The sequence below is a fragment of the Clupea harengus genome, chromosome 6, assembly GCF_900700415.2.
Source record: "Clupea harengus chromosome 6, Ch_v2.0.2, whole genome shotgun sequence".
NCBI classification, from domain to species: Eukaryota; Metazoa; Chordata; class Actinopteri; order Clupeiformes; family Clupeidae; genus Clupea; species Clupea harengus.
Genome location: NC_045157.1, coordinates 15544632 through 15616720, shown reverse-complemented (window position 1 = coordinate 15616720; position 72089 = coordinate 15544632). Strand labels below are relative to the sequence as shown.

Here is a 72089-nt window from a genome sequence, read left to right as displayed (position 1 = left end):
CACACACACACACACACACACACACACACACAAAAAGATGTGTAAACACATTTGTAACCAGTATCCTGAGCATGGTCATATACAGTACACATTTACTGACCCCCCCCCAACCCACACACAATTCACAAAACATACATTTTGGTTTTGAAAACACTTTTTCTTTAACAGATTGGACATTCAGGAAATGTCCTCCAGACGGTTTCCATTACCTTATGAAGTAATGCATTATCTGTGCAGTGTGGACATGCTTGATTGGCTCGCTGCTGGTGCTGGCGATACAGCTTAGGGCCCCCAAAACAAAACCCTCCTTTGATCTAAAGGACATATTTCCTGGTCAGGGATTGTTATAATTTCAAACATTCCTCGTCTCATCATATGGAGATTTGTTGTAGCTGCGGTTCAGTTGTTCGTGTGCATGCTTATGTTTATGTGCGATAGCCATTAAAATCCACTTCCACGGTTTCACTTCCATCTTTCTCTCTCCCTCTCTCTCTCTCTCTCTCTCTCTCTTTCTCTCTCTCTCTCTCTCTCCTATCTCCTCTTTGTCATTTTTCTTTCTCTTTATACAAGGGCTGTTGCGCCTAAATCTGCTATTGCGATATCCTGTTCGCAAGGTTCCACCTCTCCACTCTGTGACCTGGATGTTCTGGGAGGCCCGTCCAGCCGGGGTGTTTTGACACGGTTTAAGTGGTGTTTAATGACAATGGACTTGCTGTTCTGTTCCGGAGTTGTGTAAAGAGTTCTAATGAAGCGTTCTGCTCCATCAATAATGCAGAGTCTTAGCTTAATTGTTGGGTGTTGCGCTGATCAAGCGGGTCCAGGCCGTGGGTGTCTCGTTGCAGACTTTTAATTAGAGACCCCTCGTCGTGGGGGCAAAGGATCATGGGTAGCGGACGTGCCCACGCCAGTCACACCAGAGTGACTCGCTCAAAGTGATCCCCTGGCTGGCAAGGGCACCATGAAACTTAGGTGTCTCCATCTGCTGGGGCTAGGTGGTGCTTGGAGGGTTTTGCTCTGTGGTTCTGTTGGGTCTCTACCATAAAATGCTATGTCTAATCGTGTCTATCCTTGACAAGTCAGGCCAGTGAATAACGTTGACATTCATTACATACATATTTATGAACCAAAAACATATGAAATCATATTAATAACTCAAATTAACATGTTCCAAACTGACACTGATATTTTACCTAAAGTATCTCAATGTATCTCTCTTTCTCTCTCTCTCTGCATGTGTGTGTGTGTGTGTTTGTGCATGTGTGTGTGTGTGTGTGTGCGTGTGTGTGTGCGTGTGTGTGTGTGTGTGTGTGTGTGTCTAAATATGTGCAGTTGATGGCAGAAGGTTCTTTGTTGTCTGGTGATAACATAGACACTTTTCTGTTCTCTGTCTTGGTAGATGATATTGATTCTCCCCATGTGTTAGAGCTGAAGCTTATATCACAGATGCGTTTTTCTGTCATGGTTATTATTCCAATTATTGACATCAAGCCACCATTTCACTTGAGATTTGGTCTTATGTCTCAGACTGATAAATGTCTCCTGTCATCTATGAGTTGCAAACAAACATCAAATGTCCTGCCAGTCTGAATGGTCTTCAGATCAAAGTGTGATGCTGTGTGCATTTACTGTTTGAAGAATAAGACTAAGATTGTGAATGAGAGGCGAAAGAGAAGGTATCTTGACGAATATCATCACAAAGTAATGGAAGACTTTTTTTTATTTTGACAGACATTGTTTTTCAATACCTGTTCCTTTAGTATCTGACAGCTTGTCTTCACCTGAGTGGTTGAAACATCAAATTGAGATATACCAATTACCCTCATACCGTGGGTTTTGATTTGTGGGGCATTTAGGTTTGCTGTTTTGAGGCAATCAGGTTAGTTTTGGCATTCACTTGAAGCCCACTGAGAGTGGGTTTGGCGAAGACAGTTTCATCCAGCAGCCAATCAACCCATCAGCGCTGTGACACTCAAGCCATTTGTATGCTGTCAGAGTCGGGATGAAACACCCCTCCGTGATGAGTCACAGTGTACAGTGTTCTCTCACTGTCCACCCTCGGTCATCGGTCCAGTCTTTTAAACTCTGTGTCTCTGTGTGTAATAAGAACACACACACACCGACCAGATAGCAGCAGGTTCTGGGATGGTTCTGGCTCAGATTTGGGCGCAGGTCCAGTGGATCTGCTCCACATCATTGCCAGAGCCCTTTCAGGGTCCGCGCTCACGCCTGACTGGGTGGCTTGTGGAAGTGACACAGACAGACATGGACATAGACTCGGCCTACAGACTTAAGCACCTGATGACTATGACTGTGGTTTTGCATCTGAATGCAATTGTTTGGTGGAGACGTGATTGATGGGTTGTTTATCATTCAGCTGGGACAGGCCACATTTGGCACTGGATGGTGAAAGCATCTAGGTGGGGGTCAGAATGGGGGGGGTCTAATCCAGTCTGCTGTATCCTACCCCCCACCCCCCACCCTCTGGTCCCAATATTCCCCTTTAGCCAGCTGACCCCTATGGGTGGTGGAGACTTAAGTAAGAGTGAAAGTCACTTAAAAGGGCGAGATGTCCAGAGGCCCCAGCCAAGGCTGGTGCAGCTGCCGGGGGCTCCCCCTGACTATTACTTTTTCCAGGGGCTGACTTTGATGTTTTAACAATCCATACATATTGATTCAGACTGATAATAAACAATTTGATTAGCCTCTTTCTATAGGCTGTCATTTCAATCTCTTTCAGAGCTCCGACGGAGTGGAAGAGAGGGATACAGAGGGAGGGAGGGAGGGAGCGAAGAAGGGTGAGAGAGATGGAGCGAGGACAAGTGAAAGGAAGAGGTGGAGGGTAGGAATAGGGAGGGCCTACCCCTTCTTCAACACACACACACATACACACACACACACACACACACACACACACACACACACACACACACACACACACACACACACACACACACACACACACACACACACACACACAATAAACACACACAGCCTGCCCCTCTCCTCAGACAGAAAAAGGAATCCAGCTCTGATTAGGCCTCTGCCTTTGGTGAATTGGACAAGACAGCTGAGCTGCCAGGTTATTAACTCCCTCAGAAAATTCTCAGGCCTCTCCTGGGCCGGCCTGAATACTGCGATCTGGATCGATAAGCAATCTCCGGTGTGTACCAAATGCCTGCTGGATTCATTTGTCTCCCGGCACGGCACGGCACCCTCCTCTCCCTCCACTGGACAATGCACCTGCACAGCCTGGCTACCCCTCCTCCTCCTCCTCCTCCTCTCTCTCTCTCCCTTCCTCCCTCTCTCTCTCTCTCTCTCTCTCTTCTCTCCCTCTGGTCTCTTCTCCACCTCCCCCCCCCCCCTATATCTTCACCTTCTTCACGTTCGCTCACTGGGAGTCTCTGTCACTTTTTAAATAATGACCCTGGGGCTGAAGGAACAACTGCCGGTCTCTATTCCATCACAGTGAGTCCTCTCTCTCTCTCACTCTGGCAAGGCTGTGTGTGTGAGTGTGTGTGTGTGTGTGTGTGTGTGTGTGTGTGTGTGTGTGTGTGTGTGTGTGTGTGTGTGTGACAATGCTGTCTGTGAGAGTGATAGGGGGTGGTGGTGGTATGTGTGTGCGTGGGGTGGTGGGGGTGGGGTAAAGGGGGTTGAGGGCCAGCAGCAATGGAGAGAGCTTGTGGGTGGGGGCGGCTCTTTGGGGTGGGGGTGGTGGTGTGGTGACCAGTCAGGGGGTGGAGTGTGGGGTGGGGGTGGGGGTAGGGGGGGTAGTAAAAAGGAGGAGGAGGAGACAAGAGCAGCAACACTTTTGACAGCGGCACAGATGTCATGGCAAGAGAGTTCCAGCTTGGCATAGAAATGACCAGCCATTGGCAGCCTCCTGGTAAACATATAATGGCCCCTGGAAACATGGCCGACACTTTGGCAGCCATTTAATAAACAAGCCTTAATCTGTGGGAAACAAGACAGGTATTGGCAGGCGGCATATTCGCCAGCGTTGACCTATAGCGCGAGACATGGCTCTTTCTGAGTGCCTGAGAGCACAGACGCTTTTGACATGCAGCTCACACTTCATTTATTATGTGAGAAAATGTGGTTCCCTTGGAAATTAGCACTTATTTGCAAACTAGGTTCTGTTCCATATATTTTAATACTCTGCGGTTCCACATCCAAACCCCTTGGCCATAGTGTGTTTATATTTAATGTTCCGTCCACCAGAGAGAGAGAGAGAGAGAGAGAGAGAGAGAGAGAGAGAGAGTGAGAGAGAGAGAGAGTGAAAGCAGCTTGTTAATGCTCTGTTAGCAGCACCACTGTAGTGGTGGGGCCGCCTTTGTTGGAGGACCCAAACAATGGAATTACATAGTGATTTTTGTTTGCAGATTCAAGGGGCCCGAGCTTCAGCTGATAACTTTTAGTGATTCGCCGAGGCATTGATCTCCGCGATGGATTTATTGACGGCGCAGACAGTTAAGGGAGGCTAGGAGAGGAGTGCGGTGCTGCTCGGAGGCGGCGGGCGGGGAGAGCCACTCAAGCGCGGCGGCGGCGACAGCATGTGGGCTCCGCTCTACCTGTCCAGAGGCTCTCTCCACGTCTGAGTGCAGATGGAGAACCGGTGGTGCCCCCCCCCCCCCCCGGAGGACGTGCTGTGTGCTCAGCGCCACTGTGCCAGAGCAAATATGCAGTTGGTCAATGGAGAGAGCCGGATAACAATGTTTTTAACTCTTTTCTTAATGGCGATAGAAATTAAAAAGAGGAGAAGGAAGATCGATATGAATATGAGTTATACGTGAATAATGAGAATTGCGGACCATTTGCATGTACATTAGAGGGCAACACAAATTGCTCTTTCCTGAATGCGGAGATGGTCAATTGGGAAATATATGTGGATGAATAAATGTCCAGGAGTAACAGTCATGATACTTACTAGCTGGTTATGGTATAAGCATTTCTCTTCATTGCTGTATTTTAATTTTAACATTTGACAAAGTTAACTTTTCTAAATATTATCTCAACAGCATAACGTATATCAGTAGCTTCACTCAAATCCCCTTTGTCTCTGGTGTTGGACACAGATCAAGTAAAATACTGGTTATTTGTTTTCATATATACTCAGATCTTACGACTAAGGACAAAATTCAATCTTTATGACTGAACATTCAGTCCACTAATGAGTGTCTGTGCTGATGTGTGCTTTTTTGAACCCCCTTGGAGTTCCCACCAGATCCTCTGATCCAGAACCAAAGCTTTCTTCCTCCACCCCATATCAAACCACTGTAACCTCCACTGTAACTCTATCTCTGTAGAAAAGTAGCTTCCCATTAAGTCTTTCTTTTTTTTTGTCTATTTCTTTTCTTTCAAGGTCATTTGTAACCTGGAATCTATAAAAATCTCAATGGAGAAAGTTATATGAATTCTTACTTTTAATGGCCGAGTTAAAAAATTTCCATTTCAGACCTGGAGTTTTAAAACCATCCCACAATCTGTATGCCAGGGGATGAAATTACTGAATAGTAATTACTCTCTACTTACCATTCCTTCCTCCCCCAGCCCCTCCCTTACTCTCGTCTTCCACACACTATACCCCCCCCCCCCCCCCATGCTAAGCAATGGAGGTGACTTTCACCATGCCTTCCCTTTATTCTTCTTTCCATCAGGGTTGTTGGGATCTCTGCTAGTACAAATATCCATTGAACTCCGTCACTAATTCACCAGAAAATAGATAACACATGTCATGTGTTGTAAAAGAATCTACAGTCTACAAAAAGAAAGACATTAGATACTGTAGGTGGTTGAAGGCAACTCTAATATAACGTTTTAAGCTAAGACGTAGTTATTCTGTGGTCACCAGGTGCAGGGGCCGACGTGCCACTTTCTCTCCTTCCTCTGTGGTTGGAACAGGAGCTCTGAGGCCTGTCTGACAGTGACGTTAATGTGTGAATAGGTGCGCTGCCCCCAGGCTTGGTTACCTCCATGTCTCCTCCACTAAACATCAGCACTTGTCATCGTTGCCTCATATCAAAGACACTGATCCCATGCCCTCCCCACACGCAAACACACCGGAGTGTGTGTTTTTACCCCCCTGAAACCATCAAAGGTGCCACAATGGTAGTGAGACCAGGCTCTGAACCTGCCTGCAAAACCAGTCGGGCTTCCTGGCCGCTTGTCCCCCACCCCTCCCGCTGTGAGGACCTGTGGGTTTTTTTTCAGCTCTGAGGCTGAGCGGATGTGACTGCATTTTATTTGGCTGAATCACGGCCGACCTCCGGCATTCTGAAGGCATTCTATAATTATCCCCTCCACCTTGCATGTCAAAATGTCAGCATGCGTCAAAACTGACAGAGGACGTCGCGATACAGACAGGAACAAAACATTCCGAACAAAGGACTTGAGTGACATCAAAACGTAACGTAACAGCACTTATTCTTCGCCACTGGTTTTGAGTCACAATATTCCCTCGGACACTGTTTATGAAGCTGCCCAGTAGACAATGGACTTGACTAGAGATACAGATATGTGTTGTTTAATTGGACATGGTTATTTAAAACACTACCACAAACAAACGCAGCCACCTCCTCTTCCTGTTTAGACGTGGGAAAACTGCAAAGGCAGGCATAATGCAAATTAGAATTCATTTGAAGGCTTATGGATTTAAATTTGCCACAGATTTGATTGAGGACAAGGCCACTGCTTTAGACAGCCTGCCTCATTGCTGGCCCTGATTGATTTTTAAGTTAGGAGGAGGCAATCTGTAAGTACCTCCCAATCAAGAGCCGAGAACATACAGCAGATTAGACAATTTGTGGTAATCAATGAAAATATTCCATGATTTGTGCAGCTCTCAATCCTGGCCCGTAAATCAAGGCTGTAACGCGTGAGTTAGTTAGCCATAAAACAAGAGCCAGGGACAGGACAAACTATAAGAGATGAATTAAGGAGCCGGGGAGGAAGTGCGAACTCGGGCGGTAATGAGACAGAATTACAGGCCTCCCTGGCCGACCGGCCGGCCTCCCCCTCTGCAGCTGTCAACAACTAATGTGCTGCCTCAAGTGCTGGCGTTTGTCATCCCGCTTCCGTCCACATATTTATGCATTTATTTATTGCCCTGATGCAATATCATCATTTTAGTCTTAAATACCCCCACACCTCCAGCCAGCTGATTGGCTGCTGATGTAGGTGATGATATGAAGCCTTAAACCATGCACACCCTAGACCTAGTCATTAAATACCACAACGGTCATAAATATATATATATATGTGTGTGTGTGTGTGTGTGTGTGTGTGTGTGTGTGTGTGACTGTGTGTGTGTATGTGTGTGTTAAAAAAACAAACAAACAAAAAAGTGTCTATAATGTGATCTGAGCTCCCTTTCACACTCTGATTTGATGTTATGAAATGACCATAACATGTTTACGACTTCCATGTGGCTCCTTGACAACATAAGAGGTGCTTCTTCCGTGCATATGAGCAATGTCACTCCCCATCGTTTATATTTTCTGTGAGACTCTTTGCGTGTGGGAAGTGAGATGGGTCTCCCCCCTCCTCCATCCATCCTTGAGAGATGGACTCAATCCTGGCGCTCCCTCTCTCTGTGGCGGAGGCAGCGTGAGGCTGCTGTGTGGGCCGGGCCAGGCCAGGGGAGGTGCTGTGTCGGCAGGTGGCTCTGCTCCACCGTTCTGCTCTAATGGAGGGACTAGACAGATGATCCTGACAGCGACCCGCGCTAGTGCCTCTGATTCTATCATCCGTTTTGGCCACGACAGGGTGGGGTCGGGCGAAGCTTTATCAGAGGAATTACCTAAAGTGCCTTTTATTTCATCATCCGGGATGTCAGCGCGGGCCATTCTTTTAATTTATACACCCCCAAAACAAGTGTCAGCTTCATACATCACGCTCGTCCCCCCCTTTGAGGAAAATATGGTGGTGCTCGGCCGGGGCCAGGTGTAGAATCATTAACCCTGAGCAGGAGTGCGAGGGAAAAAGGTCATTACCGAACGCCACCGGAGACTGTTGGTTTGAGCGAGAACAGCTTTTGTTACTTGACCTGTCCTTTATTACACTCCTCTACAGACACTGGCATGCATCAATAAACTAATTTCCTCTCTTCCCCTCCTCTGACCAGCTGCTGTCCACCAGATCAGCACATAGTTTACAGTAACGTCGCCTGAGTGCAAAGACACGGCGGTCCCACATTTGTCAAGTACGCCTCAGCAGGTTTGGGCCTATCGGTTTTCAGCGGAAGATATTAACTCACGATGTTATCTTTTGATCTGGTTTTGGGTCTATTATGTTTTGGCTTCACGTGGCCACTCAGTTGTGTTGTTTTAAATGTTATACACATTGTTTTCCACGTGAGGACACTTTGTAAAAGCCAGATATCCAAAGAAAGGTTATTTCCACCACGTCATTTGTAGTGGTGGAACATAACTACGCTGGTTGTTCATTTTTAGGCCGAAGCGGTAAGTTTCGACTTTGGGAAAAGCGAAGGCCTTTTTTTCTCAGGTTGTCTCTGACTGCCTTTGTTTTTCTCCGAGACCCCCTCGAGGAGATGTTTCTCTCTGGTCCGTCCATGCTGTGGGTGGGGGCACGGTGGGTACAGTACTGGGCTTCTCTGACTTTGCTTACCCTTGGAAAGCTTTCTTCGCCCCATGATCCAACATCTGAGGAGCTGATAAAAACCCCTCGGCTGCCTCAAAGCAGCTGCAAGGCTTAACATTGTCAAAAAGGGTTTTTATTTCCCTCCTGTTTCGACCTCCTGTGTATATTTTATTGAGCTGTTCTCATCCCGCTGCAGTACAAGGCGGCCATAAGCTGTGTTCAAAATGTATTTCTCAGCTCATTAACGCCAGAGCTCATGCCTGCTACATGCAACGTCCCTTTTAAGATAAGAGTGGATGGGTGTCTTCTCACTCCGAACTGATTCATATTGTAGAGCCTGTTTTAAGCAAATAGATATATGGTCGTTACTTACTAATGGTAGGAGATAATTGTACACATTTGTTTTGTGGGGAAAGGGGATAGTGGGGCTATTGAGTCTGCACCTGTTTTGCACCTTTAGTTCATCAGTCTATCTGTGAATACTTTAGTTCACTGTATTTTTTTCAGTGTTTGCCTTTATTATTGTATACCTCTTTTATAACTACTCAGTTATATAAAAATATAGAGCATCTAAAAGCCAGCATGGTATGTTCTACAAGGAAATTGGATATGGTTAGACTCTTAGCACTGTTTGTAGCCTATTTTGTCCATAAAAGCAAGGCATCCTTTAGGATTCCCAGCAGTCCACATGACACAGTGAGACAGCATATTAAGAAGAGCTTCAAAGACCTGGGTGTGGCCAAATCCCAGTGTGTGTGGGTGTGTGTGTGGGCATGCGTGCGTGCATGCTTGTGTGTGTGTGTGCACTCAAATACTGAAAACGTGGAAGCACACATTATGATAACACACACTCAGACCTCTCTCATGTGTCTAAATGAGACTGGGTCCCACAAAGCCATTCTCATGGGTCGTTGGCTCCTTCCATCCAAATTCCCCTTGATGTCTCTCACCTCCCCGCTACATTATAGAGCAAATATCAAAAATGTGATTTGAATCACACGAAAAAAAAAAAATCCCCTGAAGGCCATTGTAAAAGAAGGAATAATGTGTCGGAGCGACGCACCATCATATTTACTCATCTTGTAGCTTTCTGGAATCGATCTCGGCTTCTTCACTCTCAGCTTTGCAGCACTGATGCAAAGACCCAGGAGAGACCGTCGGCAGAGCCTCGGAGCTGGAGACACGCAACCCTGAAGGTTAATTGAAGTCCCCTGAGTGACTTTAGTGGCCTTTCTTTAACAGGTTGACCCATAAATGTTTGATTTCTACCAGCATTGACAAAAGATGTATTCTGTAATTGGGTTTTTTATTGCTAATGCCCTTGAAAGATGACTTTGGAAGTACGGTTGAGTTGAAATCAAACGGTGACCAGTGCAGTGTCTGGTCAATCTCTCAATGGTTAAAACCTAAAAGAAAATAAAGATTTCAACAATTACGATTTTAAAAGTGGAATAAGTGGATAAGTGAAGTACAAAACTACATGAACAGTTGTAGATTAGTGTTTGGTCTTGTGCAGAGGGCTGGCTGTGTCCGCACTGGTGCTCTCCCATCTGCTTAATTTAAATCTACAGATATATCCTGGTCACACAACATCAGAGGTATCTGCGAAAGAAATCTTCCATCTTAAATCTTTAAAAACTAATTTAGTTAATGTCTTACCATTGCAGATTAAAAGCTCTCTCCAATTATAGTGGGCCACTGATCACAGCATTCCATGATTTACTCAGCAATGTGTGTGTGTTTGTGTGTGCTCACATCTCTGTCTGTCAGTGTATGCGTGGTCAGAGTTTGTTGGGATGCCAGTTAATGTTGAATTTGAAAGATAATCTTGACATCGATCTGTAAAAAAATGCCTGAAAATAAAAAGTGTGTACTTAAGTTCCTTTAATCAGGAGAGGCTATTGATCAAATGACAAATAGAGGTGCATTACGATATGGATGAAATGAATGGACTGCAGCCTCATACGGTGCTCTAGAGTAATAGGATGCCTCAGTAGAGAGATCCTCATCATATCCCTGCTATTCTAATCTCCTCACTAAATAAGGGTCACAGAGAGCCCACTTACCACACTATCTATTATTATTTGCTGCTTCATATAACTTTCTTCTTTTGGTTGTAAAGCAGAAGTGGCTTATCTTACTCTGTATCCTTATGATTTAAAGGGAATGTGTTGCATGCTACTGTTGATATTACTTTCAAAACCAGATATGTATCATTTTAGCACAATTAACCAATGGCTTAACTGGTAAAATATATGCTAAATGTGGTAGGAAGGTAAATAATAACACAGCATACACAATTATTCAGTTTTTTGTAACAAGCCCATTGTAATTTGTGGAGATGTAACCAATACAGAATCTGTCAGTTTGTCAGTCTTCTGTATGTGAGCCAGGATCCATGGGTGTGTTACTGCTGTATATATAAAGCCTTCACCTTCACCATTTCACTCTGACCTGTCTCCTCACAGATGTCTCTGGCCCAGAGTGGAAGAGCTCAATTAGACCACTTTGGTTCCGATGTTTACCTGTGACGTCTCAAGTACCTTAAAAGAAAAGGACCCCCATAGACATGGCAGGACGATAATCAATACTGAGTGGAGGGGGGGGGAAAGTAAACAGAGTGGAGTCAAAAGTGCAGCGGAGGGTTCATCTGTAGAGCCTTCCCTCTTCACCTCCCACGAGCGCAGTGATAAACAGCAGACTGCTCCCCGTCATCCCCTGTCTGTCTCTGTCTCGTTCGCCACTCGGCATTCTGTCTCCAGCGTAAAAAAGGGAAGCCACGGCCATTTTTTTAAAATCAGACGCTTCCAATTTAGGGCATGCCAAAATATCGTGTTTATTTCGATGAGGGTAGAGAGCCAAGGAGAAAGCCAGGGGGGCCCGTGGCAAAGGCTGGGCCGTCTCCACAGGGGTGGCCTGCTCAAGTGGCTGAGGCTTGGCTTTCCACAGGCAGCAGTGGCGGCGCTCAAGGCTTTAGTGGGATTTTTATCGTGGTGCAAGTGGCCCACAGCAGTGGGTTAGGACTTAACAGAGAACTTTATGTGTACCAAAGAAAGAGCCAATTTGTTGTTATCAAGGCAAGTGGCTGCTCTGGGTTTTTTTGACAGTATTTGTATTGTTGTTTAGTTTTGTCCATTACAGGTGTATTTGATTTCAATCGACAATGCTCTTTGTGTATATCATTTTTTTTTTAATCGTTAAAACTGTTAAAATGTTCAGTGACAATCTGGAGAGAAATTTGTGGTCTTAATTTGTAACTTTGTATTTCAAAATCCTATTGGGGACCGATCTTTAATGGAATGGAATGAAATACCACTCTGTAATCCTACATTCTGTAACATTTTGATGCATTTCGATGAAGAGTGGTCCTTCAACTGGTGACTCTGAGTCAGGTTAGCGCAATAATAATGGTCATAATAACAAAAAATTGGTGAGCACCCACAAGCTTTATCTTGAGTCATGCTTTCAAAATATTCCAAGAAACACAAAGCCAGCAGGTCTACCTACACACATCCCCACTGGCCCATTTCATTAGTGGGTGTATAATTTCCGTGCATAAAAAAAAAACTGTAACAGTCAGGGCCTTTGTTGGCTGGAGGGTCCCTGCTGGATTGGTCGCGGGGGGCGAGTGTCCCTCTCACCAGCAGGGGAGCCTGCGGCATGTCCCTAAGGAGCAGAGGGCAGGCCAGACACCGACATTCCCCACATGGTGCTGAGGAGCCGGTAGAAGGCCTGGTGTCTGTTCTTTTCGCTCTTTTCTTCTCTTTTTTTTTTTGCTCCGTTTGTCATCTGAGAACGTGATATCTCTCCCCGTGAAGCAGGTGTGGAGCACCCATTACCCATGCTGCTTTGGGGCCGTGAACTTGGGCTGTCAAGGAACTTTTGCACTTTTAACAGTGTCTGAGTTTTCTCGAAATGCCCCTTCTGCGAGCAAGCACGGTGTCAAGGCTCTCATGGAAAATCTCACACTCTTACAAGAGATTTGAGCCTGCAGATGCAATAGGCTGAACAGTCTGATAGTCATGGAAACCTAGGCGTGTAAAAATTCTCATAGAAATATGCCGTGATGTGGATCAGCACATCAGGTGGTTGGGGAGGGATCACAGAATCGCTTTGTGTTGGAGAAGCCCGCGGTGCGCCGGGGAGATTAAGGCAGACGAGCACACACTCGTTTTAACGTCTGTGCATCCCCGCGTGCTCGGAGAATAACTCGCCAGTGTCGTCCTCTGCTGACGGAGCACGAGAGAGCGATGGTGTTTCGTGCAAAGTTTATGTTCGTAATGCACCCTCCATAAAGACACAGGGCCGGGGCCATCACGCCAAATGGCGCTGTGTAAAAACCTGAAGACGAGGGGCCTCCAGGGGTCCATATACCATCCCTAACAATGCTTGCATTGACCACAGCATCCTGCGTTCATGGTGCATTATGATCAAAAGGCGTCAGGGCTGGGAGAGCCAGCAGAGAGAGGAGGCGGTCCGCATGAGGTTGGGGTTGGGGGGTTGCAGGGGAGATGAACAGTTATCATTATGGCCCAGAGACATCCATTTGGGCATTTTTAATATGTGTATCCTATTAAGCTCTTTAAGTGCTTTTTGATAATTGTGCTTTGTACTTTTACAGCACTTCAGTCTATTCCCAGTTCAATTTCCTCTTTTATCGGACGTTTGAAATATTGATCGCTGACAGATAAAAGCAAACACCATAATCTCACTCCTCTGCGTTGTGCACTCTCTGCGAGAGCAAGAGAGAGAGAGAGAGAGAGAGAGAGAGAGAGAGGAAAGGGAGAGAGAGTGAGCGAGAGAGCGAGTGAGGCGATGGAGGAGCGCACCAGGGGGACCGCTTGCTCACACCTTCGAAAAGCTCTCTGTTTGTTTTTACTGCCTCTTCTCTCTCTCTCTCTTTCTCTCTCCATCGACACAATTTGCTTACTGCTACCGGGATGTTTATGTAAAACACCTGCGTACTGATGGCTCGTTGATATGACCATCTCCTTTAGTGACGAGGACCTCCCCGTACCACTTTGCTCATCACACCCCCACCCCTCCTCTTGACATTTTGCTCAACGTGGGGGCTCCTGGGGTGCTTTCGATGATTGCTGCTGCTTAAACTGCTGTCAGCGCCGCCAGAATAACGGTGATTTATCTCCATAGCGGGTTTATGGAAGTTAGTGTTTTCTGTTAACCCCGGCACTCCGATGCGGCTCGGTGCTGCCTCGACGTCACATTAACCTGAATCAATCATGTCTTGATTTTTCCATAAAAGAGGAGGCAGCTGTAAATAACACACAGGGGCCAGTGGAGTGTGCCGGATGCATAAAGTCTTATGCCACTAAACCATTGCCTTCCCTCTGTGGGTTGGCCCATCGGCTGTGTCTACTGCCGAAGATTCACGGAGAGATTCTGAACCGAAGGATCCAGTCCTCTAAATGGCTCAATGTCTTGCACATCTGTGGCCGGGGGGGGGGGGGGGGGGGGGGGCATGTACACACCACTGTAGTACTTCGGGTATCGTTATTAGTTATCTAGTTATTTAGATGTTTAGTTTCTTTTTGTTAGTTTGACAAAAGCTTGTAGAATCCATATCACTATGTTTGCAATCACAGCATCTCGCTCTTTCTTGCTTTGTATCCTCCTTTTAAAAATAAATAAATAAAATGCTTAACCACGTGAAACACAGCTTGAGACAGGGGCCAATATGCAGCCTACTCTCCTCCCATCACGAAGAGGCCACTGTTCCGCCCACAGCACTAAAACTGGGCCCTCTTACGCAGCCTGGCTTTTCTCTTTTTCGCTTTGCAGACACTATTTAAGATTTCCTGCAAACATTTGAGCATCCAGAGAGGCGTATCGACTGCATTTGACAGGCGTAATCCTTTTCTTCTTTCCAGTCACTTCCATTCAGCAATCAATCAGCGCATCAATGCCCACAGACTCGCTATGAAGTGCAGCCCTGGCGGCGTTCGATCAGTAGCCCAGCACCTTGTGGGCTTTGGCTATAATATAGAAATTGATTCATCTTCAAAGATATCTTAAGTGGCTCACTGGGTGTAATAGCTATTACTATGCTTCTTTCTACCCACACACACACCCCTAACCCCCCCCCAACACACACGCACACACACACACAGATCACATTGAAAATCTAATCTTCGAACTTACTACATTTCACAGACACATCAAAACTTCTCCTTGAAAGGGAAAAAAAGCATGCTCCTTGTGAAATGAAATGAAATGAGCACCATTCAACTTTTTTTTGTGAATTCCATCACTGACATTGACAAAAATCTATATCAGGCGCGTATATGGTCAAAGCTAATTTGACCTTCAGAGGACTTTGTTCGGAGGGTGAGGCACAAGTGTAGCATACGCCATCACAATCTCATCAAACCAACACTGACACAAGCTCTCCATGAGTAAACACACGATATATTTCTAAACATGAAAAAAAAGCTGGTATACATGGCGCTGCAGCTTAATCAGACCATTTTTGGTCACAGGCATGAGTAAGCAGTGGTTGTCGACTGTACGGAAAAAGCATCCATGGGTGGAAAAAAAGAATACCACACTGTGGTTGTGGCACATGTAGGAGTTTTAAAGATGTTTCTCTTCTGTTGGATATGACCTAAAGTGTGTTACAGACGGAGTGTTGTTATTTTTAGCCGTGCCAACTTGGAGACATTTCGTCTTTTGTTTTGCGCTCATAATTGTCACCTTGCAGTTTAAAATCAGCTGGTTAAAAACCTAATGGCCACACCATAATTTATAGCCCCATACTGAAGCCACTGTTGTGGCAGAGTAGGTCAAGCTTGAAGATAAACACGTTGGCTCGGCCGTGAGAATCAGACATAGATCTGTCCTCTCCTGGCTTGGCTTGGTATTGCCCGCAGCCAAGGTTTATTTTTCTGCGCGGGCAAAAAAACACATCTAGGTGTAGACTTGATCATTCATTCTTTCAATTGCGGAGTGCTCAGTCAAGCCTGTGACTTATGCCCTTTCCAAATGCCTGTGACATATTAATGGGGTGCCAGGTTGTACTTGAGGTGGGGGGGGAATCGAGACCATTCGTTGCTTCTTTCACTACGCGCGACAACCTCAGAGATGAGATGGATGCGAATTAGTTTCTCCTGATACCCCCCATCAGGATTTAGTGGACGCGGCAAAGGTCACACTCCCTCCGAGTGTCCGTAAGTCACATCCGTCCCTTAACAAAGAACAGGATAAGAGAAAAGGCATCACCTCTGAGGAATGAGGTCTGTCCCCAAATTCACAATATGGCGTCTGCGCTGAACACTTGTTCTGACTAATACATGGCTTAGGGGGTGTGAAAAGCGAAGTTGCTCAGGAAGGAGTGTTAAAGGAAGTGTAGTAATTACAGCTAAGACAATGTCACTGACCTCTAGATTGCTGTATCTTGTCTCTTTTGTCCCTGCCTCTGTCCTGCCAGCACACTGGGTGAAATTGTATCTTTTCTCCTTGGCTCTTGCGGGTGGGAAAGAAGAAAGAGAAAAAAGTGTGTGTGGTATTGGGAGGCAGTGAGGCATGATGTTTTTTGCTCTCTTTCTCTCCTTCACCTCCTACCCCACCTCCACCTTCTCCACCTCCCTGTCCCTCTGTCCTCTCTCTCTCTGACAGGGAGGTATTCCACAGTCAGCTGGGTCTCGAGAGAGCCGAGGTTAGTGAGAGAGGCACTCTCTGTGTATAATTCAATGATTATCAGGTGCGTCTCTCTCTCTGTGTGTATGTGAGTGTGTGTGTGTTCTGCTATTGGCAGGTGTCAGGTGACATACAGGCCATGTCAGTATCTGTCAGCTGGCTCTCCACGGGTGTTGCAGCAATAGCACCTCTTTGACTGCGACTGAGGCCCTCGCGCTATTAGTCCGCCCTCCACCACTGTGCCTTGCACACCAGTTGTTACCCAGCGATCAAAACACTCACAGCTGTACCTTCCTGCAGTGAAACCTCACACACGGGCAGCCTAAAGTATTACAATCAGCTTCCCCCTCCGCTAATCTCTGAGCACGGTACAGATTGTTAAAGAGGGGTGGAGTGGGGGATTCAGCAGCAAGCCTGTGTTATTGTTGTGTTTGCATGCTAATTGGTATTCTGGGTCCTGGCAGGGTGCCTCTTTGAAATGTAAGGACCATACAGGTTGGGTTCGATCTCCATCAGGCCCAGATGCGATGCTTCTCTCGAGCTGTCACTGGGCATCGCCGTGAGGGAGAAGGGGTGACACAAAGACCATTTGGGAATCCCTTGCGCCATCTTTGTGCCTATTTGAGGCTATCTTTATGCTGATATCCACTTAGTTGTGAGCCGTGTATTACCATATGTGGTCATTAAAAAAATACCCGTGGTGCTCAGAAGCTGTCCGTAAGCTTTGAAGACTTTTGGAACAGTTGTATGGCAATTGTACGATTTTTGTTCAGGTCTGTCACGATTCTTTAACAACTGTCTCAAGGATAGATAGATGCTGCCTTTTAAAACACTTCAAAGGCAAATGCAGCGTCTGGATAAACTTTATAAGGAGCACAAATGTGGCGATGGCATTAGCTGTAACAAAAACACATCAGAAAAATCAATGGTAATAAAGTGAGATCAGCCTCACAAGAAAGCCATTCCCCTTCATGGCCCTGTTCGGACTTTACACCGTGTCTCTGTCCAGCCACAGTCAAGCCACAGCTATCTCTCATTATGAGAGGGGGGTAGGTCAATGAACATGCTCATTACTAGGTGCCAAGCCTTCTTCATGCTGCTTACCCAGCATGCACAGGGAATGTTTCTCATTCACAATATTATTAAAGCGTGTTTGGGGGACAAATCTATATTAAATAAGAGGTAGAACCCATACATTAGTGTGAGTGTGTGTATATCAACATGATGTGTCTCACACTGCATGCTTAGGCACAACACCACTGTTTGAAGAAGCTGCCAGGTATGTTGCACCTTGTGTGTGTGTTTGTGTGTGTGTGTGTGTGTGTGTGTGTGGGTAGGTGAGGTGCGAGTAGAAGTTTGGGGCCTCTTTGAGCAGAGCTGTCGTTCCTGCCTTGGTGTGGGCAGGAGGCAGAAGTCAGGCTCCTTCACCTGAGGGAGCTCTTAGCTTTGGCGTGCCTCCCTCACTTGAGCCTCAAGAGCCTTTCGAGTGCTGGTTTGTGTTGTGGGTCAGATGACATGATTTTTTTCTTCTTGTTTTTTTTTGGTTTATCCTCTTTGAGAGGGAAAAAATGTTAGTCCATCGAGTTTATTAAATTTTGTATGTTCGAAACTTGGTCATGCCTTGGTCATGCTGTTCCCTGAGTTCAAAGATATTTGTATTTTCTGTGGCGGGCATATCATGCACTATAACTTAACCTCTTATCCTTTCGCTATACAGACCAAAGAGATACATGAAATTGTTAAATTGAGTCAGTATAGGCAGTCATATTCCTGCTCCAGGAGACATGAACTCCCCTGCTAAATTAGAGCGATGTGGTTTGCTGCCTGCAATAACATGTACACACTGAGCCCATGAGGAATTGTACAGAAGACCCTTATGGCAGAGATTTGATCAAAATTCCTGAAATTTGTTAGGCACTTCAGCAAACTCTTGGTCATATCACTGCGCGTGACTCTTGGTTAGAGAAGATAACATTAGCCTGCTTAGTATCCATGTTCTATTCTGAAACTCACCTAAAATCTGTGTTGATAGCATAATATACAACAGGCACTGTTGTGTGTAAAAATTATAAATATTTGCCGAATTACCAGGAAAATGGATCTTTAGTTTACAGTTACAGTTTACACAGTTTAAAACACTGTAATACAATAGTTCAATAATAATGAACAATGCTTAGTTTTTGTTTTTGTTTTTAAAGAAAAACAGTCCTTATTTACTGGTAGGTGTTTTACAGTTATTAGTGTTTTGCATACTTGATGAGAATGTAATCAGTAAATGCACAATTCTGTACAACTTTATTGAGCTAAAACAATATTTCGGAGCATAGCAAAATGCCTAATACTGTATCTAAAAATTCAGGATTGTTTTATATTTTTAAACGCAAGTTAACAAAATACTGATTTACAAAAAGAATGAATTAAAACAAGCATTTGTTGAAAAACCCACAGAACTTCATGCATTTTCGCTGCAGTGGCGTCTGGCTTAATGGTGACTCATATTCAACAGGAGGACTGTCTCTGACACAAGAGCACGGGCGAAACAGAGGCCCGTGGTTCAGAGCGTGTTGTTGATTGGTTGCACAAATACGTAAACTCTGAGAGCATTGCAAGTCACCCCGGTCAGAAGGGTCAGCGAATGTAATTGTGATTAAATTAGCCATATTTCCGGACCCTCATTCCTACACTATTAGAGTATTTTCCTCAACTGAAGGTGAAGTAAATTTGAGCTTAAGGTAAAGAAAAGGTTGTTTTTAATTATTAAAATTGAATTCATTTCAAAATAGAGATGTCACGTTTAAAAAAAAATATCTATTCATTTAAATTCTTTTGCTGTTAGCAATTACTCTTGATTATATTTACTCTTGATTAATGCCAATTACAACCATTCAAAGTGCGAAACATTGAAGGGGAAAACAACAGTACAAAATACACAAGTTTTTGTTTAAGCACAGAAAGATTGAAACCTTTTAAAATAATTTCACAAGTAAATTACCTTACCAGAGAAAACAGAATTGAGCGGGCACAGAAATTTATATTTGTCTTAAAACATATCTCGTTCTTTCAAAAGAGAAACACATACAGGATACAACATTTTAAAGTCAATTTTCAAAAAGCAGATCCTTAAGTGTCACACAGTGGGTACACCTCACACAGCAAGAAGTGACACATAATTTGTCGTGTGTGTGTGAGAGAGTGTGTGTGCTTAAAGCAAAAAATAAACAAACAAACAAAACAAAAAACAGCAAGGGATGAGAAAACATTTAATTAGCAGTTTTAGGGTTATATATGTATTGGGTGTGTTGCACAAACATTGGTTTGTTTTCTGGTTATTAAATCTCTCTAACTGAAGCACATTCCAGGTCAGGGTCTGTCTGCCCAAATTAAAATCACATTAACAGGAGTCACTAACACTGCAGTACGCTCAATATATAAGCAGCCTGCAATTCCTCCTCTGGGTCATTTCACCTCTCATTTTTCCCCTCTCTACAACTACAACTTTCCAGTCATTGTGCACGGTGCCCATGAGGAGTGTGTGAGGCTGTGGTGTACGTGTGGGCGTATGTGTGTTAGAAAGGGAGAGAGAGAGAGAGAAAGGGAGATATTGAGAGTGTGTGTGTGGGAATGAATGTGTGTCAGAGGGCTTTGCAGTGAGCGAAGTCAAATACAATGCAGTGAACTGGAGTATAGCATCCCCTAGTGGACTGAGGCTGTAAGGCCTAAGTGTGTGCTTGTGTGTGTGTGTGCGTGTGTGTGTGTGTGTGTGTGCGTATTCTGTGTGTGTGTGTGCGTCTGTGTGTGAGCATGCTTGCACGTTCATGCATGTGTGTGTGTGTGTGTGTGTATTTGTGTGTGTGTGTGCGCATGTTTGTGTGTTCACATGTGTATGTGTGTGTATGTGTGTGTCAGTGTGTGTACGTGTCAATGTGTGAGTGGGTGTCTTTGTGTGCGTGTGCATACAGATCATCTTTTGGGCCCGGCCCTCTGCCTCTCCCGCTTCCAAACAGAGGTGGACAGCCCCTTCCATTTCCACGGAGGCGCAAAAAGAGATCGCGATCGACACTGTTTATCGTTTGATCAGCTATGATTGATGCTCTGTTAATACAAATCTAACTTGGCGTGTTTTCCCTGCCAAGGGACCCATGAAGAGGTTCAATTACTGAGCAATCTCATTAATTCGAGAGCTTGTTACGCCGAGAGGACAGCGGCCCTTCGCCCTGATTCTGGAATGCAGATGTGCAAGGAACATAATTAGTAGATAAGAGTTCTAATTTGAACCTGCTGTTTGGCTGCAGCGGGTGTAGCCCTCGCTATGTTTTACAAGTTCCACTGTGAGGAGCTACACTAGCTTTTATAACCTGCTCACACACACACGTCGAAACACATGCACACACGCACACATGCTCACTCACGCACACACACACACACACACACACGCGCAAACCGCGCACACCCACATGATCCGTCACACAAAGTGGGAGGGAGTGGCGGGATTCTAGTGGTGTTGCTGGCTAGTGAAAGTGGGATTACGAAAACGGGTCACTCCTGGAAATGCCTCAGGTATTTCATATTCATGCCTTAGAGGTACAGTGGAGTGGAACATTCCACTCTGTGGACAGTAGACAACAACTCCAACACATTACAAAAAAAACAAATATTTTTTGTCTCTATAATGAGTGCCTGAGAAGGCGTAAATTGATTGTCAAAATGTTTGATTTGCGTAGTGCCACAATCAGTGCTGTCAGTGTTTGTTGTGCATGGCAGATAACCTCCTTCAGTCGCTGACCAAAGAATGCTGTTTAGAAAGATCAAACCTTCCTATTTGGCAACTTTATGGCATCTTTATGGTGCTTTTATGACACAAGGCAGACCTCTTTTTTTCTCACCTTGTCTCTCATGCCGTGTAAAACGGCAGAGAATTTCAGTGAGTGGTTTCACAGCACAGCGGCTGGCCATAGGGCCCTTTTCAGACAGGCATATAAAGGGTCTGGCCACCCCTCGTTCACACACACACACACACACACACACATATTGAAATACGCACATGCAGCCATGCGTTCACATGCACACACGTTCTCACGTACACCCCCCTCTCCCCGCCATTACCAGCTACACACAGGAACACACACACACAGATTCACACCCATATCCACACAGTTGCCCACACACAAACCCACCCATGTTCACACACGCACCGGCGCACACACACACACACACACACACACACACACACACACTCTCTAATGCACTCACACAGACTCACACACACGTTCACCACCTCCCTACATGCCTACTCAGTCTCAGTGGCTCTCGCTGGGCTCGTTACCACAGCCCACTGGTCTCTGTGCTGTGCAGTCAGAGGACCTGTTGAGCTCAAACCCCCTCCTACAGGAGCACTCCCCCTCTCCCAGGCCCCCATCACTCCCCTACTCTCGTCCTCCTCCTCTCCTCGGGTTGCCTGTGTTCACCACGGTGGTCCCCGCTCCTCTGAGGGGCCTGACAAACCTCCTTTCCTCCTGGTAGGGGGGTGTTAGCCGAGCTGTGAGGCAGGGAAGAGAAGTGTGTTAAAAAGAGGGAGGGTTGGGGTATATGTGTGTGTGTGTGTGTGTGAGTGTGAGTGTGTGGATGTGAGTGAGGGGGACTGCAGTGTGAGTTAGAGGGTGGCTGGGCAGCTGGGTGGGGGAGTGTGTGTGTGTGTGTGTGTTTTGGTGAAGGGGAGGGGGGGGGTGGGTGCAGAGGGGCCTACAGCAGCTCAGACTCAGTCCATGTTCTCCAGTCTGCCAGGTGACGGTTGGAAGGGCAGGGCTTGGGAGAGGAAACGTGGCATTGAGTGGCGGATCTGCCCCAGCTGTGCCCCTCTGAGAGGAAAAGTGGGCTGCGGGAGGCCCATTAGTTCCAAAGGCAGGTCCCGGACTCCGTGCTTGTGTGGCCCTCGAGGGCCACGGCCAGGCAGAAAGGCTCTGAACCCCTATGTGACGCTGCCGGGGGCAGGAACGGCCCTGTCACTGCTCACCGCTTCAGTACAAATGCCACTGAGCCACTTGAAAATGCCAGTCAACCACTGAGACACAGCACATCCACTGACAACACCATTCCTCCCCCACAATACAACCCTAAATATTTCAGTTACGACTGACTTTTCTCTTAGTTTTATTCATATCTCCCACTGCTTCAATTCCAATGTCCAGTGTCACACATTACAAATATTTCAAGTAAGTAACTGTGTTACTTTGACGTTACTTTATTTCATTATGCTTGTTCCTATAGGGAATTTACATATATTCTTGCTAATGGTTTTGTTCATGTAATTTCCAGTTGCTCGAAGGTCATCCTTACAGCAGACCTCTCTGCTATGAGTCTATGCTTGAAAACATTTCTGTTGGCTCTAATGTGAAAACCACAGACTAACTGAACAAATTCAACATGGCTAGACAGCGGTGTCTAAAAAAAGGTAACTCAAGAAATTATGTTTTCTTTTGAATGCGCTAAGTAGATTTCCTCCCAATTAGCTACTTTGAGCCTTCACAGACACACAGAGACAGTCGTGACTGTTTCATTTCAGCACATTGGCTAGGCTTGCTCCATGTACTAAAACCTGCTACTGAGTCTACTCTAGAAATGAATACATTCTTGACAAATAGGCTTTGATTTGTCATTAGAAGCAGAGGTTGCACTAAGGTTGAAAATCTAGTTTTTGGTCATATTTGATCTCTAGGGGTTTACAAACTTTAGGGCGAGACATTTCTCTGTGGCACAACGTAAGGGAAACCACAATGACGACCACCCAGCTGGCCTTTATTGTCCAATGGGCCAAATCTGTGTTGATTGCATTCCCTCTGCTCTATATTTTCCATACACCATCACAGAGAGGAAATATCCCCCACCACAAAATTGGTTCAAGGAAATCTAAGGCCACATCAAATGTGTGGTGTGGTCTCCTCATACTAATGACACCAAATCATTCTAAATACATATGTCTATATATCACTTGCAGGGCTACTCCTGAGGATACAACCACTAAGGGTCTCAACTTTAATGCTGTGAAAAATAATAAAACATTGCGAGCCACGCTTGACTAAAAATCCATACCGTTGTTTTTCTCCGCCCTTTGATCTTTCACGTCCATCATGCCTGTCACACGCCTGTCAATCTGACTCTAGATCTGTCAGCGAATGTTGTGTGTGTGGATATGTCTGTGTGTGTGTGTGTGTGTGTGTGCCTGTCTGTCTGTCTGTTTGCTAGCAGCTCAGGATTGTCAGTGTGATGCAGCGATGGTTTACTTCTCCGACCTGCTGTGTTGTCTGTCATCGCCGCCTCCATTGAAATTCTGATGGGCGGTGTGGCTGCTCCCAGCGCCTCTCAATGAGACACAGGCGAGCTCTGTCTGGGAATTAAAAGGCCACTCTGACAGAGGGATATTAATGTAGGCTAATTATTTGGCTGGGGAGCAGGGAATTGTCTGTTTAAGAATGATTTAGTTGGCACCATGAGTAAAGATACCTCAAAAACATATTAGGAAAAGATAGAATTTTAATTGTCTGTATTATATATATGTGGCACGGTGGCTCAGTAGCTTGCACTGCTTGCACTGCCGCCTCACAGCAAGAAGGTCATGGGTTCGATTCCCGCATGGGGCGTTGTTGGCTCTGGGGGGCAGGTCCTCCCCAGAGTGCACACAGGGGACCAAGTGATAAGCAAACAGGGTGTGCACTCTGGTGGGCACTCTGGTGGGCTATCTCCCGGGCCTTTCTGTGTGGAGTTTGCATGTTCTCCCCGTGTTCACAAGGGGTTTCCTCCACTAAGGACCCCAACAGAAAAAACATGCAAAATAACAGAACACATGTCCATCCCTGACCAAAGATGGACAGTTCACTTCACTTGGTCCCCGGGCGCTACAAGCTGCCCACTGCTCCTGGGGGGTCCTTGAGGAAGGACGGTCCAGGATGGGAAAAAGCAGAAAATAAATTCACCGTGACCTCAGGCCTACCTGCGTGTGTGTGTGTGTGTCCTGTGTCGCCTCCATATATGCACGTGTGTGTTCCAGTGTGTCGTGTGTGCCATTAAAAACCTGACGAAGGTCTTAATTATTACATCAGCAGTTAGTATTTTAGCAGTTTCACAGAGACTTTCGACGAATCTTATGTGGTGTTTCTATCCATGATAAGCAAACAGGGTGAGCTATATGGCTGACAGTATAAAGAGCATTCTCCTTTGCATTCATCAAAGATATTCTGTGTTTTGTAAGATAAATTCAGTTCAGTACAAATTTTATTTGTATAAGCGCCATAACAATACAATTGTCTCTAGGCCTTTTACAGAGACCAGAGCCTAAAGAAGAGCAGTCAATACAGTACAGTCAAGTACATTGAAAGCTGGAGAACGCGCGTTCTGCCAGCTTCAGAAATTGTTCAGTCTTTTAAGGCCCAGCCCAGTGATGTATCCATGTTATCACTCTGGGTCCACGAGGTACCCACAAGGTACCCATGAGCTGACCACGAGCTGGTGGCATGATTATCTCGTCCAATCCAGGTTCAGTAATAACACATGATTTCTTGTAAATGCTGGCCCTGCCCGTTATCAGAACTTCTTGCTGTCAACAATGCTGTCAACTTAGTTTCAACTGCCTTTAGCACAGTGCATTCGGCCCCTGCTTGACTTCGCTGACTGTCTCTGACTGACTGCTCTTCTTTAGGCTCTGGTCTCTGTAAAAGGCCTAGAGACAATTGTATTGTTTATGTTACACACTACAAAACAGAACCCCTTCATTTACACCTAAAATTATGATTCAAAATAATGCTTTCTAGTAGTGAAATTAAGTACATTTGTGCACAGATTAAAGTTTATAGGGGAAAAAACAATGAATTCGTCCCTTAAACAGGAAATTGACCCCTTAAGCTGAAAAGGCTCTTCTTTTTTAGATTTACTTCCAAATAGTGCTTTACAGTACTTTTATGCATACCGTACAATATTCCTGAATGTAAAATATGCAGTAATCAAAGTATGTATATAATGTGTGTTTTTGTCGCTACTTTTACCTTCACAAAATCTATACATAGTGACTCTGCTTTGAACTGACACAAAGTGACTGCTTTCTGATCTCAACAGTTTACAGCTCCTGTTTAATTGTTTGTATAAGCAAGACACACATGTTTGCAAATTAAGAGTCCCTTAATATAAATGAAGGGCTTTAGCATAGTTTCAGGGGCAGAAAAGGGGAATATAAGTGTTTTGTTTTGCAGTGTATTTTTAGGTCAGAGCTTTCTGGATTTGGCTTCTTTCCCTTCAGCCTATTACATGACTTTGCTTAACTGAGGCAAAGGATCACAGGGAGCCGGTGAATGGTCTGTGTTTGTGTGTGTGTGTGTGTGTGTGTGTGTGTGTGTGTGTGTGTGTGTGTGTGTGTGTGTGTGTGTGTGTGTGTGTGTGTGTGTGTGGCCAGCTGAGCTCCTGGAAATGTGAGTGCTCCGGGCTGCCAAAAGAGAAGCAGCTGATGTGCCTGTCCACCCCAACAGGTGTTCCATGTGCCCCCACCACAGTCGGCCACAACTTAACCCAGGAAGAAGGGGTTAGTGGTGGTGTTGGGGGGGTTGGGGGGGGGGGGGGGGTGCAGAGACAACCCAGTGAGAGGAGGGGTGTGTGATGTGTGTGTGTGTATGTGTGTGTGTGATGGGTTGGCTGGAGGCGGGGGGGTGGGGGGCTGTGGTTGGAGTCAGAGTAAATAAGTGAATGGGCCTGCGATTTCCCCAATCACAACAGTAGTGTCATTTACACACACACACAACAGTAGTGTCATTTACACACACACACGCACACCCGTCACAGGGCTCGACTGGGGGCTCAGACTCGGCCCCGAGGAGACGCACTATTGATCCAGGCCGCCAAGAAAGCCAGCTGCCATTAAAGCTGTGACAGTGGAACTGTACCACATCGATCGGCAGCGCAGGGGGCTCATGGTATTATTTATGGTGGGAGGAGGGGGTCGGCAAGGTTGGGAGCAGAGAGAGAGAGATAGATAGAGAGAGAGAGAGAGAGAGAGAGATAGAGAGAGAGAGAGAGAGAGAGAGCAAGAGCTTCATCTACCACTCTTTTATGGCTGGTAATTGATGGCAAGTGGGGCTTTGCTTCCTTCCCTGACCTCAGCCGCACCGCGAGTCAGATGGATTGCGGCTAACACAATTATGATTGATATTATCAGATTACACCTCGCACGACATGGCAACCCTGTGCTGGCAGCCCATGCTGGGCCACTCACCGCCGCCTGCCGCAGACCATGCTTACTGCTCCCCAGTCGAGGAATAACAAGAGAGATTTGTGTGTGTGTGTGTGTGTGTGTGTGTGTGTGTGTGTGTGTGTGTGTGTTGTCTGTGGATATGTGCACAAATGTGTGTATGTGTGTAGGACTCAATGGCGGAGTGCAACAGGGAAATGAAGCTGCTGTGCTTCTTTATGAAACCAATTCAAATACACCAAACTAGCTGAAATACATGGGAAAGTTACAGAGCCTTGTTTTTAATGCTGGAGATGTAACTTCTCTCACACTTTTTTCTCTCCTCGCAGGAGTCTTCAGACGGTGGCTATATCTGTTCCACATGTCTCAGTGTTTACCTCCCGTGGAGCAACATGTCTGCATTAACACTTCTGTACTGGATGATTTGCCAGTGCAGTTGCAGAGCTGTGCGTGTCTGAATATTCTAAGGCATGCAATCAGCACTAATCCATATCACTTTGTCACACAAGGTGCTAAAGTGTATTGGCAACTGCTATAGCTCGACTTAATACTTTGAACAGCTTCTGAAGCCACCATATTGTTTTTTTCCCCCTTGGTCTACTCTACATCGCATTTTATTCTGTCTTCAATTTAACAGAAAGACTCAATTACCGCACTGCCATATAGACACAGTCCTGTATGCTGTTGTTTATGAGTGTTTATACACAATGTGCCGCATCTGCATCCTGCCCAAGAGTGTGGACTTTTTTGGGATCTAATGGTATCGTTGTCGTGGGGACTAGGGCCTATGGAGTGTTACTGTGATATGAATGCCTTTTTGTTTGTTTATCAGGTCATCGGTTTATGTGTACAGGCACAGGTTTTACGTCTGAGAAGTGCCTGTGTCTCCATTCCTCTGTGAGCCACGCACAGGCCAACACAAGGCCCGTCTGTGCTCCGCCAATGACCCGCATACCACTCTCAATCCATTTCTCTATGTTTTATTATTATGGGGCTCGTGCTTTTTTCCCCACTGATAATTAGGTTTCTCTCTGGGAACCCATTATGTAATTTAATTTATGCATTGTTTATTATACTCTCACAGCGTATAAGTCACCCTGTCATCTGCTGAGGTTAAAATGCCATGCTGGCACCCAAAAAAAGGATCTCTTTATATTAAGGACGTTGAGTTTCTGCACACTCATGGCATCTTGTCTTTTTGGGGAATTAAGTTAACTCAGTTGTTGAAATAGCTTCCTATGAGCTCTAAATTCTAATGACAGGCCCCTTTAAAATCCATTTTCCCCACTCTGATTAGATTTAGTGTTATCATCACTGCCGCACAGATATGTCTGTGCTTCATTCATATTTCAGAGGGAAAGCATAAATCCTGCAAATTAGTCCCTGTCTCTTCTGGTTAAAGTGATTGAGTTATAGTTCTTGAAAACCACACTACACTACACTGGCTGCAGTGCATCTCTTGGGTTTTGAGGTTTTTTTCACATTTATATACTGTGTATAGATTTTTTTTCTCTCTCTCTCCCTCTCTCTTTCAGACCATACAAATAAGCTTCTTATGTTAGTTTGTATGTTAGCTCCAAATCAGTTTGTTTGGATAATGTGTTATCATACAGATTTAATTATAGCTTTATCACTATATATTTCCCAAACACACTACATTTGCAGCGGTCAAGGATTTAGATAAATGTTCCTTTCTCTCTCTCTCTCTCTCTCTTTTTTTTTCTCTCTCTCTCTCTGGCCAAAGCTGGCACACCTCAGCTCCATTCACAGTCATTGTTCTCTGCTACCAAGTGTTTCTGCGAAGTGCACCTGGAGTTCTGGTGGGGGGGATTGTATAATTGCTCAAGTATAATAACTCGTTTTACAGGCCTCAGTGGGAACAGACCATGTGATTGAAAGGTGGAAAATATTTGGGACAGTGGGTCAGTTTACACACACATAATGTACACACACACACACACACACACACACACACACACACACACACACACACACACACACACACACACACAATCTCTCCTTCTCTCTCTCTCTGTCATACACACACAGACACACACACACACGCACCCACACGCACCCACACACACAAACACACACACACATGCAAATAGGACCTTGACACATCACCCAATATAACTGCTGAGTAAAAGGGTCACGCTGCCTGATGTTTTTGATTGAACAGACTTGATTGATCCTCTAATATCCAGTAATATGACATAAATATATAGCACACAATACCGACACAATTTGACTATGAGGGCAATGATATGCAATCTCTCAGATCAGTCTGGCATCACAGATTGTCTTTAAATGTTCAAAGGGAATTATATATAATGTGTATGAAAATTATATTTTCAAATGCTTTCAAAACAATCACAAATATATGGTGTGGCAAATATCTTGAGTATGATTAGACATGGCACATAACACAATAAAAAGGAAATGACACATGGACTTTGGAGTTCTAATTTCATTTGTGTTATTATACACGCAAGGGAACTTAAAAAATAGACCAATAAATATTAGCGATCATCAATAAGTGTGTGTTTGTCCTATTGCCAGTATGATATATAAAACTGCTGCCTGCTAAATTAGTGTTTAAGATTAAAATGTTAAACTAATGATTTTGGCAGGTATGGAGTGTGAGGATTTGAGGAAGCATCTCCTTTGTTTAAATACTGTGCACACTGATTAAAATTGAACTTGCTCGAATAGCCCTGTTGTTTCAACTTTTAATAATGATCATCATCATATGATTTTTATGACATCTGATCTGGTAGGTTTGATTTTCAGATGATGTCATTATGTGAAGTTCAGACTCCATTTGAGCAATCCTCTGCCTTTCTGTTAACTGTGTTTTACAGTGAATAAGGCAGTACAATCCATCGACATAGCCGGCATTGTGTGGATGAATAATTGAACATGCCTGTTCTCCAAAGTTAATAAGGTCTAGTTTTGTAATGTCGGTGGCTTACATTGACAAACGGATTGCATTTACTCTTAGCTGCTGCACTTATTATCAGTAACTTGTAATATAAATATGCAAATCCCGTGCTTGAACTTTACAATCTTCAGTTGAGGCTATTCATCTCCTTAAAGCGTTCATTTGCATCGGGAGAGCACCCATGCATCATGTCGTGTCATTTTGAAAGCAAATATTAATCAATTTTGTGTCGTGAATTCCCCCCTCAAGCAGCACACTTTCTTTGTTTGAATGTTATTTCTCCTGTTCTCATTGTTCTCAAGCCTTACGTGGTAAATCACATTTTAGACTATAAATAAATGGAGCTCACCTTATAACCTACTAAAATTAGTGAGGGTGTTCTCAGCTATAATTATGTGATTGTGCAAGCAATCACATATTGTTAATGTGATTGCATAAGCAATTACAATATTGCTCTTCTTTAGTTTTCTTTATTCCACATTTTTTTCTCCTAGCGACACCACTCCAACTATGACAAGCGAAGTGATCTAAAATCTTTAAACAGTATATTTCAGCTGATGTTTAGCTCATGTTCATTCAAAATGACAAGGTAACTTAACATCTACAAAAACGAACATCTATAAGAACTAGTCACTCAACTGCTCCAGGCAACAGCTATCGAGGTAAGCCGCTTAGCCGCTAGCAACATAGGCCACTAATGTTAATGTTTAAACCTTACATTGGGCCTAACATTTCAAGCGACTTCCTGGATGCTCATGTCATGTCTTTCACTATTGTTTTGATTGGTAATCAATAGACAGCCCATAAATGCTCACATATCAAGTGACTAAGCTGCCAAGCTACTAGCATAATGCTAACCCATGTTGGATATCAGCATTAAGTTTACTCTGCATAATATAGCCCAGCATATCAGGCAACTGCTACCTAGGTGTTAAAGACCTATTAGTTTAATTTTAACTGGGGATGAGAGACCACAACAACGCAGTATTAGGTGGTTAACTGTGTTGAACTCTTTCCAGCACCGCATTGCATTATAATGTGGTGCGTCTGAGGTGTTGTGTGCCTGGACCTCAAAGGTGTGCTTGAACTTTACATGCATACATAACATCAAACAGTTTGCATTGGGAAAATCGAGTTGAGCGGTAGAAGACTTTACGGTGGAAACTAAATAAACAATCTCGCAAGTAGGCCTAAATAACCCAACATCACTGTGAGATAGAGTATAGCCTATTGATGCAAACAAGGAGCTTAAAGCGTAGGTTCACCCCCAGCTCTGGGCCTGACTCCACCCACTGCATCATTTTGAAAATGCCAAAAAGGTGTGGGGTGGAGCTGAGGGGAGTTGGCTGAGCTGATGGGTGGAGCTGAGGGAGTGGGCGTGACCAGTTGTGTGGGTGGAGCTGGTGGGAGTGGGGGGAGCTGGTGGGTTTGGGGTGGAGCTGAGGGGAGTGGGGTGGAGCTGAGGGGAGTGGGGTGGAGTGTGGCTGAAGAGAGGGGACGTAAACTCCTGTGAATTATGAGTCTCGATCAAATAATGAAAACAAGATTCACACTCACTGGAGGGGGCTGGGGGAGGTGGGCTGCCCATTTCATGACGTGGATATGTACCAAATGATCGTAGATACCTCAGCATCGGTTCAGGATGTATTTTCAATTTGTTTTATATAAATGGGAATCTTGTCAATATTAACACCTGCATTGGTTACATCAATATTACATTGGTTTCATCGTTTTGGCAAATAACCATATAATAAGCAGGATAATACACGTCAGGGTTCTGTTCATCCTGTTGGGATTTATTTTCCAATACTGACTGTACATTATCCCTTTCCATCAGCCAATTTCCATCAGCCCTCATGCCTTCATAAAATGCATGTATTATTTAAGTAATATCAGCTGGTTTCAAGACACAAAAGATGAAAATGGTTATGGTATTTAGCGGACACTTTTGTCCAAAAGTAACCTACAAAACAAATTTGAAAAAAAAAAAGCTATATGAATAACCAAGCATTATTCACAATACAGCAAAATGCTTATAACAATACTATATATCAGATCTCAAATTATCAATAATAAAAATAATAACTATAATAAAAAATGTCAGGCATGTAACACATGTATTAAAATGACAGACGACTTCAAAAGTCTTTAAACGCTTGATTGAGAGCACTAGGTCATGTCACCACCGAGGTACCACCATACCAAAGAATGAAGTACTTGAGTACTTCCCAGATCTTGATAAGATACCACGTAGACCATCAACTCATTTTGAACATTGACTGATTCATATTTTAATAGTAAAATGTGTGTTGTCTGCGTATATATGCCAGGATGTCAGTGGGTCATTGGTGGTAGGAAATTGCTGCTGATGCGAATCCAACAGGTGGTAGGAGAGTCAAACCTTTCCCTGGTAGGGTGAAGTGTAAGCATCCACATAATTGCATAGGTTATGGTATGCAACGGCCTGCTGCTGTGGCGAAATCACATCCACATTTTCTTGTGGTAATGCTCTAGTTTGTGGCTGCTGCTCAACTGATTCAAAATTGAATCATCCCAAAGGCTGTTAAAAGTGTCAGTGTCACACTTACAGTCTCCACTCCAGATAGCCACATGTCTGGTGTACTTTAGGTTATGGACTATGTAAGGGAACAACGAGAATATTTTTCCAACATGATCATAAATGTTTGTTGTGAGTAACCTGTTTTACTGGAAGGGCCCTGTGTGTGCAGAGGGTTACTGGAAGTGACTCACTGTGGCATATTATTGCTTCTTTCAGTCATATTCCACAAAACAGGCCTACTTTCAGCTTTCCATGTGTAGTTTATTCTCGACAATGCTGGAAATACTTCTGAGGCTCTTTCAACAGTTTATGTAAACTGTATTGCATGCTCAGCTATTTTAGTTTACATAGATAATTGAGTAGCTCATCAGAAGGTCTTTTGGTTGAGTCTTTGGTCCTTACCAACCTACATGCAAAAAAATAATCCACTGGATGAACACAATTAATCTGAGGGCAGGGTTTCAAAACTATGCATAGCCTTAAATCAAACAAAGAACATCTATGCAAAGTAATGTAATTGAGTTCGTCTGAAGTATTTTGATTAAACACAGTGTGAGGGACAGAGGCAACCACCCCATGTGTTGGGATGTGGGCTGACTGGGGTAGATGGTGAAGGTGGGGAAAAGGAGATGCTGTTTCGGTTCTAAAAACATAAAATGATTAATTCACCAGATGAGCTCTCAAAAGATCCACAAAATGCAAAAGCAAAAATAAATCCAGAATCCAAAATAATTCAATCATTCAAAACCAGCAGTACAATCCATACAGCACGTACTATGCCTCACAACAAGAGAGCGCCCCTTCTTTGACTACTCTGATATCAATGAAACAGATGAAGAGGGCGAAGTGTCGCCCCCCCCCCCCCCTTGACCTTCTTGAACACGTTAATTCAATGGTTGTGATTCCCACAGCAAGCATGTCAGAAGTTTATCGTTAATGGTACTAGGTCGCCAAGGAAACGATTAATGATTCGACTTAAACATTTAGTGTCCATTCCCACACAACACCATAACACTATGTTTTTCACAGTGGGAGTGAGGTATTTGTGTTTGTGCGGGGGGGGCGTGACATGGAAGAAAGAAGGAAAAAAGATGGAAGGGAGGATGGAGGACTTAAAAGTCAGAGAAAGTAGACATGAAAAAGGAGAAAAAAAGAGTGGGAATTGATGGACAGAGTAACAGGAGGAAAAGTGGGAAGAAGAGTTAAAACGTGAATACACATTTAGACAAGGTGAAGAGAAAGAGTGAAGAGAGTTAAGATGGAAAGGAGAGAAAATGATACAGAGAGACAGAGTGTGAAAAAGTGGAGTTGGAGAGGGATAAAAAGAAAGATAGATAGAGAAATGGAAAAAAACAAGCATGGAAGGTGCATCTTACCACTACTCCTAGTTATACAGTTATATGGAGAGGGACAGAGAGAAAAGGAGCCATGGAATTGGTGCAGCTGTAAGTGAACCCAGGTGCAAGCCCGTTTAAGTACAGTGCATGCAAAGCAATGTACTGTCCTGTTATTACCTGATCATGATGTCAGATGCCCAATGTAAGTCTATGGGAGAAATGTTCCTAGTTTCCCTTATATCTTAAAAAGTGTAGAAAAATGAAAATAACATAGCTGAGTGTCCTTTACAAGACCTATGTGACAAAGTTTGAACTGATCGCAGCAAACGGTACAAAGAATAATAAGAACGATAATAATTTAAAAAGCAAAAATACATTTCAGTGACAGTATTACTATATTTTACATTACACGCGTTCAAATGAATACATTATAATTCAGAGAATATTTAAATGTGTCACCTCTGAGCAGGGTCTGAATAATTTTTGACTGTGTCTTGAATGCTCCAATTAGGCTAACAGACCTTTGCTTATCCAAGCCAGTGATTGTGGCTGAGGCCCTCACAGACTGGGGTTGTGAATTAACGTGAGATCTTGATAAAGTCCATATTGAGGTGTATCTGTTGTTGTCTCTAGTAGTGGCATGTATTCTAACCCTTCATGAGTATGGAGGGGTGTGGCTCTGGGACGTCAGACACCACTGTTGAGCCTTCTGGAGGTGTCCTGGGCCTAATTCAACAAAACACAGATGATCCTTCAGGTGCCTGCTTGAAAACTCCAGTGAAATGCTCATGAAGGCAGCTTTGTTGTTGTTGTTGTTGTATTCTGCTGCTCAGGTTCAGGGCCCCGTTCGTCGTAAGGGTTGAAGCTAAGTTAATCAATTGTCCTTTTAGCCCGTTAACATTAGCGAGCTGATTGAGAACAGCAAATATCGGTTCGTCAACGGCTGATCCGTATCCAAATCATGTGGTTAATTTCAACCAGGCTAAACTTATCAGGGCAATTTCGCGTGCACGTCCTACTTCAAAAGGCAGGAAAGGTCGATCACCAAAACAATGATTTTCTAACGGTATAATGGTTCTAAACTCAAAGAAAAGGGCTCTTTTTTCTCCGCTGGCGAGCAGGAGATGAACATGAACGCTTATGAAGAATACAAGACCATAATCATGGCAAAATTCAACACCGCCACCACTGTGAGAGCAATACAAGAAGCGGTGTGTGAGGATGTCTATGGGGTGATGTCTATGTATGAATAGCCGATGGCAAATGTGACCTGGTACAGAGGATACTGCTGCGAGATAGTAACTGCAAGTATGCTAGTTCGATTCCCCTCACCTCCAAACTCGGTGTAGTTTTACATTTCCTTGTAAGTCGCTTTGAATAAAAGCGTCTGTTAAATGACTAAATGTAAATGTATTATAACAAATGCAATAAATTGAAGCAGTGAAAATAAATTGTGTGTATTTCTCTCTATTCTTATCATGAGTCCACCTTAATAATTTTCTACATGCTATGGTGTACTAATAACACTGTCATATAATTATGAGTGCTTTGTACTCCGCATCACCGACACAACAAAAATGTACCACTCGCAAAAAAGTGCAAGACAGTCAATGTTCGACTGTGGTGGTGCAGTCAATGTTCGACTGTGGTGGTGCAATAAATGACTCGAGAAGGTCTTGTAAATTAATTATTCCTTGTCGGCTGAATCGGTAGCGTTCATACAAGAACTCATCATGATGGAATAATGGATCTTGGCGATCGCAAAGGACTCTCTACGCTAATCTAACTATCTAATATCAGTCCTTGGTCAATGGGATCCCTCCTTTTTCCGGGGGTGTGGCAAGCTTATCCAGCTACACTTAAGTTAGCCTGCGCTGGAGCAGGTTAGTGCTAATTGATATGTTACTATGGTGATTTATCAAAAGTTGCTTCCACGAACCAAAAAGAGGGGCGTTTTTTTATCTTAGCCTGAAAATGAGCTCGCTAAACCGCTTAGCGAGCTACGACGAATACCCCCCAGGTTTCTATGGTTGGGCAGTCAAATTGTGTTTAGCACTTGCAGGCATGTTGTACTGTGAACGAGGGCCTTTACAGATCCCGGGTACAATATGTGGCAAGTGTTTTGCGGCTGTCTTCAGCCAGTTGTGCATTGTTGTATCTATAGTTGAGCAGTTGTTATGTTGGTTAGGTTGCTGACTATTAGTGCTTGCATGTGACAGTGAGAGTGACTGGCTGCTGTGAGAACTCCCCAACCAATAGCACAAGGAATTTAACATCTTTTCCTGTGAATAATACAAATTTAAATTAACAAAATGTGTATGTGTACATCTTACATAGCCTAAAGCGCAATGCATGCAGTGCAGTTGACTTTCCATCATATACATTTCAACTCTGCATAAACCTCCTTGACAAGACAAGGCTTGGTTTAGTGATCAGGTCAGTGACACTCAAACACTCATCATCGAGCCGGAGAGACAGCGGAAGCAGAAAGGCAGCTCCCTTCAATTTCCCTCCCCTCCCCCCTAAAAAGCCCTGAGGACCCAGGCCCCGGCACATACAGTCAGACAAACGATGATAAAGTGATCCTCGAGCGCCTCTGACAGCCACGACAGAGGCAGGAGCCCCTTCAGAATGCCTTCCCTAATAAACCCCAGGCCGCCTCTCACTGGCTCACATGTCCGCCACGCTCACCTTTTATTCTGGCAGGTAAATAAAAGCCCAAAGCCTGTCAGCGGGCATTTCCCTCTCCTGTTGTATGACTGTTTATTAAGGCACACAACAAAGGGAGAGGCGGGGGGGGGGGGGGTTGTGGTCGGGGCGATGCGGTGAATAGGGGACATATTTCAACATATCTGATGTGATTATGATGGATGGTCCTGCAGTGGCTTTTGTAATGCATAATATTTAAAAGCATCAGTCTCCTGCTCTTCTCACTGCGCTTGTATTTTAGAGTGGGTGATAACCTCTGTAACAGCAGACAGGAATATGAAGAGGCTTGGTGAGGAGAATGAAATGGATGAGAAATCTACACTTGGTAGGCACTTTTCCATACGGTGCTCTGCTTCTCTCTTCAAATACAGCTCAGGGAAACCTACTGTGGGGTGGGGGGTTGGTGGTGCCAAAGCCTGATTGGAGGAAGCGGCGAAAATGTGACGAGGCCGGTGGAGTGTACGGCGGAGATGCGCTCGGGTGGAGAGGTCAAGCATGTAATATCAGCGGAACATCACTCTTGCTTCCAGCAAACAATAGCCCCCTGGAGGAGAGCGCGTCCAGCCCCTTTCAACAGCAGTCAGCCATTTCTTTTGTTAATTATAGTCATATTGTGGTATTGAAGTCTGTTGTCCTTTAACATATTCCTCTTTATTTTGAGGCCCTTTTTTCTCAGGTAATGGAATGTCAGCTCGCCGCGATTCGTACATGTCGCTGTACGTTGATCAAAGTGACCTTTGTCTCCCCCCGGCGCTCGCAAATCAATAGTCAGAGTCAACAGCAGCTGACAGATGAAGGTGCAACATATAATAAATGACAATCCTCACTCCTGGTAGCAAGACCATATCTGACAACTACTATTCATAGCAGTAATTTTCAAACAATGCAAGGCCTGTTATGTTCGAAGTAGGTTTCATTTGCCGGTCCTCATTTTACACAGCTACTGATATTACAGGGACAAGAGTTTGTTAAAGAAACACTTCACACTCACACACACACACACCACCACCCTCCTTCATCCCCAGTCTCTCTCTCTCTCTCACACACACACACACACACACACACACACACACACACACACACACACACACACACACACACACACACACAGACACAAACACACACACACACACACAGACCCTCAAGTCCTGAAACCTTAGGAATTCTCCCTCATCCAAGTGCTGACAGAAAGAATGGTATTACATTTGTAGCTTTTTTATTATTGTTGTCCTTCAAAGAGAGCTTATATCGAAAGCAATTTTCCTCTTAAGGTGGCAAATTGTTCTCAGAAAATTGTGACTGTCGTCACTTCTAGGAATGATTGGCAGGGCCGGCGTGAATGGCAGTGGGGGGAATCAAAAGATTTCAAACGCTGAAGAGGGCAGCAGGAGAAAAGCCCAGCGCATATTAACCGATGTGTTTGTGCAAAATGAGTGTGAAATTTCACACCCAATTCCCCACCATGAAAATGGCTGCTGTTTTCCGTCTGCAGGTGTAGAAATGGGAACATAATGCCTAAGTACAGGTTTTCGCGAGAGGAACAGACCGCACACTCATTCAGATCAGGGAAGGCAGGTTCATTGTGCAGACTCAACGGTGGGTCCGAGGAACATTGGAGACTGGCCTCTTTCACTGTGTTCCCTAGCTTTGTAAGGATCAAGAGGATTTGTTGCAGCTGGCAACCTTCCAGTCACCTGAAACAAAAAGGGGGAATGGAGCGTACAGGGACATTTGGGCTCAGAAGCAGTTAGGCTGATGCAAACGATCAGCAAAATATACCATTGTCATTTTAATTTCTGTGATGCCTGTTTTCCAAACATTTACTTTGCTATGTACCTCTACAGTTATGAAATCAATTAGTGACATAAGGGGGGGGGCTCAAGCAGAGGTGGCTTCAGAGTGCCTGAAGGAGATCTGTGGCCACTCCTTTCAACTGACTGTGTCCCTGCCACCGAACTCTCTCCCCTGGGTCTAAGAGCCAACAGGTCGCCTCTGAAGCTAATTGCCCTGAGACCTGACATTTCTCTTATTATGGACGTGATGAATCATGAAAGTAGAAAAGTGCAAGACCCTGCACCTCCCTCCCTCCCTCCCACCACGTCCGATAAACATGTTTGTTTTGGGTCAACTAAACCTCATCCATTAACTGTTATTGTTGTCGCCCAAACATTACATTGATTCAATTTAACACCAATCAATTTCAAATGGTTCTGACATTCAGATATGACCTTAAAGCGGGGCTATTCATGAACTATGATTAGGATTAAACTTTTGCTAATGAGGTGATTTTTCTTCCGCAGGGCCATCCGACAGGAATCTAACAGGACTGGTCAGTAAAAATTAGATCAATTGTTGCAAACGAAACGGGTTTAACTTGATTACGCCTGCACCCGCTAATTTGTGTAATTAATAACCTTCTCTCCGCCAGAACTAGCAGTTTATTAATAACAATCTATATCTACGCTCACGCTAATGAAATTGCTCGGCAGGTCATCCGTTAGGCAGGTAATGTCATAATCAATGGCTTTGAACATGCGTGTTAATTAATGCCATTATTAATTGTTACAGTTATACATGAATACTACACGCTGTCAGCCCCTTTGTCCCTATTATGTATGGCAATCAGTGGATTGAAAATGGCAGATCTAATTAGCCATTCAGCAGGCAGGCTGGGAAGCCAGAGGAGACGGTATCAGCTCTGACAGCTGGCGGGCCAAAGCACCGCACACATTGGGTCGTCGAACAAAACCGGCATTATCCACTGCCCCGGGAACAACAGGGAAAGGGATGTATTGCAAACTAATAAATACATTCACAGCGCCAGGCTGCCATATCGCACAATGGGCTGATGAAATGGCTGCTTGATGCCTTTGTTTGTGTTACAAGCAGTGTTTACACATTTAGCTATGCATTGGTTGGGGTGGTGTGGTGACTGGGAGGGGGGGCTCTGTTCACCCTCTCTGCAGAAGAATAAAACAAGCATCTTTTCAGATCATCTCCCTTGCATCTCTTTCTTTTAGAGAGCTATGTGGGATAGTACTGCATTGTTTTCTGGGCCCACACAATCCTATTGTACCATGTTGTGACATGTGTGTACACCATGAAAACCTAAATAACATTTAACACTTTGCCTTTTTCATTTGTCATTTTTTTCATGCGACTGAGAACACACTCTGAGCTGCTGCGGTCCTTACCATGATGTTCACATTAGTCTCTTAGATTGATGAAACCTGTTCACCACAATTATTAAATGCCTCCCTTCAGCAAATACAATTACATTAAGTTTGGTTAATCACAGAGTGATTAAAAAGTCAATCATATTCATGAAGGAAAGAGGTAAGATCTGTGTGGCACCAGGCGTGCACTGGTGAGAAATGAGCTTCTGGAGTATATAGGGCACCATTCCAACAGACACCAGACAGATGGTAAAGAACCACATCCTGTAACCACATGCACATGATTACCGTGTGCAGAGCAGGAACTGTGGAGGAAAGTTGTTTGGTGCAACACACGTGTAGCTACACACGCACATATGCATGCACACTCACACACATACACACACACACACACACTCACTCACTCACTCACTCTCACACACACACACACACACACACACAGTGTACACACATATGTAAACACACATAACACACACACATTATCTGAACAGCAGCTTGTGTCGCCATCCACAGAGCACCTGTAAATAATGCAGCGTTAAGGAAGGCAGACGAGATGGCGGGGAGGGGTGGGGTGGAGAGAGCGCTCAGGTGTGCTGGGCTGACACACCACTCCCAACACATGTCTCTCTCGCCCTGCTTTTAGCACTTCAGAAGTGTCAGAAATTAGAAATTCTACATCTCACCGGAAGTTTAAGGCAGTGGGGCAGTGAAGATGTAGTGGTGGGATGTGGGCAGGCTTGAGGAATCTTAGAAATCCTTTCGCATCCTTTCTCTTTCTCTCTCTCTCTCTCTCTCTGTGCAGGGTGTGGTGAAGGCTAATGCAAAACAAACAACAACAAAAAAACATGACACACCCGTGTGAGAGATATGTCTTTAAAATATGGCATGCATGCTGATGTATTATTCTTGCACACCTGGCATTGAAGAAGAGGAACATCTGGTGGCAGTTGCTGCCGAAGCTATTAATTCTATATTGCTTCAATTTAATCTTCTACCCAAATATTATGGACAGCGGGCTCAGACAAAATAACAAAATGAGCCTTCACACTATATAGCACTTAGCAAAATAGGACATTAGCTTTAAGGTAACATACTGTGAATGACAATAACTTGTGAAAAGTGTCACAACATATCACTGGGAAGCATCTACAATAAAAATAAAAATCGGAGCCCAAATGTCCCAAATAAAACAATGGGAGTCCCTCTTTGCTTTGGGTGTACCTAAATGTAAATACCATCAATATAAATGTACCTCGAATGTGTTGAAGTCAATCATATTAATTTGCTCTGTCTTTCCTCTAGACAATAAATAAAAAACGTAGGCCTGTCCTCAGCAGGAGAGGTTAAAACACCATCTAGCCTAAGTGGTACATTGGATTAGGTCTGATTGGCTGGAGATGGTTCTCCCTTTGATGTTTAGTGTCGGAAATCACTGTTTTCCTGTTGCCTGACAGGGTTTAAACATTAACTTTCGCTAGACGTCTGATAGGATTTCTTTGTTTACGGGCATGCCTTCTCATGAGAATGAACGTAGGCATCAGAGCTCATTGCACGAGCTGAGTGTGAAGTCCCGCCATTTCGGCATTACTATGAGAATTTGCTTACTCGACGCCTGTTTACAATCACACCATACCGCCTAGTTGTTTCCTCGAGTTCATCGTGACGAATAATGATGTGTCCTTATTGAGTGTCATCAGAAGTATCAGTATCAGAAGGCTAGTTTACTTTTCTTTTTTCTCTTTCCAGAACGTTTTGACTGATTATTCAACTGGTAAGTAGGCTAATCAGTGCCATACCAATGTCCAATTGGTGAATAAAAAGTAGGCTACAAACTTTTTTTTTCATGGGTGGGGTTGACGTTACAAATGTCTCCAAGTCCTTAGATAAGCCACGGTATCCCGGGGTGGGAGGTAACACGGGCTGCTGGTGATGGAGGGACACTGGCGGTTTTAACGTAAACACAGCCCAGCCTAGAGAGGTCCATCTGCTTTGATTTTATTTAGCGACTTCCCCCTAGGGGCATGGAGCTGGAATGAGAATAACAACACTTCAGCCCATCTGCTCCTGTAGTGCCAACCCCGGCTAAATTAGCACACACTACGACTGACTGGCATATGCTGTGGCATAAAGCTACAAGAGGGTATTGTGTGCCAGCTGTTGTGTTGACAAATACTTATCTGGCACTTCTGAAGTCAGCTTGCTAAGCTGGTTTCTGGTTTGACGACAGGCCTAAATGGAACAAGGTGTGTGAAAGAGTTCCTGAGGGGAAAATGCTTGTTAGATTGATTCTGATTTATTTCTTTGTATCTCTTTTTTATCCCATTGGGAACTGGATAATCGGCAATAGAAGTCATACCTGAACTGTAAGCAACGTAAAACAGAGGCCAATTCATCATTCCTGACAAAACAAACATAATTGTTGGCCGGTATAAAACTCTAGGGAACAACTTTTCCTATAATTGTCGGCCCCAAGGGGGAAGAATTCCCTTTTTACTTTGTTTTTGGTTTTAGAATATTGAGTTAATTTTCATCTAGTTTTCTGGGCAACTTATGTTGTCCCAAAATGTTTCAGCCATATGTTCTACACAAACTTGGCCTTTTTTAATAAACCATTTGATTTCAGTGACATAACCTATATGTAGACCTCTATCTGTCTTTGTCTACTCAACACATTAACATTTCTCCAGAGGTTTCCAACAGCCACCTGTCCAACGAAGTTCCACACCAGCTAAAGATGTTGTTATTTAAGGGCTATGAAAAGGCCAGGGAGTGTCCCAGTTTCAGGGCTCGGTGTGTGCTGCTCCCTGGCCCCTGCAGGACCTTTGGGGCATGAGTACAGCTGCTGAGCCTCTGGCCAGTCAGTCTCATCTGCCTGATGGATGACCTGTGACTTCCGCCATGCCCCCCCCCCCCCCCCCAACCCTACGCCATGCTAATAAGACGCACACCTCGGTGACAGGTGAGAGCGGCAACGCCAGCAGTGGCCATCTCGGTGAGGCAGCGGCGCTGTCTGTCAACAACGGGGCACAGAGCAAACAAAGACAAAGAGAACCAGAGCTGAGGCAAAGACTTTAAAAGAGCAAGAAAAAAAAGTACAGACAAAGCTGGATTTGAGCCCAATAATTCGTGATAGGGATGGTAACCATAAAACAGAACACCAGATGCGTACAAAATCTGCTTCAGAAATTCACACCGGCAAAAAAAATTCTGTTTTTGAAACAAGGATTTTAATTTAGTTGACACTTAAGAGAACAGCACAGAAATATTAAATCCCATTCCGCTTACAGTTGACACAGATGCTCTAAAATCAATGTCCATTTTCCATGTTTTCCAGACTCCCATAACATAAGTCTGCCGCGTAAAATATGAATACGACACAGAAAGCAGTTATTCAACCCAATTAAGTGAAGACCTGTGTGCAGTACACGTTGACAGATCTTTTAGTAGATCTCACATACTTGAGACTCGCAGCCTTTTGGTAACTCCTGGACCACCAATACAACTCTATTTCCTCCAGTTCAGAAGGGTAGTCTCTCAGCACAGTAGCACCACCATAAGTCACTGTAAACTATTGTAGCTCTTCAATTTGTCTTCTGTGAATGAATGTCACCTCAGAGAACAAAATCCAAAAGGCAGTCAAATATTATTCATTTAATGATACTGTAGCTGAGCATTTGTTGATTTGTTGAGTACCTGCACTAACACCATCTATTCTGTCTAATTGGGTTCTTGTTTTTCATGCCTCGATGATCATATATATATATATATATATATATATATTTATTTATTTATGTATGTATTTATTTAACTCTTAAAAAGAAAAGTCCAGTGCAATGACTAGGTTGAAAAAGGCAGAATTGAGCAATCAAATTTTCTCACCAAAATGTATGCTCAGGAGCAATAATAGTAAAGATGGGATTATATTAGGTTTTAGGCCTAGAATGCATATTTGTAGCAATAGTGGGTATTACCATGATCAAGTCATTTTAGTTTGTCTCCAATACATATAAAGCTTGTGTGGGAAAGCTGTTTTTTCCCTTAATTGAAAATTACACATAAACCCAAGCTGTTATATCCAAAAAGGCTGTGCTTTACTCTTGTGCTATCCTGTCCATTTGAAAATGAGTAGCGAAAGCTTAACATTACGATGCAAATTGTCGCCAAATGAACAATGGGACATCTAAAGCAACATAGCGCGTTACACTGGACAGAGAAAGGACCAAATAATAAAAGTAAAAGAAAAATCACAGCAAACATGGGAATGAGACCAACTGTCAAAAAAAAAAAAAAACTACTTGTCCACACTACTTGCAGCGCTGGGGTTTTGGACATCATACACAGAGATGGGTCGTGTACAGTGTACGTGTAACAGCTGAGCGAAGAACCGAGACGTCTGTTCTACAATGGGGCTATTGAGTCGAAGAGTGCAGAGTCTGCTTCACGCTGACGTGAGCGTTATTTCTGCGTTGGTTCGGTTACAGGATGAGACAGAGAGAGAGAGCGATGTCATCTTGTCCTCTGCTGGAGAGTGCCAGGACTCCGTCTCTCTCCTCTGGGGCTGAGAGAAGAGGCCGGCGATCTCCCGTTACAACGTCTCGCTCGTTCGGGTATCAGACGCTGCGGTCACCTGAGACGATCACATCCCCCTGCTGTCTCCCACTGATCCCAGTGAATATTCATCAGTCCACCCCCAGCCCACCCAACCCCATATCCCCTAACCCCCCCACTTCTCCACTTCACTCAGTATGAGCACTCAGCCCTGCTCCCTTCCGGCACTGGAGATACTGTCAGTCCACTGGGGTGACTTGTGTTTACTGATGGAGGGAAAACATGAAGAGGAGAACAACACTTCAACAAAACGCACAGTGCAAATAGGCTTCTTTTTTTTTCCTTCTTCTTCGTTGTCCTAGTCGTAATCGGCATTGCTTTCTTCCTCCCATTACCCCTCCACACCCTCTCTGTCTAGCTCTTCGTTCTTTGTCTTCACACAGACAGCGATGGCAGGCAAAAGAGAGGGGTGTGTTTTTAATTTTTTTTCTGGGGGTGGGAGGGGGGAGGGAGGTGGACGGGAGGGGGAATGTCAATTTTATAGGCAACACTCCACGTTCAACTCCCCCCCTCTATTTCCTCAGTTCTGTTTATATAAGTGTATTATGTGTGTTTGTGTGTGTGTGTGTGTGTGTGTGTGTGTGTGTGTGTACACATGTGTGGGATGCCTTCATTTGTACAGGCTCATGGTGGGACTCTGGTACATGCACATGTAAGCGTCGCACAGCAGACGGCGGGCGTAGCCCTGGATGTTCTTGGGATCCAGGGCGTGGAGTTCCTCAGGGGTCATCTTCAGGTACGCCCCCACCTCTGGACACGGGGACACCTGCGGGATGTTGAAACCGTTCTGGCCCCCTGAAACAGAGGAGACAAAAGGAAAGGGGGGGGGGGGGGGGGGGGGGGGGCTTGTTAAGAAATAAACTCTCTCTGACTGTGAACTAAAACTTGCCAAACAACTGTGCAGAATTAGATTTGTTTCCATCTTTACACTCCATTGCACTGCAACAGTGTTAGGAAATGACTTCAATTGCGTTTTAATTTATCAAAAAATTACGCAATCCAAAGGAATTAGATCTCAATCGGAAAAAGCGCCTTTGATGTGACTCTTCAAGTTGATTCAATCCCTTCAATCCCTCACAAAATATTAACATCTGGAGCACATGGCCTTGAGAATCTATCCGTTCACTAGTTTCCTTTGCATTTAAAAAAAAGTTGCTATTTTGACCAAGGACTTGGCCGTCTCTGTCGTACCATCCCGGTCGGCCATGCTGTCGAAGAAGAGCCAGGCGGAGTCGGCGGCACCATACTTGACGAACGCCACGTAGTGACTGGTCTCGATGCAGAGCACGGCGAACAGCTCCATCCTCTGGTGGGGGAAGCTGCCCTGCCGCCACACGCCCTCCTGCAGCTCCTTGGGCACGGACAGCTTCCCGTGCCGGTGGGACTTCCGCCGTGGGTGGAGGTGGACCTGAACAAAGCCCCCAGCAGCACACAAACACGTGCACACACAAACACGCACACACACACACACACTCAGAATGAGCAAACTCGCACAAACAAGGTGCTACTCTGTAGTGTTTGAAAATTCAAAACTCCCTGATTTCATCACTAATGATTTCATGATGGAGGAATGACACAGAAATGATGAAAGGACAAGACATATTTAAATCTTAAGGATAATTTATCTTCTAGCAGAACATTTTCACAAACATGTAGAAAGCAAATATGCCGGAAAGTTTATGACAAAACCATTTCATTTCTTTCCAACTATCTGAATCTGATGCATCTGTAGGAGTTCGGTGCCACCAAGTGGATACTCCTGGAACCGCAGGGCCATAGGACTATATTTCACGTCTGAAGTTACAGGTCTGATTGTAAATACTAGCCTGGATACCAGACCAAACTTAGCCCCGCCCACAACATTTGAAGTCGGGAAGTTCGGTCTGGCATTACTCCATTGGGGAGAAATTATTTTCGGACACAAATTGCCGGACCAATCAAATTGTCAAGGCGGGCTTTATACGATGATGGACAGATCATCAACAGTAACGTAATCAAGCACGTCACCAACACACGAGTTGAATTCGTTTTCAACAAACATGGCTGCCGCTGGAGAGCTGAAATGTATAGATTCAAGTCCATTTAGACATTGACAGTGCATTCATTTTGAAACAGGAACAGAGAAACGCGATCAAGGCATTTGTCAATCGAAAAGATGTTTTTGCCTTCCTTCCTACGGGATCCAGTAAAAGTTTAATTTATCAGCTGGCCCTGGTCACATACTACGTTGTTCTGATTGGTTGTAGGTAACCAATTGAGCGAAGAGGCATTTTTTCTCCTGGTTCGGTTGAAACACGCCCCATAATCACAGCCCAATGGAGCGATATCAGACTCATATTCTGACTAGAATTATGAGTATGACATCGTCAGGCTATGCAAATACTATAGATTGAGTCATTTACCTGGGTATTGCACTTTTCACAGAACTGCTTGATTTTCCCAGCTGTGATGTCACCATCCTCGTAACAGTCTCTGCACTCGTATAGGGCCAGACCCCCACAGATGCGGCACTCCCTAGGAGCTAGGAAACACACACACACACACACACACACACACACACAAATGCTCAAGGTTATAAAAACCCTTCCTTGGACCACACACATGCACACCACCCTGAAGCAGAAGCACCTGTTTAAACCTCCCTCTCCCCATGGTAGATTTTCTGTCTTTAAACCCCCCACAGTACGTAACCCTCACAGCAGGTTTCCAAAAACACAAACTCCATACAAAACTAGGAGGAACTGTCTACTGCCGTATCCTCTTCGCAGCTTCCTTTGTCATCCCTTGCCCTTGTGAAGTTCTAAACTTACTGTCTTCAAGTAAGTCGGTGATATCGAGCTCCAGAGAAGGGAAGATCTTGTTGAACATTTTGAAGTCCTTCCCAAAGCGAGGCATCTGGATTATAAGGCAGGAAGGAGCCTGAGGAGAGAGAGGAGCATAGAAGTTTAAAGTTACCCCCTGAGGTATTTTAATCGTGCTACATCTGTAAAATGTGCACTCGTCCTCCAGATGATTTATAAAATCTGATCCGGTCGTGAAATCATGTTTCTGCTGAAACAATCATCATAGCCTTTTCTGGATTCCCAATCACTTTCACATGAAAGAATGATAGCTTTGTGATCATGCATTATATTTATAAATAGGCTCGATTGACATTCACAAGGCAGCACAATGCACTACTTAACATCTTGAGATCTTCCTTCTGCAGTTACATTGAAGTCCCATTTAGCAAACTTAAGTCTAACAGCATCAGTATAAGAAAATAAAATCTGTATAATCCATGCAGGCTAGACAGTTCTTGATGATTGAAGAAGGATGAGAAGAAGCAGTTTAGCACAACCTGGCATGATTATGACCTAAGTATACATTATAATTCTGGATGGTACCTAAATCTGACAGTCTAGGCAATATCTTTAGGATTGGGACCAATTTTGACGAGTGCCGTTGAAGTGTCATGTTTGAATCACCCTGAGCTATACCATCACGATACGTTTAAAAATAGCAAACTCGATTAACTGTCTGATCATACCTCCAAATAAGCCAAAATCACATATACATCTCACAAACGACGCAACTAAATGCATATGTGGGGAATGACCGTATTTCTTTCAGAGACGGTGACAGAAAAGCATCTCACTGACCTCAGCGAATTTGAGATCACTGTTTATGAAGGACCACTCTATGAGCTGCTGGCTGGTGGGCACCAGCACTTTATCCTTCTTATCCATGAAGATCTGGTAGAAGTAGCAGTCCTGGACCTTCTGCCCTGCCGACCTGTGTGGTACAGCCGGAAAGATGGGTCGGATTAGCCCCGCCATGCCAATGAACCAGGGGCTCACTACCAGGAGTATGACTTTGAAAGTTATCTCTGACACTTTTAAATATAATAATTCAATAATCACTTTTAATTTCCTTTACCAGAATATTTCTATTGGGAATTTTTCTGCTACTTATAGAAGCACTTCTCTCTTTTGATTAATTTCTGCATCTCACTGCAAAGTCAGATATATGCAAATTATCCAATATCCAAGAAGTATAGGACTGTATTTTCTCCATCACTGCTCCAGAGTGACAATGTTATCCTTCTGCTGAAGTAATGAAGTTACAGAAAGTCAGGCCCTTCTTAGTACTTAACTAGACATGAAGCCCATGAAAAAATGTTTTACAAGGACCCCCTGGTGCCCTTGAAATCTTTTTTAATGGCATAATCATAATCATCATAATCATCTGACAGAGAACATTCAAGTGGAGCAATCATGTGTGACCCATCACTGTGGGGAATTAACTACACGAGACGAGAGCGGCCAAAATAAGTGATGAGGCCAGAGGAAGAGCCAGAGCCGGGGAGGATAGGTGGTAATGGCATGAGGGAGCCAGGCCCCCCTCACGGCTCACCGCAGTTTCAGCAGAGGGTCCACTCTCAGGATGTGATGGAACAGGATGTTCAGGAATTCCTCTGGATCTGTAGATGGCAGGAATTTCAAGAGACAAAAAATGAGCAAAGGATAAAGGATAAAAAAGGACTTGCCAATCAGTCATCACATTCCCAAAACAGCACCAGAGTTTTTTTTTTTTTTAAAGACAACTGTTGTCCCTTTCCCGGTCACCTTTCTCTTCAGAGGTGAAGCCAGATGCCGCCTCCACCTTCTCCAGAATTCTTCTTAGCTTCATGATTTTAGTTGCACACACATAGCCGTGTCTGTGACAGGAAACACACACACACATACATACACACACACACATCATCGTCGACTCATCATCACTGAGTCACAGGGTGCACTTTGTGTTAGCAATATGTGAACTGTTGAGCTGTTCACATATGTGAAGACATATCGTATGCACGCCGTTGTATGGTGCCCTCACATATACTTACATGCGCAGGGGGTTGACTATCTCGGTGCGCAGCAGCTCCTGTGTCTCCTTGTAATACTCCACATCAGTTTTGGCCCGTGGCCTCAGCAGTACCGTATCCAAAACAGAGCTGAACGAAAACAGACTGCAGAGAGAAAAGAAAAAAAACGTAATGAATCTGGCTAGGAGTGAAGGATGGAGTGAATTTGGAGTTCAGTAGGTTCGCTTTAGAACCTAAACCTGCGCCCGGCGTGTGAGCTAATTACCAGAAGAGGGTAGAGTCCAGGTAGCAGGAGTTGTAGTGGCCTTGGATGCCTTTTTTCTTGCCCGCCATCACCTCCAGCCCGTCATTCTCTGTACGTGGAGGGGTGTTCTCATGCACCACTTCGCTCAGGTAACCCCCAAAGGCTGCATACACCAGAGACAGAGAGAGAGAGAGTATAGACACAGACACACACACCATTTATTGACCTTTTCCACTGACAGGTACGGTAAGCTTTAAAAACTGTGCTCACAGGTTATATTATCCGCTTTCCATTGCCAAGCATTCTGTACCTCATGCTTACTGTACTTAAGCAAACTGTACCTCATGCTTACTGTACTTAAGCATTCTGTACCTCATGCTTACTGTACTTAAGCATTCTGTACCTCATGCTTACTGTACTTAAGCATTCTGTACCTCATGCTTACTGTACTTAAGCAAACTGCGCTCATAAAGGTGAAGGTGTTTAGTGTTTGCTGTGGCTGTGAGGACGGAGGAGGGAGCGGGAGGACGGAGGCGTCTCACCGATGGAGTTGCAGCGCTCGATGGGGTTGGAGGAGTGATGCAGCGAGGGGAAGCGCGAGTCGGGCCGGCAGCACTTGAGCTTGACGAACAGGGCCTTCTTGGGCGGGCAGGTGAAGTAGCGCGTGCCCTTGAACGTGCCATCTGTGCAGCCCACACATTCCTCCTCCTGTGGGGGCAAAACAAATATCAACACGCAGCTCTGGTAGGTCACGCTACTTCACATTCAAGGGGAGCACACTTTGCAAACACCCATGGCACCGAATAAAATAGTGTTCTACTGTGTGAGGTTTTATGGAGCTAAATCTAGAACTTTATGGAGTTGAACTAATAACAAGAACTTTCATATCGAAGAGTAAAAAAAAAGCTACAGCTACAGAAGAACCTGCCAAGAGCAAGACTGAGAAACAGTGGTCTGGCATCACTGCCACTTTGCCCTGCCAGTGCTCCTGTACTCACCAGCTCCAGCCCCGCCAGGTGCTCCTCCAGGCCCGGGGGCAGCCCTACCCAGCGGATGACCCCGCAGAGCGGCGGGTTCTCCTTCACCTCCACCAGAGAGCCCACCTCCAGGCGCGGCTGGCCCCGCGGTGGGGAGGGCTGCCTAGGGGAGGAGGCGGTGGCCGTGGGTGTGGGCTGCTGGGCCTGCTGCTGCTGCTGCTGCTGCTGCTGCTGCTGGTCCGGCTGGTCGGCGCGGACCGACTGCACAGACAGTGACAACGGGCCCTGGCTCATGCTGCCGTTGGGGCCGCTCTTGCGGCTCAGGCTGAAAGGCAGCGAGTGGAATTTCTGGTCGCTGGTCAGCGAGGTGGAGGGCGGGGCGCGGGAGGGCGGAGACGCCTGATTGAAGTCAGGGGGCGTGTCGGTGAGGGACTTGGCAGGATCCTCTCCGACTGTCATCAGGGTGGAAAAAAAACAGGGAGGACACACAATAAAAGAGTTGTACCAGCAGAGAGGCTCAACATACTGTAGAAAGACGTGAATGATGAGAAAAAGCAAATGTATCAATGTGGAAACTCAATAAAGTGCTTTTTGTAAAGTTCCAAGAAGTTTGCATTACATGGTTAGAAATGCACAGCCAATCTGAACTATCCTCAACTCACCTACTATGTTTGAATGAATTTACATGTTTGGAAAACCCAACTGTAAACACTTCCCTCGTTGTCCACTAGAGAGAGCCAGAGATTCACTCTGAGAATATTACACCAATTTATTATTATCATCTTTGACTTTTCATTTGAGTTTTAGTTGCCATGTCAAGTTCCTTTATTCTGATTCTCATTTCTGTTTTTTTCTTCTCTCTATTCCTCTCTCCATTCCTAACGTTACTCGAAACGGCAGTCTATGGGCATCCCCCTGGTGGTTCCCCGACACACAAGTGCTTCCGATCATGAATCACTTCAGTTCTAATGCCATGGGGTATTCATGGGTATAGACTTATAGAACCGTTTTACATCCATTAATTACTTTTGTGATAGGAATAAAAGCAACGACACATCTTGTTTTTATTTTTGTAAAAAAAAAACTGCCACAGGGTTACAGTTACTGTTCCAAGACTACCGCAGAATGTACTGACAAAAGGCTGTGCCGGTAAAACAGGTTCATCGATGCGCCTTCCTTACAGCAATTATTTACTGAAGTCGCAATACTTTTGGTCTCTCAGCTTACCTCAAAATTCACCCTTTTAACTCTCTCCCTTGACATAAACTTGCGCTTAAACCATTTAGTCGACACTATATTCACATGCCATCTGTGGTGTTATGAGTTCATGTAAAGTTCATAAATGCATACATACGCAGACAGCTGCATGACGCTTTGCAGCAAATGCCCACATTGATACAAAAACAGAGATAAGTAGAATTAGAGAACGCCCAAGATGGAGAGATACAGCACAAGCAAGAGGGGGGGGAGGGGGTGACACTGAGGTGGTGACAACCATGAAACAGAGACGCAAGCCTCACAGTGAAACTCAGCCAAAGGACTGACTTGAACATACTGAAAACAAATGTTAACAATGACGGGGGAAAAAACAACAATCGGATGAGGCTGGCATGCAGGTGCGTGTCGTGAGCGTCTGTGGAATGGGTTCCATTCTTTAGGGGAGAGCCGACATCAGGAATCAGGGAACACTCAAGGTTCTTCCACAACCGTGACACTGAGCAGCAAAACACGAGGTGCAGCACAACCACAAACAGTGACGACGAGAGACGCCCCCTTCCATAACACCAGTACCAACGGACCCAGCGCCAACTCACTCAACCCTTTTCTCTACCACCATAAACTATACAAACCAACGACAGACAGTGAGTCATATTCCATGAAAAAAAGGCTTTCATTAAGGCATATTTTTCATTAACATGTAATGAAACATGTATCAGTTATTTCAATGCAAAGCATTGTACTTTCGGCCAGTGGTATGCACTACATAGCACTTGGGTCCATTTGGGTTGTAAGACTAAATTATCAATAGGCATAATTATGTGTAAAGGCATTATACATTAGTGAAAGCCTTCTGGACATATAATGGACATCATACCGTATGGTTATCATGGCGGACCGAATGAACAAAAAACACTCACTCAGGATCAAAGGTCGTATTGGAAGAGTTTCTTGTCTACAAAATCGTAATTTTTGTATATCAAGTTTCAATCCGGTATTAAAGGCAAAATGTTAGTTCTGGTACAAGAGAGAGGGTTAAAGCATTCATTCACTCATTACTGAATTGAGACAGCAATGCAAACCCTTCCAGCAAGACCTTCCATTCAGTGAGTGGTGCGTCTGGTCACGTGATATTACCTTCATCAATGTACCATGTGCTTTTGGATTTGGACTGGGCTGGGTGATCAATAGAACTGCCATTTAAAGTGTAATAAAAGTCAGACTTGCTTCTACTCCCACACTGAAGACCTAATCCTGGAAATAACACAGTTCAATAGAAAGACAGTGAGCATCTTGTGTGTGGTCATCCACTACAGCCCAAAGGTTTGGAATCACTGGTCATGGTCACATCGTCCACATCTTCTGTCTTTCGGTTTTAAGCGATAATTCAAAACCAGTTGTGAAGCTAACAACACCACTCTTCAGGTTTCAAACTGGGCTCTTAAAACAAAGAAAACCTACTGATCTTCAGTGAAATAAAATGTGAGAAATATTATTATTATTGTACTATTATATATACACAAATTATCTGAGATGATATCAATAACGAAATCACAACAAAAGCAAAGGACGAGAAATACATCTTCCTATGTCCAAATACGTGACTAACTAAAGAAAGTGACCAGTGAATAAATTAACAAAATCTCTTGGTATGACGGTAATTCCAAACTTTTGAGAGAAGTGTGTATATCTTTTGCTGCACATGTGTGTTGACCAATACAACATTTCCCCACACATAAAGCTTGCTTGCTTAAAAAAAAGCTTGGTTAAAAAAAAAAAAAAAAAAAGACATAGCTATGCTACGCTATTTTAAAGCAGTGGGCTATAACAACTCGTTCAAAATTGACTAACCAAAAATAACCAGACAATAATTAAACAATTAATGCAACTTTACAGGAGCGGTTGACCCAGTTGCCCTGCAAGAACACACAGAGCTCTTGAGTTCAAAGCAACCCACTTTCCCCAGGGGCTTAAGCTGGGTTAAAATATCTGCAGTGACAACAGCAGTTAGGAAGAGCAGACAGGACAGAGCTGAAGGCAGTTCAGAAAGAGGGAGAGGGAGAGAAAGAAAGAGGACGGGAGAGGGAAATAGAGAGCGAGAGAGGGAAAGAAAAAGAGAGAGAGCGAGAGAGAGCGAGCAAGAGACAGAGAGAGACAGAAAGAGAGACAGAGAAAGAGAGAGAGTGTGTATGTGTGTGTGTGTGTGTGTGTGTGTCTATTGTGTTAGAGCCATGCAGAGCACAGCACAGCACAGCTCTGCACAACAAACCGCGTCTTTCATCATCAGCAAAACATCTAGGAAGGAGCCCACACAGTACAACAGCCATCAGCCAGACAGGACAACTTCAAAGCCCTCACTCCAGAAATACAAACCACAATGGCAGGCTTTAGTCAGTACTCTCGGTCATGCTTACACTCACAGGCCCCGTGGGTCCGTATAGGAAATACAATCATGACTTGCCAATTAGGCCATGGCACTGATTCAGATTTTTCTAATGTCATTAAAAAGAGAAGTCAGTGCTATTCTCAGAGACTGAGACCATATCAGTGAGGAAGCATGTCATCGGCTGTGAAATGTGCCAACTGACACAAATATATTAACAGTTCATAGTTTAAATATAGGCTCAACAACAACTTTACAGAAACTAGCTAGCAGCTGGCTAGCAGCTTCATATTGACCCCCCTCAATCCCAGACAACTCTTACATCTGAATAGGCGTCCTTGGCGGGCATGGTCAGCACCATGTTGTGCGAGCTGAGGAAGACAACGTTTCTACAGTGAGGAAGAAAAAGGTGCCCGTGTAGTGATCTCAGGTGAGTTGCGGTGAGGGTACCATGTGTTACCTTTGCTCTTTGGTTTGCTCTGGCCAGAAGAGGACTTGTCACTGCTGCTGCCTCTGGAGGCAAAGCTGTGCTTGGGCGGCCTCTGGTCCTGCATGGAGTACTCTGCGCACGCACACACACACACACACACACACACACACACACACACACACACACACACACACACACACACACACACACACACACACACAATATCTCATGAAATATTGATACACATATGCATAACGCACATCCATAATTATAGTGTATATATAGTCTATATATAGGTGTAGTGGACACTACTAAAGCATTCTGTTATATGATGGGAAGAAAGATACAATGTTTCGGTCACAAACTCCTCCATCTAATCTAATTGATGGCATGAGCCTTAAGCCAAACCTGCCATTTGACTGCATCTAGAGCACTAGGCTGGAGACAGGAGGATGCTCCAATACAGAAAGGCATCATGCCTTTTCAGAAAGGGACCATTAGTCATATTCCTGGGAAACACTTTTAGCCCTCGAAGGCCTTCGACAACAGAGAGGCTTTCTTTGACAAGAAGCACTTCAAAACACACACACACACACATGTGAAAAAAAACCTGTGAAAAAACCATCACACCATCACAAACTCTCTGAGAGAGCTCAAGGCAAAATGTCCGCAGAACTGGTGGGAAAATGAGACACTCACAGACAAACAAATCAATAAAACGAGCTGGAAGCCCAAAGAGCTCTCTCTCACTGCACTTGAATCTGGAAAACAAGTCCAGGGACAAAAGAGCCTCTGTTTCAGGGCCTGCAGCCAGTGGAACATGGACGCCGCTCGGACACGCACCCAGCACTCCAGCTGCCCGTCACCGTGGAATCCCAACCATGCCGAAAACCTCCACCAATTTCTGACTACCGCTAATCACGTTAAGTTTAAATTGTCATTGTTCTGTTGTATCAGTGTTGGGCTTTCTGGGAAATGATCCCATGTTTTGTTATGTAGCTAAATAAAAAAAACAGAACACACACACACGCAGACCAGGTGGTGAAACTTACCTGGCATCACGTCACAGACGGGCACGAGGCGGGTGTGCTCGAGGCTGGCGAAGCTACACAGCAGCTTCCCGTCAAAAACGCCGTCCCAGTCCCCGATAGGATTGTCCTGGAGGAGTGGCAGATGACAGCCAGTTAGTGTGGCTGGGGGACCTCATCGCTCAAAGCCTACCCTCTTAAGTCCTGCTTCTGCGGAGTCCACCGGGCCACCGTTCCTCAAAGTTCCATTAACCGACCGCTGAGGCACAGTGGTGATGCCACCTCCGCCTGCCTACCTCTGCACTAAAAATGATTGACAAAGGCAGCTAGGAGTTCAGGCACTTCCTAGAGAAAGCTGAGCTTTGGGTGCGAGTAAAGTGAGCTTTCTTGAAGGACTGATGGAAAATGGACATGGACATGGGCTTGGTCTCTCTCTCCCTTACTCAATCTCTCTCTCTCTCCCTCCCTTACTCAATCTCTCTCCCTTTCTCTCTCCCTCTCTCTCTCCCTCCCCTACTCTCTCTCTCTCTCTCCCTCCCCTACTCTCTCTCTCTCTCTCTCTCCCTTACTCAATCTCTCTCTCCCTCTCCCTGTCTGGATGCTGGCCGGCTGCCACAGCACTGGTCATCTAGCGCACTGTCCCTCACACCCCGCGTGACTACCCTTTGTCTCAGGCCAGCAGTGAGTGGGCTGAGCCACAAATGCTACTACTGCTCCGACCCCTGCTACAGCTACTACCCATGCCCTTAATGATGCCTCTGCCCTTACTGATGCCACTGCCCTTACTGATGCCTCTGCTTCAGCCACGACCTCTGCCCTTACTGATGCCTCTGCTCCTGCCCTTACTGATGCCACTGCTCCTGCCCTTACTGATGCCACTGCTCCTGCCCTTACTGATGCCACTTCTCCTTCCCTTACTGATGCCACTACCCCTGCCCTTAATGATGCCTCTGCCCTTACTGATACCTCTGCTCCTGCCCTTACTGATGCCACTTCTCCTTCCCTTAATGATGCCTCTGCCCTTACTGATGCCTCTGCTTCAGCCACTACCCCTGCCCTTAATGATGCCTCTGCCCTTACTGACACCTCTGGTCCTGCCCTTACTGATGCCACTGCTCCTGCCCTTAATGATGCCTCTGCCCTTACTGACACCTCTGCTCCTGCCCTTACTGATACCTCTGCTCCTGCCCTTACTGATGCCACTGCTCCTGCCCTTACTGACACCTCTGCTCCTGCCCTTACTGATACCTCTGCTCCTGCCCTTACTGATGCCACTGCTCCTGTCCTTACTGATGCCTCTGCCCCTGCTACAGATACTTCTGCTGCTGCAGCTGTAGTTGGCCCTTACTTTATGGCAGAGGTCCAGAGTGGCTGGAGATGGCCATTGGGAGCCTATGAGAGCACACCTGATTCCCCTCATTCACACAGCTGAGGTCAGGCTTCAAACCACTAATTAGTTGGATCAGGTGCACTCCTGCATGGCTAGAGTGGATATCTGCATCTGCGCCTGGCTTCTTTGAGGATAAGATAGCCTGCTGCAGCTCAATAGGCTCCACACAAATCCACCAGCTGAACTGCTGAATCAAGCCTGCTGGCCTCTGGAGACGACAGCTTTGTAGCATTAATATACACATTTTGTAAGACAGCCATCTGTGTAACTACTATTAGCAGATAATACAGTGACTCCATTGGACATCTTTAATACACGTCATATACATCTTCAAAAAACCATAAACACATTACTTATGCAAAAGAAATGCGCTTAACATTCCCAAGGAAAGCATACATATCAAGGGATAACTACATTGTCTGAGCACACCTACATATTTATTCAGGGCTCCAGACAATGGCCAAAATGGTGGGCAATTGGAGTCTGTTCACGTGGATGTATTCGTGCAAGTGCATGATGATGAGAAGATGATTAAGCTGTTTTGGCGTCGCTGTGTGAGCCATTGTGGTTGAAAGTAGGAAGCCAACTTTTTCTTCACTGGCTCAGTCGGTCTCTCCTTACCTGCACTGTCATCATCAGCATACACACGAATGTGAATGTGAGAACCATTTAGACTCGACAAGAAAAGATGTGTGACATTTTTTTCTTTTTGTTTGTTTTTGTAGCCCTTCCATGCAAGAAAAGAAATGTGTTGAAACTATGGAGTCTAATTTACAATGACGTATCTGGGCACAGCTCCTGATGGTCAACAGCCCAGTCAACACTCCTGCACTGCACTAAACAAAATGGTGCAACCAAATCATGTGCTTGTGCGACCAACTGACATAGCTGTTTTCACCAGTGCTGCCAGTGGAATCGTTAGTCTGCAGCCCTGCGATTACGATTAATGGTTTCATGTAGTTCTTGAACTGATATTTGATTTTCATCAAGTGTATGTCAGACTACGGGTAAATACTGATTTATGGTCCCAAAAACCTGTGGTAGTACCATAATCCGAGTGTTAAGCTTCAATAAGAGTATACTCTTACCATGTCCACTCCTACATAGTAGCCCAGGCTCTCGTTGCCAGGCAGCAGGTCGTAGAAGATGATGGTGCCTCGTTCAGGCCCCTCGCGGGTCTGGACCACCACGCGCGAGTTGATCTCCAGTGGGGGAAAGTCGTGCTCGCTGTCGACTAGCGTGACGGAGTCCACTTCCAGCTCGCCCAGCTCGTCGTCCTCGTCCTCCCACAGTTCCAGCTTGTCCACGGCCACAAACACGCCGCACTCGTCCTCGCAGCGGAACAGCTGCTGGCCCTGGTACGAGCCTTCCGTGAAGCCCTGGCCTCGGCCCTCCTCCTGAGGGAAGGAGTGGAAGGGAGAGTGGGGGGTGTCAAGCAAATTTGTTAGGAGGTCCATGAAGTGCCCACAGAGAGCACAAGGTGATGTCACAGAATGAGGCCCTAATTAGGTCAGAGGACATGGCTGCCCAGGTGACATAGATCGGGTATTTGCACACTGCACCAGAATACACAAGAGGTAGCAAAAGCTACCTGCAGCTACATTTAATTACCCATCTATTTATAGGATACAAAAAAATAAACAAAAAATATACACACAACATCCTCTCCACTCTGTTGGGTACTCTGGAACTAGTCCACCATCCTCTATATATGAGAAGGCTTCCAAGGAGCTGAATAATGAGAATAACAACACTGAGCGGGGAGGCTTTGTTTTCAAAGTGCAGTACATTGCCGTCATCAGCACCTTCTCCCAATTATGAAAACCGGCTCGATATGCTTACGGGGCACTTTCGAGACAGACTACATCAAAGACAGAAGGCACTGAGCCCCTTCCTAAACACAGCGGAGAAATCTCTCAAACTTCAAACTGCTTCTTTTTTAGAAAGGTATGCAGCCACTCAAACTAGCGAATCTCACATTAAGAAAAATTAGACTACTTTGAGGGGTTTAATATAATGGGAGAATAAATGTAGGATAGGATCGTCTTGGAGGAGTTATGTTAATAGAGGCTCTATGATAATAGAGGCTATTTTCAGTCAATTTCAAATAGCCACAGACCGCCCTGTTAGACAAACGCACATCATTAACTAAATCTTCCTAAAGCAATGTCCTCCATTTATACACACTTGCAACATTCCATATGAGACATGTGTGGGCAGTGGGGATGAAATGGTTAGGCATACTGTGGCCATAGTGCTGACTTCAATAGGCCCCTGCTAAGCAGAACAAAGGGCGGTGTTGATGGGAAGGGGTCAGCTACAGACCCCTGCATACGCAGTTATGTCCATGGGCTGACTGTCCCTCTCCCACTCACATGGGCTGAGGCAAGGGGCAGCAGGAAGAAAATACAGCATTGTGTTTGTCCATACAGCACTCTGACAGACTCTTACGCCTTCTCATGAGAAAATGATTCCAAAACCCAAGACTAGGTATTGACCCCTTATGGAAGGTGGCAAAACTTGATTAACATTTTTACTGTACTACAGATTTGCTGACTTGAGGTCTGACAATACGGCACTTGGGCCTTGAATGAGCACTGAGATAATGTGAGACTTAATAATCTTAAATAGACTTATAGCTACCTAATATACCCTTCTTCACTAGTATTCTTTTTTTGGGTTAGCTTTCACTGTAAAGTCTTAGAGTGAAAGCGTTATGCAACCTTTTAACTCTATTCATCCTTGGTTTCTCTCTGTGTTGGACAGCACCTGCTGCACTCTGCACAGAGACTTGCAGAAAAAAAATATATATATATGTGGTTCGACTTTGTTTTACACAGTTTACAGACTTTTTGTCAACACCTGTTGACAAGACAGGCTACACTGAATGTGCGGACGGTTCTCCTCTACTCCATCACCAACATCTAAAAATGGCATTTAAATTGTCTTGTCCTCTAAGTGTCTGACATAACAACAGGATGTCTCACCAGTAACTCAACGCCGAACCAGATGCCGGAGAGGGCCCGGTCCGGGAGCAGCGAGCCCTTGAAGCGTACCACGCCAGGCAGGGGGTCGTCGCCGGAGCGCAGCTGCACACGCACCTTGGAGCCGCAGTCGATCTGTCGGGCGCGCTCCAGCCGTGGCTCGTTGCACAGCAGGCTGTAGCGTTCCTCGCAGTTGGTGATGGGGAAGAGCAGCTCGGCCAGCTTCTCGTCCAGCTCCACCACGTCACGCTCGTCCAGGCTCAGCACCACGTTGGCCTGGTCCAGCAGCCGCAGGCTCCGCTTGCCCTTGGCCGGCGGCAGCGTGCGGCCCAGGCTGTTGCGCTCCTGGCATGCCTGGCCCAGGCTGCCGCGGGGGATGCGCAGGGTCTTCTGGGGCGGCTTCTCCACCACACACTCCGTCACCACCATGTAGAAGCGCCAGTCCTCCCGGAAGCAGCCCCCGCCGCTCCCGCCCCCAGGCTTCTCCTGGCTCCACAGGGCCGAACTCATGGCTGACGGCGGGGTGGCTGGGGCATAGCACAGGGACTAGGGGTGAGGCAAGAGAAATAAACGCTAGGGGTTGTGGGTTACAGCAGTGGGGCGGTCAGGGGCTCGATGCCAAGGACTCCACTCATGACCCTTCACCTGGACGCTCGCATGACAACTGCGGGAGCCCACAAATCAGGACCTGTGCAGAAAGATGAAACATAATTAACTTTAGTCTACGGTCATTTCAGATGACGCTGGAATACCTATGGATGTCATTTTCTCATTGGTGTTTTTTAAATCGGAATACTGAATAAAAAATAAATGCGCACTAATCAGCCTAAATGCTACAGAGAATTTTAAGCATTCCACTAAATGAACGAAAGGAGACTTGGGGGATTGTTCACAAAATATGAAAAATCATTACGTCTATTCAGACTCAGGGTCAAGGGCCCAGAGTTGGACATACACAACAACTATAGAAAAAGAAAAACTTCACCACTCTCCAGCAGGAAAGATGGACTGTATTTAATCATCTTACCAACAACCCAGCTAATATTAACCCCACATCATTTACCTTTTCCTAAGTGGACATTCGGAATTCAGAATTCTTATTTTAAAAGATGTCTCACACAGTCAGTATTTATGTAAACAAAGATGAAGCATTGACACACACACACACACATGCCAAGTCTGAGTCAGATGGCAAAATTATTCCCTGGGTGAGGAAATGCAGTCAGGTAAAGTGGATGAGGAGACTGTGGGGGAATTCACAGGCCTGACCAATCGAATACAGCACTTCCTGCACATGGATGAGGACAATACTGAACAAACATTACCCACTCATGACATCAAAAGGTCAAAGGAAAAGTGGACTCTTAGGGACTGTCGATTTTTGTCTTTTGTGTGAAGCATCACACAGAGAAAGACGTAAGTGATGTAGCACGTATCCATTTTCACAATGTCAAAAGAAATATTCAAATAATATGAATGCAGATGTATAATTTTCCCCATAAAGGCTCTTTTTCTTTTTAAATACAACAGTTGGACATATTACTGTCCCTTCAGTCTTGGCCAAGAAAAACAGGTGAAGCTCAATGGAGCAGAAAAAGGGAATAGGTTGGTTTATCATCCCAGACTCAGACTAAAAGAGCTGTCTTGTTACAAACGTGTTACAACCGTTTGAATGCAAACACGCAGTCCCACAATGTTACAGTCGTCAAAACGAAGACAATATTGCTAGAGGATCAGACTAGAAGCACTGTGAGTGTATGACAACATAGAAAAAGCAAATTATTTTGATGGTCTGGGTATTTGAATGAGAACTCGTCGTTACGAATGCTTAACGTTACATATCAACATTTTAAAGATGACAATTTCGTTAACTTGCTGTCAGTAAATCATCACAATTGACTTGGCTATCAAACGTTAGCTAACAAGCTAGTGTTATCCACCAGCAACATTACGTTTCCTGGCCATACTTAGTTCATCATTTGTTAACAAGATGATAACAATTATGTTACCTCGCAAAACGTGACATCAAGGCAGATCATGAAAATATGTTCTCCTTTATCATCAGGTGTGATGGCGAATACCTTCAGCGAAATCGCTTCGCACTACCGTTAGCTGGTTAACTTGCTTCACATGTGAACGCTGACAGGCCTTTAAAACATAGGTCAGCTAGCTAGCCGGCTAGCAAAATATAACGTCAACATAATAACGCTAGCTAGTTAGCTTCATGAGCCAACTTGTTCCCGTAGCATCCTCAGTCTACCACTGATTAGGAAAAACCTCTTCTACAAAAATATCTCGCAGGAACTTCAACAGTAACACCTCTTGTGGCTGTATACGTTACATGGCAATGTAGCTGCAGACCTGCGAATGCAGTTGGGTTTAGTTTCTTGGCCACATATCCATCGTTGTGGCTAGCTCTCAAGCTACGGAAAGGTAACTGGCTAACATTAGCCAACACTGACATTTCGTCACCTAACGCTAGCAATATTGCTAGGTGGATTTGGCTGGTTTGATAGATACCTCATCAGCTGCCTACATTTTCTTAACTTGCCAAACTCACTGAAACTGGCATTGCGTTTATTTCTTGAGAAGTACTTACCTGCTTATTTCAGATGACATCTCATAGGAGACACTACCGAAGGTGTTCCACTGTGGATTTGCTTCTGTGCACTCGCCAGCTTTGCTCGTTTCACTCGACTGACTAGCTCGCCAGCCAGCTGTATCCGTGCATGCAGTCGAATCGAATCGGGACTAAATTGTAACGTTACTGTATCCAAACTGAAGTTCTGTAAGATGCACTTCGACGACAGCTTGTTGACTGCCCAAGTCTAGTTACATGACCATGCCACGGACAGTCGGTAAGTGAATACAAGAAAGCAATGTGTTAAATAATTTAGAACAAATTTCAGTTTATTTACAAGGTGAGTTACAACGCCATGCTACGCTGACATTTACGAACTATACATGCTTCATCATTGGTAAATGAAAATACGTTTAAGATGTGGGCTGGCCGATGTCCTTGTCAATTATCGAAACCCGCCTTCTGGGGCTTTCCAGAGGTTTGGTTGTATTGAAATAGGAACTGCCTGCCAGGGCTGAAATAGAATGGAAAATGCAGTCATACGCAGACTGGCTACACAGTGCTTGACGGCATGAAACCTCACAGCTCTATTGTTGTATGCAAATAGCCTACTTCATTGGCATTCCGGTTATAATAAGCCCTAACACGTAACATATCGTTTTGACATAAAATAAACAACATGGTTCTGATTTACAGCCATAGTGTTACACTATTATTAAATAATGACCTTGTAATAAATGCTCTTCACACACCTTTATAAAGCTTTCTTGACCTTTTCAAATTATAGACTTATTACAAAAGCACATTGTTCCAGAATACAGAGCTGCAGAAGAACAGAAGAAAACATAGTAGGTCAATGCCTTTCTATTAAAAAGTAAGTCTACTTTCTCTCAGAGAAAATTCTTCAACCTCCTCTGGACTGAGATTGTTACCCCTCAACCTGAAACATAAAACAGAATATATCATACAAACGATAGATAAGTGGTGTATAAGCTGTTATACACTTGGTATTAAATATGAAATACATTATAAAACAGTAAGATATATAATTAATAACAATGTTACCATATTGATGTAACACTGGAGTTTTTCTCAAGGGCTTGCACTAGATATTCCACTCCATCTCTGGTGATGCAGTTTTTACTCAACCTTTGAAAGGTGGGCATACCATAAGTGGCACTTAATCATTTTTTCATTGTGTTATTCTTACATTCATGACACTTGCTAGTTATATTAATTGACTAAATGATTAATTGGTCGCATGATCACATCTGTGCTGCTAGGGCAATATAAAGGTAATGGATATTTGTTATTTCAAATAAAGCTTATACTTACCACAACTCATCTAATGTGGTACTGTTACGAATTACTCTGGCAAGGGCCTGTGCTCCTGCACTGCCAACTCCATTTTCTACCAGACTGCAAAATTGGAGGGGGAAAAAACATAGCTTACATAATGAAGATAACCCAGTTATTAAAGGAATTAAGACAAATTAGGATGAGAGACACCATTCTCTTACAGGAATAGTTCACTATGAGTCAAGTTAACATGGATTTACTTCAGCAACATGACACAAGTGAGAGTGGGGTTGGTAACGGCTGTGATTCTTTCTGGTTTTGTTGGGACTGTACTATCATCCACATTAGAACCAGGACTGTTTCCACAATGTCAATATGGTATAATATTGCAATTTTTTTTCAGTTAAAGCAGTCTCAAAAACACTGCCCATGTCTCCACTACCATTTTCACGCCCTGTGTTGCCAGATTTGCAAAAATATCATGCTGCAGCCATGGAAGCAAGCAAACAAACTGGAACAAAGGAGATAACGTTAGATTCTACCCAAACTAAAAAGCCTCTGCATTCATCTAAAAAGCTCTATGACCATAGATGTAGTAAAATGCAGATAAATATTGAAGGTGCATTTGAAAGATGGAGACAGCTTAGAGCTCACAAAAGATTTTAAGAAGATAGAGAACATCATGGCTACTAGTGGGTATGTGCACTTAAAGTAATTTCAACATTCGAGTGCTTGCATTTATACTCTGTGGTCCGTTTGCAGCTGGGATATCAAGGCAGGGAGCATTTTGAAACACAGCCTTTGAAGTGGTCCCGACTAGTGCTGGCTAACCCTGTTATGCTAACATACACTAACATTAACTGCTATCAGTCATAGAAGAGCGGACAGGCCACGGCTCAGCTGTTAACCACCTCAGCAACAACCTGCAGTACAAAAATATACGACAGAAACTGCAACTTTGACTCTAAATTGAATCAATTTATGAATGTGTTCACTCTATACGTTGAATGAATATATGACAGAAACTGCAACTTTGACCCTTAATTGAATCAATTTATGAATGTGTTCACTCTCTACGTTGAATGAATACTGATGTCCAAATTAAGTAACAATACTCATGTCCATTCCTAGCAACTAGCTATTTATCTATCTTATCTAATAGAAACCATATACCCATTTTAGAGGAGTTTTTTTTTTTTTTTTGACTGAATCAATGGATGTGGTCAAAATGTTGTAGATATTTAAGTGAAACCATGTACAATTCTCTGTGTACATAGGTTGATCAATACATATTTTTTGAGCTATGAGTGTCCAAGCACCTCCACCCCTAGTAAGAGGCAATGGGAGAAGCAACACTTCATGGCCCCTGCACTGTCCAGTATTGGATATCCATCAAGTAGAACACTACACACAGCGTGTCCGCTCCGCCCTCTGCCGCTTCTATCACCACCACCTGACCAACCCTCACTGGCTTCACTTGACATTGGTGAGGGCACTTCATAACTGGGATCTGCACTGGGCTGCAACAAGGAAGAACAGTAGACTACTGCAGTAAAATGATTTATACGTTATATATTAAACTGAGCAATATGTTATCGGGGCCTAGAAAGTAGTCCTTCCTACTCCAGAGTGTGTATTTTTGAAGCAGTGGGCTTTTGTTTTTGGGATAACGGGCTTAGCTGTGGCTACAGTAGCCAGCCATCTAGCTGTTAGCTGAGTTAGCTGTCAATTTATAATTTGCAAACAATAAAAACATTGCAAAAGTATACATTAGTTAATCAACTTACAGGGTAGGTCTCGTCGCTTGCCCTTGTTAATGTTGCGCTCGTTTTTGTAGGTTTAATGTTCTCAACCTGGCAACCTGCGTGAGCTTCAAGACTGGTGAGGAGTGAGCGGGGGAAGACATCTCTCTAATATTTTGAATTTGGACTACAGTACCGATTTTAAACACAGTGTAATATGAAACCAAAAGGTTTTTTTTCTGAACATATTTTCAGGGCAATGTACATTATTTTGGCATACAGATTACCCTTAAGGGACACACTGTCAAAACAATACTATCTTATGCAATGTCACCTTGAGGATTTCATCATTTATTGAATGTTTTGTCTCTAGCAAGCAAACTCATGTTGACTGAAAGGTCTATATAAAAAACATTTGTTTTGAGTTTGAGACACCTGTGCAACAGGTTGAGCAAGATGCCTTGGATAGAAGCATCAATAAAATGTAAGTGCTAATGAAACCAGTTCTGGGACAGTTTACTGGGACAGTACATACTAATCTGCAATAAACAGGATTGATTTTAGGGTTTCTAATGAATACTACATTGGTGAGGGAAGGGAAAAGGTTCCTCCACAGTACTAACCAATCAAGGCCAAAGGTATTACACAGTAAACAACTGTATTACCCAGATTGTCATAACAACACAGATAAAGGTTTACTATTGAAATAAAAAGAAATATTTGAGAACTTTTTAAAACCAAACAATATTTTATAATGTATATAAGAACCATGCAGGGAATGATAAAACAAATCAAGGTTTTTAAGATTACCTCAGCCACACAAGTGTTCGACTGTCTTCTAGAGCGTGAGAAAGTGCCTCAGCTCCTTTGTCACCAATGTTGTTTCCCCACAGACTAAGCGAATAAAAAAGGAAAACATTAGCTACTATTTATATTTTAAGAGTACATTTTATGTATAAATGGTAAAAAATAATGAGCCCATAAAACTTCTTTGACATAAACAGATTATGTTTGTAGATATATGTATGATATACATTTAAATTTAGTAATTCAGTGAATGTTCTTTTCCCAAGTAATATACTGAATAATAAAGGCCTGTTGTTATTGCCAAATTGTTGGGTGGGGGAGTGTGCATTTTCTCTTCATACCCCAGAAACTGAAGTGACTGGCAGCATCTCAGGCCTTCAGCCAACTGCTCAGCCCCAGCAGCTGTTATGTTATTATTCCCAAGCCTGCAACAGAGGAGTACATTTATAGAGATGTCTCTGCCATATGTCTCATTGTAAATCTCAACAAGGATGACCAATATTTCATCGAGCAATTTACCGCAGAGACAAGAAATTCTGCTTTGTTTTGAGAAGATAAGCAAAGTGTTGTGTGCAGACATCAGTTAGCTTATTGTTGAAGAGCCTGAAGGTGCAAAAAAAACAACGTATTAACAAATATCTTGAGTATACACCTTTCATTATGTAAGTATAAAATTGCTCTTACACACTGTGGTTTCATGTTTATACTACACGTATGTCTTCATACACATAGGTGATGCGATATTTAAATTGAAACAAAGTAATTATGTGATATTCAGTTCAACAACTCACGCAATCTTTTTGAAGGTCTGGCACTGGATGCCCTTCTCAACAAGTTTAGCAATCCCCTCATCAGAGATGTTATTGTTTCTCAAACTGAGCGACACATCAATAAAAAATAGAAAAAAAAATCATCTTTTGTGTACTCATGTACTGCATCATGAAACCTCTCTAGTAGAATATGGTTAGTCTGAAAATCACAATTAATACAGCCTAGAAACAAATAAGGATTAGAAAGACATTAAAACGTCAAAGATCTAAACAAAGATATAAAGACACGGATGCAATCTTACTAGAGGGAGTGGCAGACATGCAGACAGGGCAGAAGCTGCTCCACTCCAACATCTCCCACTGAATTGCTATCCAGCTGTAGGCCAACCGGACTCTGGAGGTGTTGCAGTACGAAGGCCAAAGCCGTGCACTCCAGTGGGCCAATGTTACAGTAGGTCAGCTTCAGGTGCTCCACTTCCAGCGTGGCCACGACATTTTTGGCGACCTCGCTGTCTTGCATCTCGTAAATGCACTTGATGAGCCATACAAAGCCTGGCATTGCGTGCATGCTCTTTTTCTCCCCTTTGACAGGCCGCGGGATGGATTTAAAATGATTCTGCATGCCTCTGGACACGCACTTTACAACCTGCTTCCGTTTTTTGTTAAGTGTCTGGATGGGATGGCACTGTAGTAGCAGGCTTTGGTGGCGCTTGGATAAGAGACCAGACACAAACGTGGAAGTGATCTGAAGGTTTGGATTCTCAGTGCTTGGCCCGTCATACTTTTTGGCTTGAAGAATTCCCAAACACCCTTCTGGCCTTGGAGTCTGGAAGAGTCTTTTGATTGTGTGGTGGTTGTTGCTGTTGCTATCAAGAATGATGAAAAGTGCAGCGAAGAAAGACTGCATGGTGACATGCAGGAATTCATAGTGTATGCCGTCAAAGGAGATGTTCTTACTTTGAATAAGGAAACCTTTGCTGATATCCTCTTCCGTAACGCCACCATTCTGCACCTCGGTCTCTGAGAAAATGTAGTGAGAGTTCTCAAGGGCCTGTAATGCCAACTTACCAAGGCGCATGATTGTGTCAAAATGTTGTTGGACCCAGCCCTTTCCTAATCTATTCCCTTTAGAGATTCTGTGATGAAAAAAGTGCTGCAACACCATGAGGTACACATCAGTGATGGTTTGAGGACCACTGTTGCCAAACCCGAGTAGTTCTTTGTAGCACTTAGACACAATCCAACAGAAGACAGGGATGTGGCAGAGGCCCAAAAGTGCAGTATTGCTCCATAGTGACTCCAACACATGGGAGGCCACTCCAGGGTCAGAGTGATGCTTCCTCACAAAGCAGTCAATCCCGTCTGGAGAAAACCCTTTCAGAAGAACTTCCTTACGTAGATACTGCCTTAGTATGGGTGGCACAGCCTCAGTGCGGCTGGTCACCAACTTCCGAACACCCTTCATCAAGGAGCCCTGCATCAGATTGAAGAACAAGACAGGCATTGGTGCGGGTTGGGTGGGACAGCAATGCCTCTGGTCATCGGAGAAAGTCTGTTTAAACTCATCAAGGCCATCAAAGGTAAATAGGACCAAGTGAGGGTGATCCAATATGAATTGGAAGAGCTGATCCTGGTCCCTGTCAGGCCAACAACAATGCAGAAACAACAATTCCTTTAGAGAAAGATCTTGTTGTTCTGTGTTCAGCTTTCTGCAGCTGAAAGGGAAAAGCAGGAGGTAGTTGTGTAACACTGTTTTCCTGGCCCAGAGTAGATGAAGCCTCTGTAGGAAGGTGCTCTTGCCGCTACCTGCTTCCCCTGATACCAGAACTGTGTCAGCCTCCATGTTGAGGGTCCCCACAGGTCCCACCACATCCTCGAGGTTTAGAGACTTCTGAGTGCTGGTCTGTCCAAGTTCTAATAGGCCCTCGGTATAGATGTCATCCAGAGAGAACTTGCCAGTGTCACTATAGGTGCTAAGAAAATGGGACTGTGCTGAAATAGAACTGCACAGCTTCTTCTGGTACTCTGTTGAGGCATGAAGATAGAACATCAGTGCTGATCAGCTGTATAACACAAAGGGGTCATACATAATCTATATCACTGATTATTTTCCATAAAATGTATTCATTATTTTGTATACTAACAGGAAGTAGGAGCGTGTTAGGCAAAAACATTAAAACCACACCACTTAGTTCAGCTTTCAGCTATCTTCATATGTCACCACAAAACACCATTGAATCACATGCATTTTTACAGCATTGTATTTCAAAAGAAATACAGTAGGTGAATACTGGAAATGGTTTTCTCTATAATTATCTGAATAAGTTGGGCTTTAAAAAAGGATTATACTGGGGGGATGGTAAAAGAGGAAGGACGTTTTTTAGAAACGCAGGGTACCTGCCACAGAGGCTGACATAGTGAAAGTGTCATTTTTGTTGGGTGGCACAACGGTCTTTTGTATTCTCTTTGAGAATTGTAGAAGTACCTCTGCTGCAACTTCTCCTTTACACTTAACGAGGTCCAGCAGGCGTCTCACCTAAATAAAATAATAATCGAAAAAAATAATCAAAATCATTCTAACTACTTCATAATATTGTTGGCCAACGTCAGCTTCTAAAATAGCCATGCATTTTTATTTTCATTGAACACACCACCACCCGCCCTTTACCTGTTGTGACGACGTGTACACAGGGAGTTGAATTTCTTCACACTCAGAGGATGTGATGAATCCCTTCTCAACTAAGATACCCAGTGCCCCTTCAACACAATTACGAAGTTGTGTCACCAAGTCAGGCCTGTCACTCAACAGTGTAAGTGTTGCAGAGGTCGGCATCTCCAACGAATTCTGGATATTGGAGCATTTCCCAAACCTCAGGTTGTCCTTTTGTGCATCAGGAAGAACATGGCTCAAAGCAGCCAGGAGAAGACAGCAAGTGCTTTCCCCCTTTGAATAAGCAAGGTCTAAAAGTTCTCTGGTCCTGGAGCACAAGGTCTTGCCAGCCACACAAACATTCAGATAGTCCTCCCAAACAAGTGCACCCCAGGATAAGAGAAGGTCTAGTATGCTCTCCAGGCCTTCGGAAGATCCTCCACAGCATAGTGCTCGGACAAGCTCTGCTCGTTGCCTCAAGACTAGCTGCTGTGCACTCATTCTACGTTCCATAAAGATAGACGAGAAACGACTTTTCAGTAGGTGAAGAATTACTTCTTGACTTCTAGTCACATTTCTATCGTTTTTGTGAGGAGCAACATAACTTTTTAACTTAACTTGTGAACCGTTTGAGCTAGGATAAATTGGGATGAATTAATCATCAACAACTTAAATTTTTTTTTGCCAATTAAGACACATAAACTTTTTCATAAACAGTAATAGATACACGTAGACACAGAGAAAATGAGAGCGATCTTACATTCACACTACATGGGCATGTCTTCAAAAGTTGTTTCACTGTCCAGTGTCAGGAAGCAGACTTCTGTGTTGCACGTATGATTCAGTGTGGATTTCAGCAGCGTGATAATGCCACTCCCAACGCCAATTTGCTTTCAGTTTCTACTATCAGAGTCAGAGAAGATACAGATACATTTTTCAATATTTTGCTTCTAAACAGCTACTTCATGGTCACTTTCTTCTTTAGCTCTATGATAAACAAGAATTTAAAGGAATGATGAGTTGCTTCAGGGATGAAAGATTTGGAAAGTTTTTTTCGCTGCAACAGGCTACATCGTGGATCATCTATTTATTGGTAAAAAAGAAAGTTCCGTTTTCCCTCTCCATTTCGGTGTTTATCTGATAGGCTCATAGGCGGAGATCCCGGGGGGGACGTGTCCCCCCCTACCATAAAGTTGTCCCCCCCAACAATCATTGACATTTTTAAAAAAAAAAATTTTTTAATTTTTTTAAAAATAAAAATACGACGACACAAGCGGTGCTAATTATAGATGTAAAACAATGTGTTTTTTAAGTGTTGAAAAATCATGTTCCCCCTATTCCTCAAAGTGGTTTGGTTCACATGCTGTTTCCAACGGGCAGGGCTACCCGCAGCTCCGTGTTTCAGTTAATCAGCCCAGTAGCCTACACGGTCAGATTGTCAGACTGTTTCCTACTCTGTCCCCTGTCGCTGCCGCTATGATACACGATATGTAAAGAGATTTACCTCATTCTCGAACGCAGGAGGAACATGTAAAGAAGAAGTTTTTTTCTAAACTCCATTTACGAAGTTCCAATCGATATGCACAAGTATACATAAGCTTATTCATGGATTGGCATGACAACGTGAACGTTTGCCGATAACACACGCATGCCGGTAATTAACACAGTTAAGATAGCTAGCTAGACAGTCTAGGACACTGTCCTGTCAGGGGCAGGTTCATAAACGTTAATAAACGTAGGTCTACATCTCAGTGCCTCTCCAGATTTGTTAAATTATCTGAAGTTAAATGAATGTCATCTTTTTCTGCGGTCCATGACTTATGCTGGTATTGTAACATGGAGTGACAGTGGCGCAGGAGGTAGAGGGGTCGTATTATGATCAAAAGGTTGCTAGTTCGATTCCCTCTTGAGCTGTTTTATAACTTATTTTGAGCATCAAGTTCTCTTGAACTTTGGACATTATTTGTCTGTGAATAGATATTTCGTGTTAGTACATTTAATGCTGTTTAGATAATTCTAAAATGACTTCGAATTTCTGTTTGTAAATGTGATAAGAGAATTCAGTATTTAGCAGTTTATGCTAGCTCTCGTGAAAGCAATTTTTTCATGTGTCCCCCCCCCCCCCCCCCCTGAATTACACTCTGAAATTTGACCATGTATTGTCCCCCCCTACAATGAAATGGGATCTCCGCCCCTGGATAGGCTAGTTAAAATCACTCTAAAACTTCTTTTAATCTCTCATGCAAGGTACAATTCTAACAAATGTATACAAGGTACAATCTATACGTAGGTCTATATCCCTATTAAAATGTTTAACTTTTCTAAACTGAAATGCAAATATTAGATCGCTTTTACAGTAATCTCAGGTATTTGTATAGCCTATCGCCACTTGAGGGAGCTATCGCATCACAGTGTGCAAAAAGTGAGTTCCTCTGGAGGCCAAGAGGTAGGCTACTAAATGTGAAAGATACATTGCTTTCTGGTACAATATGTGAATTGTGTCTCAATAGCTAAATAATCTTTGCTCAAGTTGTACTTTTAACAAATAAAATATTAATAGGAAATTGTTACGTTTTATTTGTCTATAGAATACCTTCCCAAATACTTACCAGTCCTAAATAGGCTTACTACAAAGAAAATAATGATTGTATAGAGGTTGTCTGAGTTGTGAGAGGACTGGAAATAGTGAACTAAAATATCAGTTCAGCTGTTAGGAGTGAGCATTTAGCATGTAATCTTGAAGAGCTCATAAAAAAAACAGCTCTAGATATGCAGCTTGCACTGATTGCCGCACACTTCTAACAGAGTCTTTGATCTCTTAAAAATGCAAAGGGGAAAAAGCATAAAATGCCAGTTTGCCTGTGAGTTTTTTTTAACTGTCTGTTTTTTCATTGTAGTGATATTATTGTTACCTCCTGTGTACTGTG

General features: G+C 44.2%; 2 protein-coding genes across 8 annotated transcripts; both read right to left on the bottom strand.

Moving 5' to 3' along the window:
• Nucleotides 1–42404: 42404 nt before the first annotated feature.
• Nucleotides 42405–62285, bottom strand: cylda (cylindromatosis (turban tumor syndrome), a). Of its 4 annotated transcripts, none has more exons than XM_042708038.1 (18): nt 61913–62285; nt 59317–60001; nt 57418–57726; nt 54964–55069; nt 53942–54043; nt 52236–52352; nt 51235–51252; nt 49902–50332; nt 49446–49611; nt 48925–49066; nt 48681–48803; nt 48415–48506; nt 48203–48269; nt 47449–47581; nt 46618–46726; nt 46210–46328; nt 44999–45215; nt 42405–44602 (listed from the first exon to the last, which is right to left on the bottom strand). In XM_042708038.1, the coding sequence occupies exons 2-18, from the start codon at nt 59821–59823 to the stop codon at nt 44418–44420; spliced, it is 2943 nt and encodes a 980-aa protein (XP_042563972.1). In that variant the 5' UTR covers nt 59824–60001; nt 61913–62285; the 3' UTR covers nt 42405–44417. The 4 variants fall into 4 exon arrangements, with proteins under 4 accessions (XP_042563972.1, XP_031425037.1, XP_042563973.1 ...); XM_031569177.2 differs by lacking the exon at nt 61913–62285 and adding an exon at nt 61323–61874; XM_042708039.1 differs by lacking the exon at nt 51235–51252.
• A 46-nt stretch (nt 62286–62331) lies between these two features.
• Nucleotides 62332–70335, bottom strand: nod2 (nucleotide-binding oligomerization domain containing 2). Of its 4 annotated transcripts, XM_031569180.2 has the most exons (12): nt 69923–70335; nt 69181–69664; nt 68910–69048; nt 66815–68537; nt 66534–66617; nt 66262–66345; nt 66084–66167; nt 65746–65829; nt 63230–63313; nt 62960–63043; nt 62647–62834; nt 62332–62408 (listed from the first exon to the last, which is right to left on the bottom strand). In XM_031569180.2, exons 2-11 carry the CDS (start codon nt 69661–69663, stop codon nt 62762–62764), a joined length of 2922 nt encoding a protein of 973 aa, XP_031425040.1. In that variant the 5' UTR covers nt 69664; nt 69923–70335; the 3' UTR covers nt 62332–62408; nt 62647–62761. The 4 variants fall into 4 exon arrangements, with proteins under 4 accessions (XP_031425040.1, XP_031425038.1, XP_012682426.2 ...); XM_031569178.2 differs by having other exon boundaries at nt 69181–70335; XM_012826972.3 differs by lacking the exon at nt 62332–62408 and having other exon boundaries at nt 62640–62834; nt 69181–70335.
• Nucleotides 70336–72089: the final 1754 nt, after the last annotated feature.

Bases quoted from the DNA above. Each gene is read 5' to 3' on its own strand.
- cylda (XM_042708038.1), bottom strand. From the start codon at position 59,823: ATGAGTTCGGCCCTGTGGAGCCAGGAGAAGCCTGGGGGCGGGAGCGGC. The intron at 55,070-57,417 runs GTAAGAGTATAC...CCACTCCTCCAG, and splicing joins ACTATGTAGGAGTGGACATG to GACAATCCTATCGGGGACTG. The intron at 47,582-48,202 runs GTGAGCCGTGAG...TGTACCACACAG, and splicing joins GACCCTCTGCTGAAACTGCG to GTCGGCAGGGCAGAAGGTCC.
- nod2 (XM_031569178.2), bottom strand. From the start codon at position 69,675: ATGGAACGTAGAATGAGTGCACAGCAGCTAGTCTTGAGGCAACGAGCA. The intron at 66,168-66,261 runs GTAAATTGCTCG...CCTCTGTTGCAG, and splicing joins CAGAATTTCTTGTCTCTGCG to GCTTGGGAATAATAACATAA. The intron at 65,830-66,083 runs GTATGAAGAGAA...TTATTCGCTTAG, and splicing joins CAGTCACTTCAGTTTCTGGG to TCTGTGGGGAAACAACATTG.